This window comes from Channa argus, chromosome 1, assembly GCF_033026475.1.
Source record: "Channa argus isolate prfri chromosome 1, Channa argus male v1.0, whole genome shotgun sequence".
Taxonomy (NCBI): domain Eukaryota; kingdom Metazoa; phylum Chordata; class Actinopteri; order Anabantiformes; family Channidae; genus Channa; species Channa argus.
The window spans coordinates 39,340,661-39,412,749 of NC_090197.1; the positions used below are offsets into that span (position 1 = coordinate 39,340,661).

General features: G+C 40.4%; 1 protein-coding gene across 17 annotated transcripts; it reads right to left on the reverse strand.

Moving 5' to 3' along the window:
• Positions 1-6,504: 6,504 nt before the first annotated feature.
• pax2a (paired box 2a) lies at positions 6,505-34,403 on the reverse strand. Of its 17 annotated transcripts, none has more exons than XM_067519606.1 (13): positions 33,795-34,403; positions 32,243-32,408; positions 31,550-31,570; positions 30,957-31,154; positions 27,287-27,372; positions 26,986-27,105; positions 26,075-26,119; positions 19,069-19,244; positions 16,977-17,097; positions 11,684-11,899; positions 10,825-10,926; positions 9,461-9,547; positions 6,505-9,234 (listed from the first exon to the last, which is right to left on the reverse strand). In XM_067519606.1, exons 1-13 carry the CDS (start codon positions 33,835-33,837, stop codon positions 9,113-9,115), a joined length of 1,503 nt encoding a protein of 500 aa, XP_067375707.1. In that variant the 5' UTR covers positions 33,838-34,403; the 3' UTR covers positions 6,505-9,112. The 17 variants fall into 17 exon arrangements, with proteins under 17 accessions (XP_067375707.1, XP_067375698.1, XP_067375730.1 ...); XM_067519597.1 differs by having other exon boundaries at positions 27,275-27,372; XM_067519629.1 differs by having other exon boundaries at positions 6,505-9,253; positions 27,275-27,372.
• Between the last annotated feature and the right edge of the window lie 37,686 nt (positions 34,404-72,089).

The window sequence follows — 72,089 nt, forward strand, 5'->3', positions numbered from 1 at the left end:
CAAATTATTGTATCAATTCAATTTAAGATTCAAAACAGTAACGCAAGTTTTTACTTCTAGATTGCAAAGTTAGAGTTTGGAGATCATGCTCAATTGAGCATAACAATCGTATGTATCTGCACACTGATGAATATATAGACAGTTTTTTAAGGAGTTAATTTGCTTTTTGCTTTTGGTTCCAAATTATAGATGCATTTTCTTTTGCCCACATAAGTTAGACTAACAAGATAGTAGAATATATCATTTGACAGTAAAATAATATTTATAAATTCTAGTTGAGAGTATTAATTCCTACAAGAAATATAGATTTTAGTATTTTATTTCACCATATGATATTTAAATTAATCTTTTTAAATGTTGCCTGTTGAAGCAGCCTTAGAAGGAACATTTTAAGAGGTCTGAGAGGTGGAAAAAGCAGCCTGTAAATTTACACAGCTTGGAGTCTCAACCAAGTGCTGAAATAATTAGGGGAGAGAAATCTTTGGCTTGTGCAAACTTCCTTTCACCATTGCAGAACAAAATAATAAAGAGAATGTGTGTGAGACAAAGGCAAGAGACCCCCATGGTGCCTGGGTCTCTGCTTCCTGTCATAAGTATTCCTGCGGGGTTTCACATGACAAAACGCAGAAAGTTGTTTTGTCCCCGTGCCTGTCACGATACACCCTCATAACTGCAGCTGTGTGTTTGTGTGCATATCCATGTGTGTCTGTGTATTTGGTTGTGCACTTGTGTGTGTGTGTGTGTGTGTGTGTGTGTATGTGTGAGAGACTGTATTTCTCTTTTTTTGTGCTGGCATGTTGTCTTGCTGTCTTCCCTGTCAGCTCATAGCCTGGCACCTGCTCTCATGTTCCTAATTAGTCTCATTTAATTAATTATATTCTACAGAACATCTTCTCTCTTTTCAAATGCAGTTTCTATCTGTACGTTTCACTCCCCTTTTCTTGTACTGCTGGAGTTGCTTGCACTTTGTATGACGAGAATATAAGTGTATTTCTACGTTGTGTAGTGGAGTAATATTGGAGCGTGTTAAGAAGCTGACAAGGATGTGTTAAGGCTACAATAGTTGTAATAATCAAGCAGTTTAAATATATAGAGAAAATCATTGCTTTTCTAATTAAATTAAACATGTAAAATGAAAATAAAAACCTTCTTTTAGCTGACCATTTGAACTCATAAAAGCAGCACTTTAACTATCTCCACCCACCAAATGTGATGCTAAATGAGTGTTTTTGCTTGTGAGACGTGCTGACAACCAGCTGACTCACAGACAGAATCTCTTCAGTAAGCTGCAGGAAAACAAGTCAAGTTTCAAGCATGGTGAGTAAACAGAAATCACGAAAGCACTTTACCTGTGACAGTTGGTCTAAGCACCTCTTTCTTCTCTGTTAGCTTTTCTGTTCCATTTGTCAGGTTCACTTGACTTGTATGCCAGTGTTGTCTATTAGTTGTATTTTCACTGTGCTTTGCACTATAGTAAAAGAGTGAATTGTGAGGAACCAGAAAGAGCGAAAAGAAAAGAATTCAGTTTATTATCCCATTGAGTAATTTCTCATCACTTGGTAAGAAAGTAAGTATGGTTAGAAATATCCTCATTATTTATATAAATGTACAATATCTTACTGTGAGGCTACAAAGCACCTATCCTAAAATCACATGTATGCCACACGAAATGTGATAATTCCTTAAAACCAAGTGACACTGAGAAGGGGGCATCCAAGGTACACAAGCCCATCAATGAACGACAGTGGAAACAGCGTTGAATTTCACTTCCTGATGTCAGAGGAGATTGGCAGTCAGTGGCAGGCAGCCTCCCAGCTGCCCCTCATCCCGTGTTTTCCACTAGAGGATCCTGGGCTAAAAGAAAAGATGCCCTTAATAATTCAGCACCTTCATGAACACCACCCAACACCGCCACAAAAGACAAGATCAAACTTTTGGCAAAGCCAGTGCCGAAGCAAGCCGATAATGTTTCCCAAAGCAGCCTGCTGTATGTTGACCATATGGACATCATAATCACCCGTGGGATGAATCAGCAGATTCTTGATCTGGAGCCCAAAATCACACAACACCTTAATTAGCTGGTGTTGATATCGCCCTTCACAGTGCTAATTTGTCACCAGCAACAAAACAGCTACTGGCAAGCACAGTTCTATTGAATTTTGTTGACATTGTTAAGGAAACATAGCTCGAGCATTTAAGGTGACAGATATTTGGATTGAGTAATGTCATATGTTGACAGGTAGCTCTAGTTGGCAAAGCATTTCTTTTATCAACAGAGATTTCATGTTGAGTCATGCTACATATCAACAGTCGGTCATGAGAAAATAAGCATGGGTTTGTCTTGAGTAAAAAATGCGGCTGTTATTGAATTATTTGTGTTTATTCTCAGTGACATGCAGTTCCCACTAAGGTGTAAGTAATTGCTGTCCTCCTCACTAGGTGTAGCCTCCATGAAGCAGTAAGTTGAAAAGGTCAAACGTGTTCGGCACGCCAGTTCGAAAGCGTTTTATTAGCATCCCAACCACATATTCAGGAGATCGTCAGCGGCATAATTACCTGGATAAGGTACAGATGAATACTGTATTTGAGGGAGAAGGCAAGGTTGGTTGGATATTGGCTTTGTCTCCATTAACCTGGAGCACGGTGTTAAAGGATCTGTTTGTGGAGAGAAAATGACAGGGAGCCGGGCTGATGGGGCTGGACTAAGACAGTTAAAGGCCCCTTGCTGCATAGGATAATTAATAAATAAAATACCAGGGGAGCCCCTGCCATGCCTTCGTCTATGACAGGGGCTGTCTCCAGTGCGCTAAACCATTAAATGACCAATTTCTGTCAGACTAACTTCCACCACGCTCTCTCTCTCCCTTTCTTTCTCCCTCTCTTTTGCCTGCCCTCTCGTCTCCACTCCACTCACACCCCTCTCTCCCTCGTTCCCTCCCTCGCCTCCTCGTTTTCTGAAGTGGGGCTACTTTGCTCTCTTTGCACTGAGTTTTTCAGCGACTGATGGCTCTAGTTCATTTCTGCTGAATTAATTGGTCCCTGAATGAATTCTGTTGACAGGGCAATTCATCATGTGTTTGGCCTGACAGTGACTGGGTGTTGGTAAAGGAGGGGGTGGGAGCATCATGGAGTGTGTATATATGTGTGTGTGTGTGTTGGGACGGTTGGTGAAGCGGCATGGGGAGCCAGTCAGAGGTGGTGGGGGTTGGTGATTGTGGTCTCCCATTTTCCTTTCTCCCCTCTTTGCCTCGTCTCTACCTCTTTCGATGTCCTACTGGAGCTGCAGAAGGCTGGATGCACTCTAGTAGCACTGTTTTGCCAAAACAGTTGGGACTCAAATAAATCAGCCCACCCCCATATGCCAGGTTTCTGTCAGTTTGAAGACCCTCTCTCAGCTTGAAGGGGGCACACAGGTCAGTGCTACCCCATTTTAGCCATTTCGGCCTTTTGTTACACGCTATACACTTCCTTCTCAATGCCAAAGTCCTTCCCACCACTTGGCGTGCACACACAAACACAGGAACACCATTCCTTACCCCACAGCTCCTGATCTCTTTTGGAGAGTGACATAATCAAGTAGCGAGGCATATTTAGTGCTTAATTACACAATGTGTCGCACAATGGCCATTAAAAACGATAATTTAACTCCTGAAGGGAAATTGCTCTGCACTGCTGACTGATCTAACAGGGATAGCATAATAGCATATAGTTGGCAGATGAGACCTGGGTTGAAATGCGCAGCAACTGCATGTCTCCAGACAGCTCTCCAACTGCTCATTATTCTAATTGTGAACTATGCTACAGTACAAGACGCAGTGCTGGAACATCCTTTGAGCTTGAACATGGAGGAAACCACTTTAAGCTGTGTGGAGTCAATCAATGCTCACTCATTACAAACATCACAAAGTCATGTTCTTGTCGCCTGGATGGTCTCACCCGCCGACAGTGAAAATAACCTCATAATCATCGTACCATCAGGATCATCTCAGACTAGGCTTGAACTGTCTCTGTCCCCTGCAACACTGAAATAATCGTAGCATTAGATGATGATTTATTTTCACACAGGCTCAAGAAGGCACAAATCTTTATTTTAATTTTCAAAACCTTTCATCCTTGCACCAGCATGAGAAAAAGACAGATGCTTCTTTAGTGACACTTGAAGTTATTTATATTAAGTTTAACATATTCACTTTAAAGACACTGTATAAACAACATAAGGGATAATAATTTCTTCCTCCTCACTTTTTACCACTTGGACTACTCCGCTGCCTCTTCCTCCAAAACCAATTTAGGATTAACAGAGTTAACGAAGGCGGCACTGTGAACAATACTGCACCCGTGCAGCCACTAATTAAAGCCGCTTCTAATGAGGGCTTGTTGATTGACACAGCAGGGTCGGCCTCTCCCCTCGCCAACATCAACTATGACAGCCACATGATGAGGCTGATGACAAGCTCCCATGAAGGCAGATGACAGGACGTCACTGCCAGACCACCACCACTCCTTGTCTCTGAACAATGCTGCGCTCATATGACACCTCAAGATTCATCAAGTTGTGGATAATGGATGTTTACAAAGGGTAATGATTATATATTGAATTCTAGGTGCTGACATTATGGTGTGTCAGTATCAAGGTGGGAAAGAAATCAAAGTTCTGCTAGACATATTTGTATTTGCTTTGTCTCTCTGGTCTTTGTTTTTGGTCGAGTATTAGATAAGTTGTCCTCTCTTTGAGCCTTAAACTTTTAAATAATAGTTTAAATAAAACTATCAGAGAAGGACAGAACCTAAGCTACAGTATACATTAATCTTTTTTTTTTTTAAATATGTTTCATATTTTTGTGCTGTCATCACCTCCCATGACATGCTCACGGAACAGGGTATAGCTAGAGTCAGTCCCAAAAATATTATCTTGTAGCTTTAAATTAAAGTAAATATAGTTGTTATCATATCATGTCATACATCAGTCTTATTTGTGGTGATTAAAGACAAAGTAACTTCACTCACACTCACACTCACAAAACAGCACTGGCAACGGTGCAGAGCAGCAGCAGTTTGGTGTATTCACTTTAAAGGTTTTGAATATTAATGGACTTTAAATTTGAACATTTCTTATTTGCTGTGATTTCATAATGATGACTACCTGAAGCACCGGCAGAGTGTAGCAGAAAAGGGGAAGCTTGGAGGGGCTGACTGGACTTATTTCAAGTCTCATGCTATCAATAGCTAAAGTTGCATTGTGTATCTCTTTGTATTCAGGGTTATTAAGAAGTAAAATAAAATAAAAAAGTTTTGAACTATATAATTTAATGCTTCATGTCCAAGGAAAATGTTACATTTGTAAAGAATTCCTTCAGGATGTTTCCAACTACTAATGGGCTTATTTCACTGTATATATTATCAGTGACAGACGTGAATCATGCCAAAGAGGCCAAGCTGTAGGGCATCACCAAGCCAAGTTGACAATGAGGGTGAAGTGTTTGAGTAAATCTTGCACGAGGCCCACTGGCCCCCGTAGCAGGGCCTCTCTGTGTGGGTCTGAGAAGCCTCAAAGATGACAGGTGCTTTTCGTAATGCTTAACTGATGAGAGCCAATCAGTGTGCCCCATTCTGCTCGTGTGTGTCTCTTCTCCTGTTGTTGTCATCTGGCCCGCTAAAGTAAAGATGAGCTTGACTGACAGATGCATCCGGGTTCACAGTTTATTGGTTTCTACGAGAGAGCCAGATATGCCAATTTAGACAGGGTAGTGACAAAAAAGTTCCCATCTAAATGGAATAATTTTACCACTGGGAATTCTCAGCTGGGAGAAGAGGGAGCCTTAGTGTGTGTGTGTGGGTTGTGTGTGTGTGTGTGTTTTTTTTTTTTTTATCTTTTAACAAGGCCTGAATGACAAACACATAGGACAGTTAGTGGCTGACAGAAACAGCAGCTTTTGATGCTTCACAGGGGATCCATGCAATAAACAATAGGCAGAAGAAGCTGAGAAATTGAATTACAACTGGCTGGGTTTGTGTGTTTCAGATTAGAGAGTGCAGAGAGAAAGTGTTCAAGCAGCAGCAGTGTGGTATAGCAGGATGAAGCCAATGCATCATTAAATATACTGGAGTCAGACGCTGGGGCAACGCTCTCCTGCCTTCCCAACTGCCCTCCTTTGTTTCTCCCTTCTTTTTCCGTTCTCTCTCTCTCCCTCTGCCATGCACACATATGCATTAACATAAGGCAATTTTTCTTTCTACTGTAGGCAATTTTAACAGCAGTCAAAGTGTGGATGATTTCTTCGAGAGCCCGCACACTGGTACACACTAACATTATGTTGCACATCTACTATGCATTTTATATTTAAGAGCTTTAAGCAACAGAAGTGCCTTCTTCCGCCCGTTCATAAAACAGAACATCAATACACCAGCAAGAGGAATTCTCGAAACCTTGAACTCCTTGAATTATTTAATAATAAAGAGGTTAATAATAAAGGGACCATTAGCCAACGACTGACATATAAAAGAATTTATTTCTCATGTGCACAAAAAGAATTTGAACATAACTGAAACAGAACAATGATTGAGGCCACAAGGCTTTCCGTATAGATTTTCATCAGAAATCCTTTTTATGTCCATGACACATCTCCTGTATCATCTTTACAACAGTGGAAGACGCATTCTTTCAGAGGTGCTTTACTTCCTAAAGCAAAGACTTCGCCTAAATTACGCTGCCATGCGCTTTCCTTTTTTTAGATATGTCGAGCTACAAGTAGACGGAAATAGGCATATCTCAAGTGCAATTTGTAGAGGATACCTTCCCCTGAAGAGCAGGGGCACAGTCTGTATGTCTGTTTTCTGGTGCCCTTAGCAATGACAGTTAACCCTGGTACTAGAAGATATATTTGCTTGTGTAGAATCAAACTTAAACTTGAGTGCCTTAGACTAAAGAGATGTATTTGTTGTATGGCTGAGAGAGTGGAATGAGTGAGAGAAAGGGTAGAGTGGAGAAAGGGAAGAGACATGGGCGAATCTATACATGGACCCACAGATGACTGTACTTTGGATTAACATAATGATCACAACATCTACTAACAGCAAAACAGGACAATATCTTTGATTGTTGCCAAGGACTTCAGTTTGATCACATTTTCTTTTGACGACTTTGTGGAACAAACGTGAAACCAAAGAGAAACCATTTCACGTTGGAGGTCTTTTGTACTTGTTAATTTTTATGTTGTTCTCCACAGGGATTACTTATTCTGAGCCTAACAACAAAAGATGATACAGAAAGCCATTTAACTCATTGCATAGTGACATAAAACATCATCATGACAATATCATGAAAATAAAATAAAATAAAATGACAAAGACAACGTATGTAATGTTAGCATCTGAAACCTGTTACCAATGTAGCCACAGGTTATATAGTAGTTGTGCATTTTCTCCAAGCACAACATTACATTAAGACACAAATGTAATGCATGTTTTTTAGTTTGTTTATCTACAAAGGGAACCAGTACATTAGTATGATACTGCAATGGTGTGTGATATTATTTACATAGAAGAATTGTCTTCACATATTCACAAATCATTCTACAAAGCAGCATTTGTTGCAGTTGTTGGAATATTGAGTCACTGAATTTCAACTTTTTCATTATAGTCATTTGTTGTTCGCCTGTTGAAAAATCACGAACATACATGTTCAGTGTGTGGACTACTTATGTAAAAGATAATACTGCTTTATTTATGCATACATATACTGTAAATAAAATATTAAATATCAAACTAAGTCTTTGGCAAATGTAGTTAAAATTACATTCACAAAATATTTTTCAAAAAGCAAACTGAATTTGTATTTCCTTTCGGTCCCAATGGAGTGTTAAAGTAACTCAAGGATGGGTGGTGAATGTGTATATAAAGGCAGTTAACTTCATTGAACAGGCATAAATTTAGGCTGAAAAAAAAAAACAGGTCTGTAAGGCAATTTTTGAAGCTAATTTGCAGTTGATTTGCTCAACTGCATACAGCTTTCTAAACTGTGTAGGCATCTAGTGGTATGACTAAATAAAATATAACCCAGGAGAGTTGAAAGGATTTGTTAATGTAGCCAAAAGTCCATGGATTACATTCTCTTCAGGAACTTGAAATTGTTGGTTTTACTCTTAAAACACGTCTGTTTGCTTTGTGTTTTTACACCTGAAACAAATTTAAACTTATGCATTAAATTGTAAAATTAATTAGACTTAATTTTAAGTGAACGTACGAGATAAATCAGCTGAGGTTATAGTGCAAAAAAAACAGCAAAGGACAATCATGCATGGACACGAATATGACTGGGAAATGAGGGAAATGTGACAAAATCTTTGATATCATTTTTAAAGAGTAAAATAGTGACAAGAAAAATTATAAAACGTTTTCAGAATTCTGTTATTAGTTATTTTGAGTTTATGGTAACCACTTTTTTTAATACTTTGAAAAGGATTTACATTTTTACATCTGATTGTTTGTCTATATGGGTCAGTAAACATTGTAGTACATAGTGTGTGTATCTGATAATGTAGGTGGGACAAGAGAAATGGGAGCAAAAGACGTAGTCAAAGCACCAGAGTAAAGCCCGTCCTACATTGTGGAGCCAGGATCTCATTAAGCGTCAATAGAGGCCCCACAACACCAGTTCAAATCGCTGCACCATCAAGCTATGGGACCATTGTTATCTCCCCTGGACTTCCCTCTTTGCAGCAGAAAAATACTGCAGTTCATTTTGTAAAGGAATGTGAGGATTCATGAATAAAATAACAACAACAACAGCAACAAAGAAACAAACAAACAAAAAAAAAACACAACATTATTTCCACATGGTATTCTTCACACTGTTTTTCGTCAATTTATATTTTATAATATATATATTTATATAATCTCTTAAAGTCATTCTGGAAATGTTCAGGCCTGTTAGAGAGTGAGGGCATAATGTGTAAGTTCTGAATGCCCACGGGCCTTTTTAGCCCACAGTGTGTAACGCTGAAGCTGGGCTAGATGCACTGTTGTCCACCTTGCCGATCCTTTCTCCACATCACATAACATCATGGAGTTTCTTTTAGGATTCCACTTCACTTCCCTTTGACCTCAGTGTTCCTCAGACGGGGACCATATGGAGGCCGAACCCCTGGCCCTGCAGTTTTAGTTGGTCTCCATGGTAACTAGTGGCGGTCGTAGGCAGTGGCAGCAGTGGGAGGTGCGGAGCCACGGGATGCGGCACTATAATAATAAGGGGAACCTGAAAGTTAACAGAAGAACGAAGGCGTTGGAAACCATGAAGTCAAGCAATATGTTAGACACAAGAGCAGCGCCAAGAACAGAGATTACATGGAGCCTCGAGGTTTTCATGATTGCTACTGAATAAGATGTTAAAGTTACAAAAGATCACATTCATTATTTCAAAGCATGTGCAGTATGTTTTGTTATATAGGACAAAGCCACTTACTTAGTAGTGCTGGATTGCTGAACCGCCAGGCTTCATTGTAAGTGGTGTACTGTGGATGAGAGTAAGGGTTTCCAGAAAAGTCCCCTCCTGGAGAACAAATCCGCAAAACACAAACATTGAATAATTACTTAATTACTCTTTAATTCTTATTTTCTTTCCTTAAGTGACACTTTCACTTCCTAATAGCTGCTTTGAGACAGTTATTCTCTCTTTGTTATCAAGTTCAGGTTGTGGAGGAGAGCACGGGAGGCTGAGGGGATGTCAGAGAGCGATGCTGAGGGTCTACAGGTTTCTTTCTTTTACGAGACCATAAAAGCTTGGTTTTTTTACGAAGCTGCTGAAAAATGGCTTTTGCTTTAACAGTGTTGGGGGCCAGTCACTAAATCTTAGCCTTTCGCCACCAGATTAAAACTCTACAACCATTCCATGTAGAAGGCTTTTGTGTTTGCGCTCTTGTATGTGTTGTGGGATGTGTTTATCCACTGCCACTCTCCATATAGCAATATAGCAATATAGCAAAACAAAATGTCCTGTATTGATTAAAAGAAAAATCAGCTTTTACCTCCTTGCGCATCCTAAAATGTTGCCCTCGTGCACACAGAGCTCACTTGTAAATACTGCACGCCTGCTTTGATTATTGGTCAGGGTGAAAGGTACATGTCTCTAAGCAATAAAGGGAATTGTGTTTTCAGTTGTTCTAGTTGATCTACACATTCTGGCAGCTATAGCATCCTCACTGTCCTGTAACTCAAGCTCATTCCTGAGAGAGATAGTGATTTAAATATTTACAGGCCCTCCACACCTCTGTGTTTTGACCCTTAACTGTTTGCTGTGAACCTGAACTGCAGGTTAAGTAGAGGGGAAAGAGATACGCTCTGTAGCCCTGGGTGGCCAGGGAGGCGAAGAGAAGAGCAAAAGCAGTGTTTATCGACTCGGCCGGTGAGAGTGTGCTGTGTGGACACGCCGAGGGTAATGAGCGCTGGGAGCTGGAGTGTAACTGAGAGGAACTGTCCTATCTCACGGCCACTGATTGTGGTGATCGCCTATCGAGTTCATCTAATGTCCTAGTCTGCGGATGCTAACCACATGCTAACCGCAGTCTAACAAAGCTATAACAAGCTTTCTTTGAGTCAGAAACAGAGCTTTAATGATTTTCTTCGAGTGTCTCAATATGGATTACAAGTTTATATTTGTTTCTAGTTTACACATGTAGTGTTAAAGACATTATAAAAAAAAGTATAAAACTTTTTGTGCTTAACGTGACCTCAAATTCTAAAAACAGGGGACAACGGGACAATCTTGTGAAAATCAAACCTGTAAAAGTAAAATTAAAGGCTTCATGAAAAGGGAGTACTGTCACCTACCCGGAACCATTCCAGCAAGTGTAGAGGTGGGGTAGCTGCCTTGTCCTGTGGGTGGAACATGAGGTGGGTAGCCAGGTAGGGTGGTACTGGCCATGTCTCGACCTGCAAGCACACAAGAGGAAACTGTTACAAGGATGCTCAGGGACAAAATAATATAATAATCATATACATATCTCTTTTCTACAATCAATGCCTGGTATTTGTTTTCAGGCAATGTTTTTAAAGTGGCATAAATCATAAGTAACATAAATGTTTATGCCATACAGAGCTGGATGTACACTGCAACCGCTGTAATATTAACCTGCCACTGTCTAAAGCAGCTTTAAAACTGACAGGAGCATCAGGCCAATGAGAACTCTCTCAGTCCTGTAATCAACAGTGACAGCACTGGGCCTGGCTGGAGGAGGGGTCACATAGGAGAGGGAGTTTCAGGGCCGAAAAAGGTCCCAGCATCAGGCCTAAGTCTTTACTTTTGCACCCTGCCCCCCACACCTTGGCCTCAACTGCCCCTGCTAACATTGAGTCTGTCACGAGGATGGAAAGACCTGGAAGCCTATTGTTAACCCAAGAGACAACCAAGGGGTCAGAGCTAGAGAAAAGCTCGCTTGAAAGGGGCAGAGAGGAATTGTTGTTAATGAGGGTTGAGCAATCACTTTTGCACCAGTATACACAACAGCAGCTCCACGAGGCATGATGGGATTGGTGGATTTGCATTGTGAGAGGCAGCCACTTTACTATGGTGCACTGGTAATGACTGTATTACACAAACTTAACATAGGTAAAGGATAAAATATAACTTAACAGACTGAGTTTGATTTAATGTTGATTTGGTTATGGGGCCCTAAGGGTAAAGTTGTACCTGCTATAAAGGGCTGGCTGGCATACTGGCTGTAGCAGGGGCCGCGGCCATGGGCAGGGTAGCTGGGAGTAGACGCATCTATAGAGAGGCTGGGCTGGTGGGGTAAGATGTCAGCTATAGCAGAGTCCCCAACAGAGGAGGGGGTGAAGGGGGCAAAGGATGCCTCATGGGGCTCTCGCTTTACACACATGGAAGGTGGATATGATGGGTGAGAGTCTGCCAGGTGAAAAAAGAAAAGGAAAAACTACAAATAATGTAGACAGACAACTCCGTACATTCTGTACATGCATACATTTCAGTCATTCAGTCAATGTTTGGTGGGATGGCAATGTTCGAGTAACCAAAAAGGAAATCCTTATCAAAATGAAGGATGAGCAACACTACAAATAGTTCGCTTATTAATATACATAAAACGTATTATCTCAAGATCAGACATTTCATATGAGTTCTGAATAGATAAACATCTTTATCAGTTTATTTGTTCATTTACATATCATATAATAATAATCTCATATGCATCCAGCAGTAATTCATTCAACTAAGTGGAAACATACACCAGTTAAATGTCGAACCAGTGCAACATCACATTGCACCTGATCAATCAAGCACAAACGCGTAAAAAATTTCCCAAAGGTTTTGGGAAAACAAACAACATAATCTCACGGCTGCTTTCTCACAACAAAATCACTCCCACAAATAACCAAACAATTGGCTTGCAGACAGTTCAAAACTCTACACTTTGATCTAATTTGGCTGATGAGTCTTGGCATCTTTCATTTCACCGGCTCTGCCTCTCGAACCTATGCAATCAATGCGAGCTCTGTCTCTGGCCTCTCCACGTCTGCTGCAGAGCCTGTTCTGTTCACTGGGGCCTGTAGGGAGAGACGGCTCTTTCCCGACACCATGATAGCCTCATTAGCTGCTTTCCTCATCATTGTTGTTTTACAACAGAACTGTGTGTTGCAATTCCTCATTAAGATAAGGACTGTTCAATGGAAGGGGGATGCAACCCTATGAACCTAATGCCAGGGAGTCAGACAACCTAACTGATTGCTTTCCCATAGATATCTACAGCAGCTTCACCAGTTCCCTTTCCCCCCTTTTTTTTTCTTTATGGCAGCAGTAAATGTGGATTCAGACAGAGCTAGTCCAATTACACTAAATACCTTCATCTCATTAAAACAAATACAATACCTTTGTTATAGAGGGGATGGTGCAGTGTGACATATGATCAAATCATTAAAAAGAATGGGTACCATGAAACTCTGGTAGGAACAGAAATATTCTAATGACTGGCTTTCAATTTAAATAGGGTGGACTAAAACTTTGTCACAGGCGCTGTACAAGTGTGTGATACATTTATTGGAAACACAGTTTGCTAAGGAATGATAGCAAATGGCTAGGACTCAGTTCTGCTCTTTGCTTAATTACAATGTAGGTAACCTGTAGTCTGATGAAGTGTTTAAATGGTTTTCGAAAATCCAGTTTGCCTGGAGTTGATTTACGTGTACAACCCTAATCATCTCAATATAAAAAAACATGGATTCATTAGTGTCTTCATGACATGCTTTACAATCATTGTATGTTAGTTTATAGAAGTGGATTGTGTGTCTATCAAATCAGAGTGATTGTTAAGTGAAACACACCCAAACACAGCAAAATGTTGTTTTTAGGGGCATTTACTTTACTTTCATGATGACACAGAACTTGGATGATACTGAGGGTGGTAAACACGAATCTCAGATCCCATCGGTTTACAATGCATCTAAAACTTCCTGCATACTACCGTATGCTTCTGTTTTCTCAGCGCCTGAGTAACCGTTGTCAGACAGATAGGGGTTACGACGCAACAACAACTGATACAAACGCTGTGTTCAAGAGCAGTGAACTCTGAAACTAATCAGACATGGTGTTGCTTATTGTCCTAGAAACGAGGCAGAGTCTGGGTAAAGGGAGACTGTCAAATCACAGGCCTTGATGATGGAGATGGAAGATAAACTCAGGGTCCTTGGGGACTCTTCTCCCTAGCAAACAATTCTCAGAGAGAGTGAAGATGCTATAGAGTTCTCCAACATCTGTCTCAGCTCCACCACTGATACCATGTCTACAAATCCCATCAACCATAGAAATGGACTGCTAGGAACCTACCTCAGTCCTTTGAGTGATGCATCCAGCCATAGCTACAACAGCCTTCTTTCAAGTGAGCATTTCATTTTTGAGCATACACCATGGAACTATTGTGCAAACCATTTACTGGCACAGCTCTTGTTTTTGAAGGTTGACATTAAGTCAACAGAGAACTTTCATTCCTGCATTATGTTCAAGATTACTGCAAAACCTGTGTGGGCAGGGCAAAGGTATCTAAATAGAAAGTCTACAGAGAGTTAAAAGGTACATTTACACCAGGGACACATTCATGCTTTCCAGTCATATTTCTGCCTTTGGTCTCCTGCATTACAAAGGTGGTCATTTGTAACCACTTACAGCAGGAAGACATAAATAACAACTGTCAAAGGCTGCATCCAGTTGTGAGTGAGTAAAGACAATTTGTGGGCCAGAATAACTTGAATTCCCCAACCACAGGTTTAAAGTCATTCATTATCACATGTGTGCTCAAAGGTTAGTGTGCTATTGCGGGGGGTGATATAAACATTAATTTCCGAGCTTGGGGTTGCGGGCATTAACTGAGCTGAGACAAGCCGTTTGTCACTAGGCCACACACCAGGCACTGCAGGTTAGGTGGCAAACTACAGGCAGTACAAAATATCTGGTGCTGCCAAGTCATAAAATAAGCTCAGAGTGTGGTGTACATTCCAACTGAAATTCACTGGAAATAAAACAAATTCTTTTATTCCACCTGTCTCTCATCTGTAGTTGTTTTAAAATTCTTAACTAATGGGCAAAGAGATAAATAGATAGGTAAAGAGGTGGATAAATCACATCCGCTGGATGCAGTAGGCTAGTACGGTGCCTTTTTACAGGCAGCCCCACAGTCTTTGTTTAAGACTTGAGTCCACTTGAGTCCAGCCTGCAGAGACACCACTCAATTGCCAATTGCCAATATTAGCAAGAGGCCTGATGGGTTGCGTTTCTCTTGGATATGAGATACTTTTTAATCAAATAGTAACATTACAACAAAACAGTTTCAATAAAATATATTCAACATTCAAGATATTTGTTGTGCTTAATCTCTCACTGATTTGGCCACATTTGGCCTTTCCTAGGTAACTGTCTCGTTCATACATTTGGGTAAATCGAGGACACAAAAGATGGCCTACATTGTTTTTGCTAGTGCCCTTGAAATACAAAACTGAGCACTTCATTAATCATTCTTCTTTAATAGATTATGCAAATTTCAGGACATAAAAATCAACAAGATCAATAACTATATGAATTTTAATTGGGAGCAGAAAACATTTAAAGAATGAATAGAATCTTGTAGCTCCATCCAGTATGAGTGCATAATTTATTGATAATTGGATCTCAGCCTAAGTGAGGAAGGTAATTTAACATTTTTTCAGCCTTGGCATACATTCCTATTTGCAGGATTTGCTAATGGCAAAAAAATAATATTATGCACTAACAACCTACATCCAATCAAATGTGTCATGCATTACTTTACTGCATAGTTGTGAAAATTAAGTAATAAACGTTTGCTGGATATTACTTCTGAGTTTAATTTGACGCTCAAAATACTCGGGCACATTTTTTTAATGGCTGTACCAAACTATGTTGTCATAATCCACTTTAGGAAAGTTTTGTTAGTTCACTTCCTCATCATTCAATTTGTGGCCCTCACATGTAGCGCTTTAGGAGGCCCCAGGTCCCCAGGTGGCTTTGAGGCCACCTGCTATGAGTGTGCTCCCTAGAGCGAGACCGCTTTCATAGGAGGAGCCCAGCATAAAAGACAAAAACACACCTTTCTTCCCCTGAGGCCCAACTTTCTGGGGCAAATCTACCTCCCACATATTCAGGAATAAAAAAGGGGTCTTTCTTTTCCCATACCTCTGGGTCTGGGGCTGGGGCTGGGGCTGGACTTTATGTATCATCTGAGAAGGGCCATTGCAGTTTTCAATCATGCTGCCCTCCTTTCTTACTCTCTCTCACTCACACACTCACACACCACTGTGCACTCATTGACATTGATGCCCGCTGCATAATTATGGGCGTTTTATTAAAAGTCTGGCATATTATTCTCAAGTCTGTGTGGCCATCAGTAAACCTAACCTCTCCTTGGAAAGAGCCTCGGCAGCCACAATGAAACAATATTTCAATTAAGCAGGCAGCCATCAACCTCGACAGCAGAGCAAAAGAAGCCATAGTGCAATACAGGGTGGGTTAGAGTTGGTTACATGATACAGATAGCTAATACTGCATGATATTCAATACACTGCACCTGCCTTTACTTGTTCGCTTGTGGTGGAAGTTCCTACTGCAAACAACAGTGATAGTTCATAAGTTAATAAACTTTAATTCCAGCGTTTCTTTAAGTTTCCGCATCTCATCAGTATCAGAGGGTCTCTCCCTCTGTCTCCTTCTCCACAGCATGAGGCACCCAGCCAGGCACAGTGCTATTCCAGCTTCTGTCAATCAACAGGCTATCATAGTCTTTGATGACAATGTCGTGGTGCGGTGAGAACAGCAGCTGTCTCTTATAAGAAGTGCTCTCAGTCAATCTGTTAGCGGGCCAATCCAGGATAACACAATAGCCAGTTAGGACTGTGTGAAAGGCCTGTAGGATTTAATAGGCTCAGATGATATATGGCCTTGCTCTATCGCTTAGAAATAAACACACAGAGTGCCACAAAAAGTGCCTGGATAGATGAGACAATTATGATGGAATATCCTAAATACAAAAGTATATATTTTTTTCCAAAACTCAACTCCAAAATTGCAAAAACAAAGAAAAAAAAAGATTTCAAATTATATAAACCATATATTGAACATTATCAGTAAATGCCACTAACTTTTTCATCTACACTTAATTCTACACTTGTTTGAATTTGACTTTACTTTTTGAAACAAGGGTAAGTTTTGGAAATCAGACAAAGGACATTTTTGAAGAATGTATTAGTTTTATATTAATATTGTCTATAACGATGCGTGTTACTGGAACAACTATAGATATGGTGTACTGATATAAAAACACTGCAGTTGATGGAGAGCTACATACACTGTGCTTGTGATCTGAAGATTGAGTCCTGTAAGTTCGACCACATTGTTGCAGATGACTTCAACCTGCTGCAGCGTGTGTGTTCTTTTAGGGATCAATGTAGCGTAAGTCAGATTGTACCTGTCACAACAGAGTAGCTCTGGGAGACGCTGGAGGCGAGGTCGGAGCTGGCGCTTGTAGAAAGGCTTGGCTTCACATCTTCTAGGCCAGCGTTCAGGGATGGGAGAGAGTACTCATTTGCCTGTAGACAAACACACAGTAAATCCAAAAATATGTAAGTGGAGAGACAAAAACAGAAATTCACATTATCTATATAATTTCATATTTACCAGACTGGCATCACAATGTGGTTAAAATGCACTACTGCTACTATACAGGCCTATTTTGGGTGCCAGTTTCAGAGCAGAGCTCCCAGTTCAGGACACAAAATGTGAAATATGTCTGAAGGACGCCTTAGGTGTATCTGAGGAAGCTTTCTGTTATTCACTCACTATGTTTCCATGGAATATTTCCTGTGAATTCTGTGAACATAAACCCCAACTCATCCGGTACCCCCTCCCTGTGCTTTACCAAGACCCATGATGTATGCATGCATTAGGGCTTGTCTGAGGCAAAGGCAGGAAGAGAGAGGGATGAGAAAGGGATTGGGAGAGGAGTGAAAGGACGGGGTGTCAGCTGGCTCTTTGTGCTCCACTGCAGTCATCCCTGTGACCAGTCAAGGGAGGAGACATTCAGGGCTTTGTTACAGGAGAGACATGTGGTGTGTTTTTTTTTTTTTTTTTTAAAGATGAGTGTAACCTCGAAATCAACCTATACCTCCAGGATGAACACATAAAATTGGGTTAATAAAAAAATATGTATCTTTTATACTTTTATCAGTGTATATTACTTTGCAGAACATTGAAGGTCGTCATTGCATTTCTTTTTTCGAGCATGATAAAACATACTGTGCAACTGCAGCTTCTTTAATATTTTACAATTTCTCAGTCAAATAAAACAAAAGTCCACTGTGGCCACCAACTAATCTCAGTTTAAGACTCTGCTAGCAGCTGTGATGATTCCTGTTTGTTAATCAGATGACACTTCCTGACCTGACTTTTCTTTGAAAGGATAAGTGTGTGCGCACACATTTGTGTCTGTGTTTGTATCAGAGTGCATGTGTGCATCTGTTTGCCTCAATGGGATGGGGTCCCACAGGGGCGAGCTGGTGACCCCAGTCTTGTCTGCCTCTATCCCAGATAAACTCTAATTGTCTGCTTACAACTGTTCCCTGGCACTAGGCTGGATGTTCCTCTCTATTCCGCTGGGCCTCAGCAGCACAAGGGCTATTTTGTCATGCAGATGGGCTTTGGGCAGGGATGGGCAGGGCTGGGCGGAGGGCGAGTGGCAAGCACAGAGGGGCCTGAATGACCTGACCACATGGCTACCAGAAGTGTGGGAGGGATGAGGCCTATTCAGCCTGGCCTCTTCAAAATGGCTTTTTAATGCCCTGATGCAGACACCAGACAAGCCCCTAATAGCCTAATATCCCACCTTTTCACCAGTTTGAGAAAAGGAGGGGGTGTTGGAAACAGAGAGAAAAAGGGAGGTGCACAGAAAGAGTGGAACGCAGCCTGATTAATATTACATTAAATTAAAACTGATTTTTCTGGACCATTTTTTCTGGTTTTTCTCCCGCCTCCTCCACCTTCCTCTCGCCTCTTTAATACCTTCTCCTCCACTCTTTGTGATTGCAAGTCATTTCCAATTCGTTTTGGTATTGATCTTGCCGTAGAAATCACTTTGGTAATTAGCTGCATTAGGGGCTGCATAGCAGGCTGAGGGGCTGTCCCTCTGATTTATCGCCGCTGTAATTCCCCGTGATCGCACAGAGATGAAAATGAACTCAATTAGGGCACTGCTAAAGCTGCATGGGCACCCACATAGAGTTCCAATAAAAAAATTAATAGTCTCTTGTTGTTTAACATTCTAATGAATGTAAATAAAGTTTATCCACCGTAATAGGCTACAGGCTTGTAGGTCGTTTTGAGCAAGAAGTTGCACAGAGGTTTTTGTCATCTGTGTCAGAGTGAGTACCAGTTAATTCATTGTAATGTCAGAAATCAGTAAATGATTTCACTATTGCCTACTACAACTTAAAGACAGGTGGGAAGAAAATGAAAAGGATGGTAGTGCAAGTCCTTCAAAATGGAGAAACGTTTATGTGGCCAACCTGTTCAGGTTTGATGTGTTCTGAAGTGGGGAAGACATCAGGGTAAGAAGGACGTTCAAACACACGGTCCAGGGCCTCCAGCTGCTGCTGGGTAAAGGCGTCTGCTCGCAGGTGCTTCCTTAAGCTCTCCACACTGCCCTGAGAGTCGCTGCCTGGGCCTGAGCCATCAGAGCCATCTAGAAAAAGATGGGTAGTAGGGAGGAAAACAGGGGATGAGATGAAGGGAGACAACCTTATGCACTGGGGCAAAGCTCCAGTGTTTTTACTTGATATCATTCTAGTAGGCTAATAATGTGAGTAAAGTATGAAAAACATTTTTTGAGCTCAAAGAAAATGAAAGTGATGGCATAAGGTGCAGTAGTAAATTCAGGGAGACCCATCAGCATGTCTGCTATTTAATTCCCGTCTCTGTGTTTGACTGAATCTCTCTCTCTCTCTTTTTGTCTCACACTCTCACTCAAGCCGCCCTATTCCTCCTCCTACCTCTCCTTGCGGCCACCATCAACACAGTCATCATGTGATAGGTCCATGGTAATTGATGGATTACCTTCAGTGCAAATATATACTTGTAAGGCAGAGTGTGTGTTTAAGAAGGAGAAATAAGGGCTGGCGATTACATACAGAGCCTCTCATTCTGCAAGCGGGAAATGGAGAGCCATTATTTAACTGTACTATTTCCCCCTGAACATATTACCCTTCCCTCTTTCTGTCTCTGTTGCTTTCCTTCCATCCCCCACATATTGCCTGTCTACTGGAAAACAGAATGGACTGGGTATGATACTCAGGGCTGAATGAGGACGGGGCGTTGAGGGCAAACGTTTGCATTTCCTCACTTGGTCACACTCTATATAAACAAATGAGCCTATGCTTCCCACGTTCTCCTGATCTTTGACCCTATCATCTCGGCCAGGGAGCCCACTGCCAGTGCTGCAGCTCTCCCTCTCTTCCCTCATCAATTCCTGAGCACTGAAAGAAAAAAAAAGTGCAGCTAAAACCTCCAGCCAGCATCCCAGGAACCTCCACTCCACTGCCTGCCTCCTTCCACCCTCCCTGTCCTCCCGCTAACCCACCACCAACAGAGGATGAGGACTTTAGCTCTCGTACAAATCTGTCATTCTAAATTTGCAGCAGATTATGTTCTCTCCTGGGCGAGCCAGCGGTGATATATGATATGCAAGACCGCTATTGATTGCCTGATCCGCCAGCAGAGGAGGGAGGCGAAATGAACTTGGAATGAACATCATGCCTCAACTCATTGTGCGTATAATACTCTACTTAATCCCACATTTTTCTGTGCTATGGAATTCAATTGATCAATCATGTTCCACTGATGGTACCATTTCAGGGGCGTTATTGCCATTCTGCTCGGCTGCTTGACCTTTTTTCAATGGCTGAGGCCAGAGGATGAACCCGACTTGCACCAAGTAATAGATCCATGGAGAGAATGGAATAGAGGACTGCAATTGGGTCTGAGTTAGTGTAGATAGAAAGGTGTGTGCAGGTGTGTCTGTGTGTTTCACTGCTAAAATATATTGACTTTAGCTTTGTGTAACATTTCTAAAGGATTTTTTATTTATTTTTTGCCCTGCCACATTCCATCAATTTAACAAAATATTTTAGCACATTTCAGTTCCCTTGGTCAAAGAGTTGGTGTTGCTGATGGTTAAGCAGCATCAGTGCTGTAAAACAACTCTGTTGTTGTCTGTGGTACTGAAGAAGACGGAATTGTTAATTACCTCGTGTCAACTGGACTAAGAAAAGAGGCAAGCTCGATCAATTGCAAGTGTTTTTCATTCACTATGGAGAAACATGCTTATATTCAACACCCCCGCACACAGCACTTAACCAGGTCTTCTGAACAGGCAGGAAAAGCACATTTTAACAAAAAGACTAAAATCTAAAGTTACAGTTCAAGATGTTTTTGCATTTTTTTTGTTTATACCAGTAATATTTTACAATTTAAGGGAACTATTCACTTCTGAATGTGTTTATATTTTAAATTTATATGAAAATATATTAATGAGTTGGCCTTTTAGTAGAAATAACAGTAAATCACTTATTTTCAGAATTTGCCATTAGAGGTTCATGTTTGACATATATCATAAGATCACTGCAATAAATCAGATTCATCCTCTGACAGTCAGCGAGTCAAGTGGAGTGTGAAGCCTCACTGTCAGATTGTATATGTGTGTGTGTTTGTGTCTCATTGACTCGCTTGTTTCATTTTGTCAGTGTTCCTTCATCCCCTTTGGGTTTCTCAGCAGGTATTCTCTTATCACTCCCACAGCACCAGCTGACTGTGTCTCTTTGTTTTAACACCAAAGTGTGAGGAGACAAATCGAGATAAAAACAAGACTCTCCAACAGTGACATTCATGTTCCGCCCCTGAAGGAATGAACTTTCTGCTTAATAATGTTTCTGATAAGCTTGACCGAAAAGAACCTGTTTGACCTCACTGTGTCCATTTTTTTTTTTATCATGATGAACTGTAACATGCACAGATTTGTATAAACTCAAAGCACCAAACACAAACACAACACAAACGCAACCAGTCGACATGAAATGAAATTGATTATTGTTTAACAATGTTTTGCGATAAAAGAATTGAAAACTCGGTGCACACCTTAAGCAAACTAATACCAACACTTTTGCACTTTAACTCATACACACACCCACAAACACACAATGGCAGTAGCTACAGAAAAAAATACAGTTGTCTCTAAGGGGGATGTTAAGGTCCTCTGGTGGCATGGTGGCACTTTATGTCCTTCTTTCATCTCCTCTGTTCCCCTGTGATAAGATAACTCAGAGCACAGTAGAGGTGGGGCCTTGTTTGAAAGGCAAATGAATTCCTACACACTGCCTAGCACTCTGTAAATCAGTGACATAGGGTTTCCTAGATCACAGGCTGTCAGTTGACCATTTACTTATTTGTCCTCTGCTGATAGGTGAAATGATGCTATCGCAATTTGTGGATCATTTGTTGATGTTTTTAAAAATGCAGCTGAGCTTGAAAAAAAAAAAAGCAAGCCCAAACAAACTGGTATACCCAGAGGGTGAACACTCCTTCCCTGTAAGCTAGCTATATTTATGAAACCTCTGAAGCGGAAAGGAGAGAGGTGGGTGGGGTGGGGTGGGGTGGGGGAGAGAGAGGGAGAAAGGCAGCAACACTGCCATGGCTGTTAAGATCCTGTTATGTTGTGGCGTGTTTAAGAGCTTTATTAATTCGATTTACCACCACCAACCAGTGTACTGAGTGTCAGCAGGCATAGTGATGTTTATTTGATATTTGCTTTCACTGCCAGCACTGAGGCTGTGTCAATAGTATTTTGAAATACTCTAGTTCTTTTATTTACTCTTATTCAAATTCTCAGATCCAGGCCAGTGCAGAACATTTATAATAAATGAAGTACACGGCTATTTGGATCCAGTTTGTGAGTCTACAACATTAGCAATACTTGGATATGTGGCTCAGTGGTTAGAGTGAGTTGGTCTTTAGGTATAAGGTTGGTGGTTCAATTCCTGGCTAAAGAAGGAAAATGTAAAGCGGAGTTGCTGCACCACTGCTTGTTTTAGGATCCTAAGTAAAGAGACAATTATATCTTTGATAAGGGGAATATTTTTGCTGTACTCCTTCTTCCTTCTTCTACTCTCTTATTCTGCTTTCATCTCTACTCTCCTTTAGACTAGTCTGTCGTTTAGCATTGCCACCCTTTGTGGAGAGTATTTGTGGAAATGCAATTAACGTATGCCTTCTTTCTCTTGCCTTTTCTCCTTCCTCAAGCTGAGTAATGCACCGCTCCATTAATTCTCGGCATTGGCGCCCGTAATTGACTTTTCTCTGACATGATTCCTCTCCATTGAGTGAGTTCCCTCTCCTCATATTTTTGTGACGGATCTCATTGTATATTGTTTACAACTATACACGGGGTGTCATGCAGCCAATTTGCTGAATGCAAATGGTTAACTTACACGACTCGGAAAGAAAAAGGAGATAATAAGAAGAAAACTGAAATGTTGAAGAGAAAGAACGACAGATATAGAGCAGAGAAAGAGGAGGGGGAGAAATGCAGTGTGGACCCTTTTGTGTCCTCCTCTACTGTTGGGGCCCTAACAGCTTCTTGTCTCTATGTTACGCTCTGTGGCCCCTCTCAAACCTGAGCTTTTCTCTCCCACGCAGACCCCATCAGGGCCATCATAGTGCTCATGATTCCATTTATTTCTGTCTCGCTCTGGATGCATTTATTTTCTAAAGTGATCCTCTATTGACTCATTGTCATGGACTGGCTTGGCTAGCCAACCAGTGTAGGCCCAAGTTCAAATTCATACACTAACTAATTTAAACTGTACAAATGGGTTATATGTGTTAAAAGATACACACCAAACAATCTCCAAAAGGGCCAAATATCAAATTTGAACAGATCAAAACAGTGACCGTATTCATTTTTCCTCAAGCTATTGAACAGGGTTAATATGGCTCCGGCTTCTTGTGCGATCGTTCTTTTATGTCATGAATGAACAACCTGCTATAGGCCATATTTTTTTTTTGTTCCTCGCTCACACACTCATCAGCTGTTTCTACACTCATTCCACACCCACGCTACAATCACAAGTTATGACCTTTGCTTTCTCCATCTAATTTATCACTGTAGCTCCCTACTGCCTGTCCTCCTTAGAGCTCCACTGGGCTCCATCCAGGACGTTGTAAGCCCGCAATGAGAGAAAAATACAGTTAGGTCACATCAACCTCACTGCATACAGCAGCAAGGTCAGAAGAAACCTGTCATGGTGTGCCAAAACTAGGAAAACACTGAATTTACATATATTTATATAGCTCTAAAAAAACTGTATTTCATTTTAAAGAATGAATGAATGACAACCAGTGTGTATCATATAATAATTAGCTCTAAATAATCTTTGAGAAATGAGCGGAAAGCCCAAACTTTTCAAATGAGTGCATGCAACTATCACAATTATACAATTTGACAATCGCACAGCGGTTGTCACCCAGTCCTCTCTGTATTTTCTTGGCATTCACTTCCACCATAGGTTTAAATGACTGAGTGAGAGCATGCTGTACAACAGGCTAATTTCCCCACTTCACTATTAATGCATTTGGCAAGAACGACATTCCATTTCCTGTAATGAGATACACAAATAAATCTGGCTATGGATAGATTCAGGCTGGGGTGGTGGTGGTACGAGGAGAAGGGAGGGGGCTTTGTGTTGGGGAGGGGGGCGCACATTGAGACGCATTCTCCAAGCACAGGCATAATTGGTATCGCTGCTTGCAGACATGCAAACCAATCTCTCCACAGAAAGGGCTGAGACTCTCTCTTTTCCCCCCTTAAGGCTATTTCCTTTGTCTTTTCGATAGCTTGCACATCCAAGATAGAGGGAGGAAGGGGGGGAAGAGATGTTAATTTGTGAATTAATGGCTTTTCTCCGCAGAATTGCAAATTCTTTTAAATGTCACTATATCAACTGTAGGGCGGCAATGGCTCAGTTGGTAGAGTGGCCGCCTACCGACCATAGGGTCCGAGGTTCATGCCCCGCTCCTCCAGACACTGGCCAAGACACTGAACCCCCAACAGCCCATCCCCATCCCCAGCCATGCAGTGCCGGTCCCATGCCCGGTAGAACTTGGGGAGGGTTGCATCAGGAAGGGCATCCGGTGTAAAAACTGTGCCAAATCAACATGCCAAATGATCTGCTGTGGCGACCCTGAACTCACGGGATAAGCGGAAAGGACAAAAAAATAAATAAAATCAACTGTGTGAGGAGCATCTGAAGCTACAGAGTTACAAACAGACACATACAACATACATACATGTGTGTGTATATCTTAATGCACAAATCCTAAAACTAATCCTTGCTCAAATCGAGGCTGCCAGAACCTCCTACTTCCCTCCTCCCCTCATAAACCCAATTTTTTCCCTTTCCTCTGTCTCCCTTTTTTCTCTCCCCATCTTCACTTGAAGCTGTCTAGTTTAACATGCTACTTTTAATTTGCAATAACACATGACAAGGACATATTAATGGCTCTTATGGCACCTATGTCCCTGAAGCTCATCTTACGGGGACCTGGTGTACATAACGCGTGTCACACTACATTATCTCTACAGCCCTCCAGTAATGGGGACCTATTTCATCCTCAAAGGGCAACTGCTGACTTCAGCCACATCGGGATCACACACCACCAACATCACAACACCAGACTTTCCAGTGCTTTTTTTCACGTTCATTGTGATCAAAATTTAAATCTATCAAATCGCATATAGGCATAAACATGAAAAGATGTAAAGTTTTTAGGATACAAATTTTTGGTTGGTTTAAATTCATGCAACAAGGCCAGTGAGGAACAGTAGAATATTGTTAAAATATTAAAAGTCTTTGCTGCACTCAGTTTCACTTTGTTTTAATGGTATTTATTTACTTGCTTGCTTTTTACGTATTTACTTCTTCACTGTTATCTGACAAAGCAATGTGCTAACATTTTAGCTGGTAACTTTCTGCTGTGACATAATCCCAAGTATAGTGCTGGCTCAAGTAGAATCTCTTTCTACTGTAAAGATCCACTCCTGTAACAGTTTTGTAAAAATAACAATATTTTTTACATAGAAAATTAGCAAACACTAATTAGCAAACACCTGCTGCAGGCATCTGAACAACACAGGGAATATTGTGGACAGATGCAAAGTTTAGAAACAATAAAAATAAACTAGTTTACAGTAAAGTGCATGTTTTTGAATATTTTTCTTTGCCTGTTAGGAATTCTAATAAGCTACGCGGTACATAACTGTAACACTAACTACATGCCATGACATGGAAAATAAAATTTTCACAGTCACTTCAGGTAAATTTCATTTAAATTCTCAGGATAATATTTAATTAGGAATAATCTTATAAGCTTATAACCCAGAAAGAGCAGAAACAGCAGCTGAGAGGAAAGTGTGGTAATCTGATTGACCCAAGCAAAAGAGAAGGTTGTCTAACTTCAACTTACAATGTCCTATTTTCCTTCCATCCAAGTGGTTGCCACTCCAGAGAACTAAAGAGACAGAAACATAAAAGAAGGAAGTGGCCTGTTTTGATGAGTGCTCTTTGAGATCATTTTAAACCATGTCATCGCATCAGCCACCTCACAGAGAACCACAGAATCACACATACGCAAACACACAGGCACACATGTAGCCCCCTCCCTGCCTCCAACGGTCTGTTCCTACACCTGTTCAGGCCTCCACCAGGGACATGTTAATTCATGGCATTAAAAAAGCCAATTGTTTGCACAACCGATAATCTATTAGCCCTCAGGCAGTGTGTGTCCACTCGCTTGCCTTGCCTAGGAATGAAAAATTCTGGCTTTGACTAGATAAGCTTTCACTTAATCTTTGAGCTACCTCGCTCGATTTTCTTATCAGTCCCCTGGTTGTGTGTGGTCTAGTAGACAGTTTTACAAAAACACCACAAACTAAAATCTAATTCAGCCAAAATGTATTTAGGTGGCTATATGTGACAGAAAATTAAATGATAACTGTATGAAGGTTTTTTTGCTGCGTTATAGAAATAAAAGCTAGGAGCAGCCGCACTGATGCCTTGCCAAGGGGGATTAGAGTTGTATGACAGCTATATGGAGTATCTACAGTACATGTGGGCATGGTATAAAATTGAGATGCAGCTCTGTAGGCGTATGGTAAAACGTAGGGCATCAAAAAGCTGATTGAATCGCAACAATCTCTCAACACTCGCCCCGCCTGATATATAACATAACAAGTCACTGGAGACGGCACACAGAAACACATTTGAGTGCAGCGCTGTCATAAATGCCATCTTCCTCACACACATGAAAAAAGTAGGAGACGAGTGATGGAGAGAATTAAAAGGGTGGAAAACAAAGGGATCTTGTGTCTCCCTTACCATCATCTCGTTTCCTCTTCTCACCGTTGGAGCGGGGGATACCCAGAATGCCGTTGATGGAGTAGGATCCTACGGGGTTGTTGGAGGCGCTGGTAACAGGGGGGGAGGCGGTGCTGGGCACTGATGGAGAAAGGTGTGTTAGTGTGTGACTGGATTTTGGTGTCTTTGTGGTGCATGTAATTTAACATGGCATGTATGTGTTTCATTAAGCGTATTCTTATTTCTTCCCCCTTGTTTCCGCAGTTCTGGTTGGCTATTTTGACTGGGGCTGTAATCTGTGTGTGGTTACCTCCGTGCTCACCTATGGTGTGGCCGGGTGTGGAGAGCGGTGTAACTGATCCGTCTGGGGACGGGTGGAATTGCTGCTGGACTTTGGTGCGGATAATCCTGCGAAAGTGAACAACAGACACGGATCAATCAATACTACTTCCAGAGAATGGAGATTTCACACTAGCCCGGGCGCTCCGGGACACTTAAACATGGCACATCACGTCCATTTACGCCCGTGCATGTACAAGTGCTCCATCGTTTTAGGCACTTGTAGCTCATATTCAGGTCCCTTTCACAAATAACCAATCTCAGGGCTTTAGGGGCAATCTATCTGCTACTGTGTGAGGCTGAATGGGAGCTGCCCCCTGAGATTGTGGATTCAATCTAGTTGGATTCTCAGGTTAGAAATATGATAAAGTCCCCATACCACTAAGATGTGATGTGGCGGGAAAGTCTTCATTGCACTTTGGTCTGAATGATCTTGCAAACAAAGCATGAAATCACATCAATTCACCTCAATGATCAGCTTCACTGGCTCTACCTGGCCAAGTCTAATAATCTCCCTCTCCTGCTCCCCACTCCCTCTTTTCTCCTCGCTCTCTCTTTCTCTTTCCATCTCTCAAATCTGATCTTTCGCTCCTCTCACTTCCCTACCAGCATCATCCTCTTTTTCTCATTTCTACTGTGCTGTCCAGTGGGCTCCCTGTTTTACTGTACTTCACAATGTCTGTTTTTTTTTATACCCTCATCTTTTTTCCTTTCTTCCTCTCTTACCTCTTCTCCAATTCTTTTCTTTATTTTTCTCTGTATTTCTCTGTCACCTCTCTGATGTCTGTTCTAGTTTTTCTGGTCTTTTTGTTGCTCAGTGTAGCACACAGGAATCCTCCGGGCTCACTGGGGATCAGAGCCTATTGATTGGGACTCTGGGATAGAAAAGTTGATGATGAATGGCAGCAAGAACCAGCAAATGCAAATGGTGATCTATAAATTATGTGTGACAGTAAAGCAATAGTGTCTTATTGGCCCAACCTGAGACCACTGCCACATCCAGCATCTACTAATCTGTGATGCACTTTGTAATGGAATAAGTGAATACTAGCAAGTTTCGAAACAATGCGGAAAAATGTAGGATGACAAAAATTACTGGCATTAGATGTAACATTTGTAGATATGAGGATTGCTGTAAGTCTTAGCAAAAAAGAAAGGTACAGTGGGATTTACACAAGCGCAGCTTTAGATCTTATGGGGCATGATCGCATCACATTAAAGCATGACTGTGCTAATCTTTTGATTGACGGATGAACGTGAGATCATTGGATAACAGGCAGCACTGTGCAAGCACAGAAATCCCACATGAAGGTGTGACAAAAACAAACTTTTGCATAGTGCAGTGGAAGAAAATGATGTTCACATGTGCATGCAGCATCCAGCAGCTATTCATTCAGATTCAGGCAGCTATGGGGTTAACTTGCTCAGGGGCGAAAATATACATCAGATTCTTTTCATTCTCCTCACTATCTCATGTGTCTTCCATACTCTCTCCTCCAGGCAGGGCAACAAAGGCTAGCCGCCTCCTCCAGAAAACACACATCAATATTTTATTTGAATTTCTAACATCTCACCACAACAGTTATCTGACCTCATGACTCGGGGGAGTCTCATAAATTCAAGGACTTTGTTTCGAGTCTATGTTGTTGATATTGAATAAGCAATTTGGATGGGTGAATTAACGACTTTGGTGTTTGGCTGTTGTAAAAAAAAAAAAAAAATCCCCAAAGAAATATTAAAATGTGGATCAATATGATTGAAAGCTGCTTAGACTGGGCACGGTGCAGAGGGTGGAGGCTCCTCTCTGCAGCAACAAAACAAAGTGCAACTCAGTCTCTGTGTAATCTTTAATAATTCATGCAGGAAAATGTGTTGACATCCTCTTTAGTTAACAGAGCAGAGGTCAGCCCCTAAACCACATAGACCACTGAGGGTCTGCTGTCTCTTTCCTCTCCCTCTCCCTGCCTCTTTTAGTTCTTCTCCTCCACACCTTCCCCAATCCTCTTTTCAAGAACAATAACAATAACTTTAAACACTTATTAAAATAGCTTGTAAAGTCAAAATACAGGACATGCTGTGGCGACCCTGAACTCACGGGATAAGTCGAAAGGAAAAATAAAAAAATAAAAAAATACCACTGAAGTTAAGATTATATTTTTAAAACATAAAAAATACTCATCAGCATTTGTCTACACATGTGAAATACATACCGAACTGCCTTTCTTCAGAGCTGATATATGCCAGAGGAATCACATTCAGAACTTAAATCTACTAATTGTTGTTTTGTGGTTTGTAATGTCATGCTTTAAGAATAATGCTGATTGTGCAATGCTAGCAGGTCTGATGTTAATTATTAATGTGCAGGGCAACTTAGTTACAAAGGACACCATGGATACCATTAATTCCAACACAGCTCAAACCGTGGCACAATCACCAAAAACTGTTTTTTACTATAAACATATAAAGCCCACCTTTGAATCACTGCTTTATTTAACAAGTTAAATCTCGTCATAAGACCTGTTGAAGCTCTTATTTCAATGCTAATTTCTATTTTTCTGAAAGACATTTATTCATTTTATTTTATTTCCATAGATTAATTTAGCTTGTGCATTTAGCTGGGTGTGTTATGAGACTCTCTGTACCTCATTAAAATGTAATGCCGATGACTAGCTCTCTGGAACAGTGCGTCCTAACCAAAGTTCATCACTCGCAGGCACTATGGGGCTTTTTTTTCACTTTGCACACATGCACTGGGGCTTTTCACCGGAGTTCTCTAAAGATACTTTGTCCACTGCTGTCCCGCTTCATGTGAAAAGGTGAAGGTGTAGGGTGTCTGCTGCTTTAGCTGCTTCAGTGGAACAGAAACTCTTTTATAGTCCAGATTAACGCAGTTTACTCGATTTACTCAACGTTTGTAGCTCTTAAAACAAATAATAATAATAATAATAATAATAATAATAATAATAATAATAATAATAATAATAATAATAATAATAATAATAATAATAATAATAACAATAATAATAATAATAATAATAACAATAATAATAATAATAATAATAATAGGTGGATAGAAACGTAATAATTTAGAACTGACTAATCAAAAATATGACAGAAAAAGTGTGATTTGTTGTCGCTCCACATTCACTTTGGAAAACATAGAAATTGGTTGGCAATGTAGAAAAATGCTCCTGTCGCCTCTGTCGCAGTGTGGTCTGCTTATTGAACGACTTTGTTGGGTATTTCCCTCCGCCTCTGGATCTGGTTACGCGGTATTGATCGGTTTTCATCGAGACAGATGTGAATCTTCGTGGCTCCAGACTCAGCTCCCTTGCTGGCTGTGTTGTGGAGGGCCGCGCAGGAGATTGAATTGCACTTGTGAGACCACCCTGGATAGACTCCGCTGGAAATGACTATAGTTGAGCCTTGTATGTGAAGATTAAATGTCTATCTGCTCATTTTTAGAGTTGATTTGTCCCATTTATGCGTGGCAAATGTCAAGGACGTTTCCCGTTTCTGTTTAGTGCTCATTCAGTTTCTCTTTTGTGTATTTAAATAAATAACGCAAGATGCGCTACCAAAATAAATGGAGAACTTACGAGCAGGCCAGTGAATATTTTTATAATAAAATAGTAACTGGGATGTCCACCTACCTGTTGATGGATGAAACGCTGGGGACAGTATCGTTGTCGCAGACGCCCTCAGCCAGTAGTCGGTCCCTTATCTCCCAGGCGAACATGGTTGGATTCTGTCGCTTATATTCTGCAATTTTATCCACCACTTTCGGGGTTGCAACCTTTGGTTTGGAGCCACCAATGACTCCGGGTTTAATACTGCCGGTTTCATAGTACCTGCATGGAGACAGAGTGAGTGTTTCTGAATGGATCCACAATCATTCAGTCCTTGATTCATGAGAAAAGGTGGCTTGAAATCGTTTGTGTGGAAAAAATGTAACGCCGATCTTGTGCAGTTACATGGGGAAAACACCTACAAATATGATCTCCTATATTAATTGTTTTTGAAGTGTGCTGGTAAACATATCGGATTTTCAAAGAAAAAAGGGGTGTAATTAAAATCACACAATGTAAGCAGTGAGACGGACAGAACAAAGGACAGTTTAGCTGTAAGAGCACAGTTTGGACCTCATTTCCACTCTCCATGAGCCTGAAGTAGCATGCACGACATGCCACCATGACCTATTGATAAATGTTGGTGACAAACATTCAGTGTGTGTGAAATGAAATACCTCTGAAATGCCTTCTGATAGCTGGAAAAAATATATTTCAAAATATTATCTCACAGCATTGTGCTCTGAAATAAAATGATACAGACCTAATTTTTCAGGTTTTAAGGCGTTGGGAGCTTTTACAGTGATGAAAGAGTGTAGGAACATCAGGCATGTATTTATGGTGTTTTTTCTAATGTGTTATGACAAAGAAATTTGAGTTTATAGTGGCCGTTGATGTGTTTATATATATCTATATATCTATAGATATATCTGTATATTGCTATACTCTAAGCTGTAAAAGTAAAAAGTCAGTTTCCAAGTGATCTCGTGGCACTTTAAAAAATATTTTCTTTGTCACTTGCAGTCCTCTATACTATTAATACAGCCTTATATCCCTTTAGGGTATTTTTTATCCTTAATGTTTAGCTCTAAACTTTCCTCCTGGAATTTATTTCATGATTATGATGCGTTTCACTTGAGAAGCTGTAGGTGATGGATAGAAAATCGCAGGCGCAGAACTGCTGTGTTCAAGCAAAGAAGAAAAAAAAAGAAAGAAAGAAAGAAAGAAAGAAAGAAAGAAAGGGGGAAAAATGACCTGCCTATATAACCGATGACCGAGGCTGAAATAGAGCTGGGTGCGCAAATACGAGCTATAGAAGATTGATGTTTGACACACATAGGGCTCTGTTGGTAGAGGATCCCTCCTTTTACCTGCCGAGGATTTTGCTGACACAGCCGTGACTGACCCGTAGCTGTCTGGAGATGTCGCAGGGCCGGACGCCCTGGTGGGCCAGCTCCACGATCCGCTGCCTCACCACGTCCGGGAGGGGTCTGCCGTTCACAAACACCCCGCCGAGCTGGTTCACACCGCCGTGCCCTGCGTGGGATACAACAGCAGCACAGGGGAGCATAACATTACATACCTGCAGAAGACATGGCTCCTCTGTGTGTGGATTTTGTTTTGGTTTCTTTAATTTGCTGTGAGATAAGTTAGTGGTGTGTTTAGAGCCAAAGACGTTAAATCACAATAATGTTCACACGCACGGACAGAATACAGTGAATTCCATGTACAGCTACAGATTAATGCTCACACACAGCACGTTTTAATTCGGAACAGCACATAGATTTGACCAGTAACGGCTTATAAAGATGTAATAATAATAATAATAATAATAATAATAATAATAATAATAATAATAATAATAATAGAAGATACAAAGAGTAAAAAGATAAATTGTTCGAATAATGCTTTTAAACACACTTAATTGAAAGAACGTTCCCAAACATAGTAAAAACATTTATTTATATACATTAAAAAACTCTCTGGATCTTTTGGAACTACAGCACAGAGAAAAATAAATAAATAAAAAAACAAAAAATAAAAAAACTCTTCTCCCTGTTCATTGGCCTGGTTAGGCAACATTTTCCAAGAGCATCTCTTCCACTGTAGCCTAACACATGTCGCAGATATAATGTTTCAACCTGTTTAATTTTCTTTGCACAATTACGGTAAATAATTAAAATGAGCTTTGATAACTCATATTACAAACGCTGATGGTGCGAATGGGGAAGAATAAATAATTGAAACACGGTCTGGCTCTTCTTTACGCATATCGTATGGAGAAAAACATGAGGAAAATGAGCAGTTACTGTCACTGCCCCAGTATTTACAGTCAGTTTTATTCTTTACCACCTAAATCTAATGTTAGAAATTTACATCTATTTACACGCAACGTCTTTGTGTCCTTCTAAAGTATCTGTCATTTCACAGGTAATAAAAGCTTTGTATTTAAATTCAGGATTTTCTACTTTCCCACCTAGCAGTAAGGGTACCAGGTCCGATTTTCCAAATTCTATTAAATCTGCTTTAATACAACAAATTTCTGCAAAATAAAAATATAAGCAAAACTCTCCAGTCAGTCATGTGCACTTTAAAAGCTAAAAAAAAAAGTCACTTACTAAAATCCACATCACTGTTTTCTCTGTGTCTTATTTTTATTTTATTAGTATCAGTAACATAAATAAATCCTTAATAAATTATTTAAAATAATAGTTGTTTTGGAATTACAGAAGTAGACCGTTGGTTTAAAAAAAGCCTTAATTGACTGAAAACGAAAAATATGTGCACATTAATATTTTTAACTTCACGTTTTTGAGTGAATTACACGGCGGCCATTATACATGCTTTGGGAATAAGTTGTGCAGGAATTCAAGTGAAAACACAAAGATGTTTTTTGTTTCTAAACTAATTCACTATACTCACGGTGCATCGCGGAGAAGGGGTCTGCTTTGCAGTGGATATCCATGGGATAGCAAAGGAAAGAAAGGTAATCGACTGAGGTCGCCGTTTCGCCTCGGTGATGCAGCTTTAAATGAATAAAAAAAAACAAGGATTTATGTGTTGGCGTAAACAGTCCGTGTGGGCAGAGTCCGCAGGCTGCAGCAGAGAATGACTTGTTGGGGCGACGTTAAGTTTTCCTCCTGTGAAAGTGTGAACTCAAAAGTCTGCAGAGGGGCTGTCAGGTGCGGAGCATGACCCACGCGTCTGCAGAGCGCACCAGCCGCAGCAACATTGGCTCAAACCGAGTCACTGTTTGTGTTTAAAGGACATCGTGAGCAAAACAAAGAAGTAGTGGAAGTCTCCACGGGGTCCCCTCGGTAATGTGTGGCCGAAAAATCCCTCTCCTCTGACGGCGTGGAGGACCGGCGGGCTCTCTGGTTTAATCAGATGGGGGCGGAGATGACAACAACATGGACAAGGCAAAGTACCGAGCTGTGCGTCCCCCTCTCCTCCAGAATGGGCTGTGCCTGAGCGAAGCTTTGGGCTGAGAATGAAACCCCTCTGCTTGTGTGTCTGTTTCTAAAAGCTGCAGTCCCACGGATCACCCCTCCACCCCCCTTCCCCACCCACCCCTCCTACCTCCATCCCACAGATCCCCTCGCATAGAGATGGATGACTTGTCAGACAAAGGCAATAGATTCCAACACTTTGTGATTCGCCCACGTAAAAACCTGCAGCTCAAATGAGGAGGTCCCTGCATCCGACATCCAGGAAGGGGAGGGAGACGAAATGGGAAATGATGAGACTTTGGGGTGAAGAATCAAGGAAATTAAAGGCAGGGGGTAGAGGAGAGGTAAAGCACTGTCAGGCTGGTCTGTGATGTTCAAAGCGATGCTACTCAAATGTTTTCACGACTCCCCGTTGAAACACGATGAGAGTGTGACTTAGTGACAGGCCTACACACACACACATGGGAAGCCTTTTGCTTTTGGAGACACATTTCATAGTGAAACAACATAACATAAAAAAATGCATTGAGAAAAAAATAACTTTGGAAATTCTCTACATCTTCTTATAAATTAAATTCTTTGAAAATGTAAGTATCCGCGATTGTGCTGCGGACATTCAGAGGCTGGCGCCCCACTAACCCACTTTATGAGCTACTGGTTCAAAGTGTATAATCTCAATACGGCTCAGTTATTATTTGCAAATATGACACAGAAAAAGAACACGGGCTTGCAATCAAATCCGTTCCATTTTCGAAAAGGTGTTTCAGATTTTGCAGCCGTTTCACCCCAAACTTCTTTCTGTGTTGCCTTTGTAGCTTTACATTAACCGAGAGAAACTGCTTCAGTGTGTATATTGCGAGTTTAACATTTATTAGTGGAAGCTTCTATGCTCCATATTTTGACAGTCATGTTAGTTGTTTGTGTACAAACAGGAGGTGTGCAAGGTGAGCTCGCAGCCTGCAGAGGGAGAGTCAGTCAGTAGGCCATCATCACCACCACCATTACCATCCACTCAGCGCCTGCGTGCTGCGCCTGTAGATGGCGCTCATACAGTAGGTTACACAGCCCGCTGTGCAGGCGGGCTGATGCTATTGAGGTTGGCAGGGTCAAAGGTTGATGGTAAGCCTACTGTAGCTGAATTATTCACTCCTGATCACTTCAGGTGGAACTCAGTCTGAAAGAAAAGAGGGAAAAACGTCCAGTCAAAGACAATCCATAGATTTTAAAAAGTACTCAGTCTAATGGGCTGTGACAAAAGTTCAGCACCATCTTTTGCGTGTAACTGAGTTACGTTTGGCAAAAGTAGCTGCATTTTTTTTCAGCCGAGTGTCACAATTATTATCTATTATCAATATAACAAAATAGCTCAGGGTTTGTATACAGAGTTGAGTGAATTATTGTGGTGTTGGAAAGCAGGAATCTCCTGTCATTGATTCATTGAATTGTATGTTGGCTGGTGTGGTATTATATTTATAATAATAATAATAATAATAATAATAATAATAATAATAATAATAATAATAATAATAATAATAATAATAATAATAATAATAATAATAGAGTTTTTAAAGGCATTGGTAGTCTTCATGGCACAGGAAGTCCAGCTGCCCTCTGGACAAGTTTGAGGACGATTCCTCTTTTTGGTTGTGCTTTTTTGGGGGGGAGGGAGCTTCTGGTACAATATGTAGCACCATGGGCTGTAATTTCACACGTCAGTGCACTTTTGCCCTAAAGCTGCTGCTATTTCCCCCATAACACCCCGATTTGCCCCCCGTACCTCTCTGCACCGCTTCGATGACGTCCCCGTGTCACAGTACAGCAAAACAAACGGCGTGATAATTAAGAAACTGTTAGTCCTGACTTCACCTCTTTTAAAACCCCAGTCACCAAGGACCTATTGCGATTATTGTTTTCGATTTTTTTGTCTGCATAATACAATAACAAGCATGTGCACAGTTGTCACGCAGCGTAAGAAGAGTTGATTTAAATATATTTTAGACAATTCAAACAAGTACAAAAATGTTCCGGAATTCTACTGTTTTATTGATATCAGCAGAGGTTGAATAGTCCTCAATAAATGTTATGGGTATGTCTTCTGGACCATTTCTTTCTCCACAGTCTCGATTATAAGTTCTTTCCATTACTACTACTACTACTACTACTACTTCATAATAATAACAATAATATTGATAATAATATCAATAAATTCTTACCGGTTTTTATTAAGTATATTGAAGTGGAAAGACGGAGAAGGGAGAGAGAGAGAAGAGGAGGAGGAATCCTTATCTTCCGCTTTTTTGAAACATATGGCCTGTAACGCGCGCTCACGTCATCAATCGATATTGCTGTTTTTATGCTCCTCCACGTGTCTTTTCCGCGTGATGGAAGCCACGCATGGGGTCCTCAAACATTTTTGAGTCTGGGTCTCAGGATTGCTGACTTTCTCATTGGAGGCTGCAATAAGAGCATTTCATAGATACAAAGAAATGCAATTTACTATTCCTTATGTTTCTGACTTTCGGAATATTTTGAGGATCCCTACGGGCCCCTGACCCCAGCTTAGGAGAAAGGTTATGCTGAAACCCACCGCAACTTTGAATGTAGAGCTTGTTAAGTATGTGAACAAATAATTGTGATTTTAAAGGTGGATTTATTTTCATATATATGAGCATATAAAAATGTGAAACTTAATGCCCATAACATACAAGTAGTATTCATTTGCACTACTTAAACGACGGTATTATTACAACAAAAACCGAAGTCAGTTCTGATAAAACTTTCTTGTTATGCACTGTGCACATAATAATGGGCTCGAAACTCTTTGACTTGCTCATTTTTACAGCAAATTATTTGTTATGTTTCATGTAAAATACCTCAACACTATAATTCTGTACACATTTCCCTTGGATTTATTTTTGCCTATTAGCCCAAACATCAACATCATATCGGGAGTCACTGGCAACATCCCACAATGATTTGGTGTCTCCTGACACCCACAGCCATATGGGTAGGCTATGCCAAACTGCAGGATATCAGCTGCGTCCTTAGATTGCTTATTCATGTGCTTTATACCGGGAGCAGATGGATATCAATTTGACTCTATCCTCGACACCATCACAGATTGATTTTGTACTTGCTTTTAATTTTGCCATAATTAATTAGATCATTACAACAGTTTTCTATTGATCTTCTCATCTAAACCCAAAATTGAGAGGTGAATTAGATTATGATCTATGTTTTCAATTACAACCCCAGGCATATAGGTGCAGTTTTACAGCAATAATTAAAATAATAATAATAAGAAGAAGAATATCCAATTGTAATTTCTGACATATTATAATAAAAAAAGAGGAGTCATTGCAAAATATGGAAAGAAAAATGTGCCACGTTTTGGTTGATTTCAAAATAAACAATTTGAATAAAAATCCAGACATATGATCAGAGCTGCAGCGTGCACACAGTTCTGTCCAACACAGCACAACTACCATACCTGCAAACAAACACTGACATTAGTATGAGGCAGAGGCAGAAATCCTTACCTGATCGACCAGAGCTGTGAGGCATGGCTCTCCCGTGTCTAATGGTGCGTCTCCCCGATGCAGCCCAGTAGATCTGTCCGGCCTCCTGCGCTCCCTCCCCGGCTGGGCGTCGTGGTTCTCCCCGCTGTTCGTCCGAATCTTTGACCGATCATCCAAAACTAAACGGTTTAGGCGACAACAAAAAGAGGAAGCAACTCTGCTCCAATGACCTAGGAATTGATAAAGGGGGAAAATAGTAATCAAAGAAAACAGAGCTTTGCAGGTGCTGAATTAAGGGGAATTGCAAACTTAGAAGGATGTTTTAGTTTGCAAACAGTGCATTTCCAAAATACCATATATTGATCAGCCACTACTTAATTAATTTGTTTAACATTTTGCAATCCAGAGTTTATTTACATAATTTAAATTGATAATACGTTATATGGCTGAGTAGCTTTGCCCAAACCTAAACTCAGGTTGGAATTGTCTATGACATTTTTGTAGATGAAAAAAAAAAACCGTGGACAGATGGTGAGTTTAGATGCCTAAATGTTCTGCTTTTTTCATAAACATTGACAACACGGAGAATTAAGTACTTTATTATTTTTTTGGTTTTATGTGTGTGTGTGGTTATGAAGCTACTATAAATAAGTTTACAATAACACTGAATGCTTGTAAACATTTACAAGATTTAGGGTTCTGTTTGTCTTTCTCTCCCCCTCTCTCACATACCTAAAGAGTGGGAGGGGGGGGGAAGGCATAAATAACATAAAACGGTGGATTCAGTTAATTCTTATTTTTTGTGAATTAAGCAAACTTTCTTTTCTAACTAACTAACTAACTATATATATATATATATATATATATATATATATATATATATATATATATATATATATATATATATTCTTATAAGACATGGGTTGAGACTTTTTACAACAGTGATGTCAAAGTGCTCTTCTCAGGAGATTTAGTCCAGTCAGATATCACACAGATACATGCACTTCACAGAGGAAACTTTCTCTGTGTGTTTAACAGTGTGGAGGAATACAAAAAAAGGTATACGGGAGAGTATAAAACTTAGTAACTGGAACATTAACAGATGAATAACCGGTAAAAATGCAATATTACAATATCCACAAGAACGACAGAGCGTGGTAAAGCTATAAAATTCAACATTAGAAGATTATAGCTTCTCTATCGGCTATTTAACAAACATTTTGTATTATAAGACACTTTACAGCGCTTGAAGTTCAGTAAAGGCAATAAGACTGCCACTGGACCAAGGACCAGTAATGGATATTATGGAACACTTTATATCTAAGATACTCAGCTTGTGCTTCCTACTTGAAATATCATTTAAACAGTAGACCATTTTCCAACTGGGTGCTGTCTGCTTTTTAAAACATTGCATCTTCATGACAGGTGCACATGATTGTCTGTGTAGTCTTCTGTAGCATATTGTTCCATGTCTAATGTGACTGACAAACAGTTCTTTTTATATATAGAAATAATATTTAAATTTATCATGACTCACATTATTTTTTAAATTAATTACAGTAAGTAATATTACAACAATATTATGTTTATACTAAATCACTTTTAATTAACTAATATTTTTATGTAAAGCTCTCCATAAAAATCCATACCCTGCAAGAAACAGCCAAAATATGATTTTTTTGCTAAACAGACTGTAAGGCCAGTACACACACACACACACACACACACACACACACACACAATTGAACACACTTTTTCAGAGTCATTGTTAATTTCTATGAATAATAAAATTGCATTTACTACAAGTGACTGCTTAGTCTGTCTTGGTAATAATGATCTTAATAAGTATTTTTCTTCCTCTGTATGTTCAGGTGAGTCATTGGAGGTCTGTAGCAACATCCAAAGGGAGGAACCCAAATGGAGAAGCTTAAATGGCCACAAAGCTGTGCGGGCTGTCAGTAATGGAACCTAAGCTTTTCTTAGAGCCACAGACCACATTTATGGGTTATGACCAGAGTCTGCAGGAGAGGAAGATTCAAAATTGAGGGAGAGGAGTGATTTTGGTCTGATGGTGTTGGGGGGGAGGGCATAGTCCATTAGACTGGTCAATGGCATCTACTCTCTTCAAGATTGCCAGGGGCTGAAAGGGAGGGTGTGTGTGTATGTGGTGGTGGTGGGTCAGGTTAATGTTGAAGTATGTATCTGCAAACCCTCTCTTCCTGCCTCCTCTCAACGGACAGCCAAAGTTATCACCTGCACTTCCCCCCTTCATCCTCAAACTCCCACCTCCACCCCTCCTCTCTCCTTTTTAAAAATAGTGTCCCACTTGCTCATGGGCTGAACATTAAATAAAACTCCTCCTTCACCCTTCAAGCCTCCCCGTGTCTCCCTGGCACCATCTCCCTCTCCTCACTCGGAGGCCACTGTAACTCTATGCACCAGGCTTTGGCCTTCATTCATCACACTGCACACCAGCACATCAAAGTCCAACATACAGATACATACACATACATATTATTGTTTCATTCACAATATTTTTATTACATTAGATTAATGAACACCCATAATTTGTATCACATTTATTTTCCTAGTAAGGGAAATGAGTGGCCAAACTAAGACAACAGTGGGACAATATGTTTCCTGTCTGGTGTCTGGATGGTTTGCTGGAAATCTGGGCTGAGCGACAGCCAGTATCATCATCATCAACTCTTGCCAGCTTTTCATATTTAAAGCCAGCAAGGGTTTAATTACCAAATGATGACAGTGTCATATGGTACCATGATGGCACCGGATGAGGGTGTGTAGTGTGCGTACGCATGCATTTGTGTGTATACCTTTCTCTTTTTGTGTTCTACACATTTGTTTGTGGCAAGTGTGAGAGTGTGAACACCTTTGTGTGTTAACATTATGGTAGCAGGTAGATGAGGGGCCTGAATGGGGAGACAGAAAGTGGGCATGAGGTGTTAAGGGAGAAAAAAAACACAGTAAAACATCTGTAATTTGTAATTCCCTAGTATTCAATGGCTGCTCATGGATTAAAGATTAAAATCTATTGTCTTGACAGATGGGAGAGAGAGGGTAAGGAGAGGGGGACACTCATGCACATCCCATTTCCATTTGTATATGAGCGGCACAGTTTGGCTAATCACAGTGGAAAAATAAGCTGTCTGCTTGCCTCACTCTGGGCAATGCCACCATGAGCCTTAATTCCAGCTGTGGAGACATTAGAGACAGAGGACTCATTCTTGTGATGGCACTGTGTCAGCCTGCGAAGCGTATTTGTTTATTAATATTCCAGTGGGAATAAAGCACAGAGGCGCACTGTGATCAGCAGACAGGAATGACATTATAATACAGTAACTCCCACCTTCCCAAACTATCAAACCGGCTGTGAGGAAACGAGCTACCGAGGTGTTGTGGATGACATCAAATTAAAGCACTTTAGTTAGATCTTGAGGCCATGCAATGCAGCAGCGAAGGTGAGCGTCAAACTGTGGGTGATTACAACAAGAAAGGTTTTTTTCTAATTAAAATTTGTCACTGGCTTGTTTGAAATGTTGACAACTGTGCACTGAAAGAGCACACAATGCTGCATGGATGAGTTAGAATTTCTTGTTTAGTCTGTGTGGTCTGAACTGAGAGGGTTGTGTGTGTTTGTGTGTGTGTGTGTGTGTAGGGGGTAATGGTCTGGTCAGTGGAGTGAAGCAGACCACCTGAGAGTTGTTTTTGGGCATTAGTGTGTGTTCTCGCTCTCTCTCTTTCTCTGTGTGTGTGTGTGTGTGATACATGACACTGGCCATCTGAAGGAGGTGCCTTGCTCTCCCTCTCCAAGCTGCATGAAAGGGAGCTGAGAAGCCCTATGAATTAAAGCCTCTCTTCAATAAAACATCAGAGTCTTTCAGTAACACACGCTTGAGATGCCCCAGTAATTGACTTTTGGACTTTAGGATTTACATGAACCCTCCAAAAGCTGCTTACCTGTACAGTGATGCCCCTTGAGTCTGCATCCATTCCCTGCTGATGTGGATTTCCATAAACTCATGCAATCTTTTTTCTTTATTTATATATTTTGCATCTCTGATAAATGCAAAACTATCCACTGTAGATAATTTGAGGGATTTATTGAAGTGTTTGAATTTATTTATCTTGAATAAGAAATCTTGCCAAATAAATCTTTACTCCGAGATATTTGGCACACTTCTATTATAATGTAGTCACTCTGCAAGATTCAACTCAATGATTGTTTGCTTATTTATAGAATGAACATAAGCATTTACTTTTCTCTGATGGTTTTTATCTTCTTGGGGGGATTCAACATTACACTTGCAGCGCAGTTAATTTACTGTTTGTACACTAATGTTTGATATCTTTCAAAATTTAAAAAAATATTTTTTTTCCTCCCTTTCTTATATCTTATAACATATATGTGAATTCTGGGAGGGAATTGAAGACCAGCCTTATCACATTACACATTTGGATGCAGTAAGAAAATTTGACAGGAATAATTCTGGACACATTTGCAAATTTACTCCTCATCTCATGCAGCACATAATAAACTCTTTAACAAGATGGGGAAAGTAAGAGTGAAGGAAGATCTATGGGAGGGGCAGAGTAGCTTGGCAGATTTAATTAATTACTGCATATTAAAATGTTTGTTTACAGAAGTGAGCAGCTACAAGAGGTCCGATGTTAATTAATTTAAGGCGTACTTCCCCCAGCCTCAGCGATGTGTCACAAGCTGCAGATCTACTCCCTTTGGCAGGGACTCTGCGTCTCATTGGATATCCATCAATTGCTGTGAGGTGTGTAAGAAACAAAGATGCACGGTGCACAAATTAGACCCAATGTTAACATGATTGCACATTAAGATTCCTAATTAGCAGGAAGACGGAAAAGGTGAAGTCATTGAAGAGAGTTTGGTGCATGGATGGCTACTCAGGAAACAGTAGCTGAAGCATGTGTGCATGTATGTAAGAGCATCTATTTTCTGTTTCACTATTGAGGTCACTGTATGTTAAGCTAAGGGGCCGTGCTAAGTAGTACGGGACGGTTGTCTCTAAAGTGTTTGACGACAGATCCAGGAGCAGCTGGACAGAGACAGACTGCCTTACATGTGTGCTGTTTCTGTCTGATCTCTAGAGGTTCCCCTTTGGACAATGATGTATATAACTCCTCTTGGAGGTCAGCTGGACTGAGTCCAGAACATCACCTGCAATCAATAGTGTGGGTAAAGCAGGCCCAACTGAACGCATGTGAGGGCAAAGACTCCACTCAGTAGCCCACAGTGGGGAAAAAAAGGCCTGCATGGCCCATTGCCTTGTTAAAACCAAACCACAGCCAGGTTGACGCTTGGCACAGTGGTGTAAAAATAGAGAGACAGAAAGAAAAGAATGTAATTTTGTAGTAGAAGTGTGGCAGAGGTTGGAAACAGTACACACACTAAACAATGAAACATCAACTTTTAAAACGTCTATAGCTGATAACAGAGGGTCTGTTTCTTCTAGGGGCTACATGAGGACGCATCCAGCACATCATGAGAGAGAGCGAGAGACCTAGAGAGGGGGTGTTCATTGAGGTGAAGAATGGCAGCGTTTGTGGGATGCTTGTAATTATTTTCCTTCTTAGACTCATTATTGGCCCTGCTTGCTCTACTGTCAGCAGCTAAGAACCTTTCATCTACACACTGAGCACCAGTGTAATGTTCCACTATGGCAATCTAACATGTGTTTCCCTCAAATTGTTCTCTTACCTCTGATCATGATTATCAGACCAGAGCTGCAAATAAGGGCAAGCACCTCCTTCATCTTACACAAATAGACAACAAGACAAAACATTGCTAAAGAAAATACTGTTTTCCAATGTATGATTTCAATGTGAATAATTTGCAATTTAAAAAGTCATCAATACAACACCTCTTGCTTGTTCACTTTCAATGTGACAGAAAAACTAACCTTTTTATCTAATGTTCACTTGTGTGACTTCTGCCCAAACAGCCATGGTACTGTATATTTTTTATTCTTAACTCTCAGCTGTTGACAGAGTCGCAACTGCTTCTTCAATCAAGACCTAAGAGTGCCACAGTGCAGACTCCACTGCTGAAGACGCCAATGCCTGCAACACAGAGGATGGGGAAAGTGGCAGATGCTCTGCTGTGTATGTGTGTGTTTGTGTGAGCTCCTACTGTAAGTGGGATTTGAAGAATTGGCACAGTCATGCGAGCAGCGCTCCACATCTCTCACAAACAAATGAAGGCCCAGAGCCCCAAAGTGAGATTGATATCTCTTTCTGAACTTCACAGGGAATATTCTGAATATGGAGAGAGGTTTCTTGTTCCCAGGGGATCCAAAGGGCGCCTCCTCTTTCTCTTCCCCACCTCCATGCCAACAATAACAGGAAAAAATGGCCTGGGTACATCTTTTATGTTCATCAATATTCACTCATTCATCGTGTGTCCTGGCAGCTGATATGTCGACAAGCACAGCACAATGGATGGGCCTAAAATCCACTTTGCGCAGCGTAGAGGATGTCTGAAATTGAGTTTGGAATTAAAATAGAACAATCCCCAATTTCTCTGGACTGGAGGCAGAGCCATACATTTTACTTAGCAACTGAAAACTTTCCAATTTGTACAGCGAGTCTTCAACAGAACCCAGCCATTTAATAGGTCAAGGATGGATGTACCCAGGCCACATTGCTCTCTGAGTCAAACAAAGAAAATCACCAGCAAGTGGAACATCACTTGCTTCACATAAAAGGAAATGTAAGCATTGGGATAGATGTATAATTTAATGTTTTCCAAAGCAGCGTTAATTATCGTATAGTCAAAAACAGGGTAGCCTTGACTGGAATGATGAGTAAAAATGTAACAACCACCATATTTCCAAAACATTTTTCAGTCTGTGGCTGTAGCCAACGTTTCACCTTCACCTAGTATTTAGACACAGAAAACTTTGCCAGAAGATGATTTATCGAATAAATGAGTCAATAAAAAAGAGGATCTTCCACAGGAGACCTGAGTTCAAGCCCAGTGTAAAATCACTGTTTGTTGCATTGTTGTAACAAGTCTTGTGAGTGAAGCTGACATGTTTCCACTATTTTAATCTCACCTTTTTAAAATGCTACTTAATCAGATGCCTGCTTCCTACATGGGCCTCCTATGCCTGCCTCCAAGCTTAATGCCTGTATATAGGACTTGATGTTGAAAAAAAGGCCACATGGTGATGAGCTGGCTGATCTGACTCACTGACCTGGGTCTACACGGGTCACAAACTAAGCAAAGATTTATCTCCGAGCATGTCTCTGTTAATATCTATCTCTGGGAAATGCCTGTTAGGATCAATACAGTTTGGTGATATGATTTTGATCATGTGCAATTGATGCTGATTTGAAATGTTCATGGTGTATGCACATAGCTGCTCAAAACGCAGATGTCTTGTTACAAGATCTTTGGTTTCTACTGTTTCAATAATAATTAGTCTCAGTGTTATTCTACCATCACGACTAACCATTACATTTCTGTTTGTAGACACATATGCTTGTGCCCATGTTTATATCACTGAGAAGATGACCGGCAACAACTAATCCCTTTCCCCTCCTTTGTAATCCCACTCTCCCTAAGCTACTTCATAATGATCTCCCACTGAAAGGTAAATCAATTATATAATGACAACAAAAGAGCCATTTTGTCATAAAATGGTAATTAGGTTGGGTCCTGACCTCCGTCTTGGCACCTCGACTCCCCCAGCTGAGGACCAGGGCAGGTCTGCAGTCCACACTTAACGACAGGCAGGCGTAACACACTGGCTGAGCATTGTGGAGCCTTTGTCTTCATTCAGGGGGAGATGAAGTTCTCGCCGCCGTGTTTATCAATCATGGAGGGGCTCCAGCTGTTCCACGCGCTTCGGCCTGTCTTCAACAGCCGGCCTTACAAATAGGCTGAATAGCAACGAAAAGGGACCCCAATTGCAAACACACACATGGACACACACACACACACACACACACACACACATCATTAGCATTAACAGAGACTGCCATATACTAATGCATAGACCAGCATCACCTACATACACAATCACACTGTTGACTTTCATTTGACAACGAGACTCCCAATCACGCACAGTACTACAGCATCACATATATTTAGAAAAAAAAGCCTTCAGCACACATGGAGATGCACCCATATACATAATGCCTCCTATTGTTCACATCAATTGACAAATGTTTCTCTACAGCCTTTTCACAGACTCGACCAAACTCCCGTCTGCTCGGTGCAATTACAAGATGAATTAACAGCGCGTCCTAACACCGTCATCATCACCTTGCTTGCCTTGGAGGAATCTGAGGATGCTGCATTCCTGACTTTAACATCCAATTACAGCTCAATGGATAAAATAGAGACATATACTCATGAACAAATCAGTAGCTGCTCTAAATTAACTCACAGTCTAGTTTGTTGTTTTTTTTTTTCGGCTTTGTATTGATGGCTCAGTATGTCAGAGATCAAGTACTGCAAGTAAAGAATTATTATTTTGTGATTTCGTGAATGATCTCTACGTTTTCACCAAAATGAAAAGTTACATGCGTCAAAAATATAGATAGATGAACATATGAATTAGTTGTTCTCCAAGGTCAAATTGTGATTGCATTGTTGCTCTCACTTTCCACTTTGTCAAAGCGATCCGCACTCTCACTTTTTCATCATATTCTTCACATCAACAAAATAGCAAGAGAATGAAGCGAGGGGGACAAAAAAAGCAGATATAGGGAGCGGCAGAAGAAAGGAGAAGAAGAACGACAGAGGGATACAAATTGATCGTTTGGTGGCCAGATCAGTCATAGTCATCCTGGGTGGATGGATGAATGTCTTTGATGGCCACTGCAGGTTCAGGCAAGGAGAGCGTCTCAAAACAAGAGAAATTGGTTTGGGCCCTCGGGAATGGAATCAATGTGTGAGGGGCATGTAAGTGCTGTACTGTTGTTCTGTGCAGGGCTGTCGGGGTTGTCCAAAGTTTGAGGGGTCTTGAATGTGACAGCTGAATTCTCCCTTGAAATGTCCATGTTTTGTTTGCTTCTATACAAAGAGAAACTTTTTGAATTGAAACACTTCTGAAATAAATTTCTAAACTGGTGAGTGCTCTTTTGAGAGTAACTATGTAGATAGATCTCATAGAATTTTAATTAAAAAGTGTGTCCCATTTTTTTGGCCTATTTCTCAAAAAATACTGGACACTAAACGTTCTCCATAAACCTGACTAGACTAATCCTAATGCAAATATTTTAGTCTATCACAGAGTTGTCCTTTCTTATGGTTTTTATGTTGAGAACTGGCATGTGCATATTAGGAAATTCTTATGAAAAGCTGACCCGAAAACTTGTGATCCATGGTACAATTTTTTCTGATTATTTATGACAGTTGTTAGTGTCTTTATTCATGAGGAATAATGGCTACTTTAAAACATCCAAGGGTTGTTTACCATAGGTATAAGACATATATTGAAGTTCACATTAACTTTTACTCCCACCTCATGCCTCTGACACCTGCTGTCCAACAGGCCCGGAGGAGGTCAGCAGCTGGCAAAGCCACCGTATTCTCTTTTATTTTTATTTTCTTTTATGGAAAATCTTCCAGTTCCAAATGGTACTCCTTTATCTCCTTTGGGTTGTAGGCCGACAGGTTTTAATCTTTGACCAGAGGTAGTGGGTAAGGGGTTGGTGAGGCAGGTGGTTAGATGCTTCAGGGAGTGTTGCACAAAGAGTGAGAGCACCAAAATACAATCTATCTACTTCTATCTGTGGGAAATCTTTTAGCTGTAGTTTGTGATGCTCTCAAGCCGCTGTACTGTAGTATTTCACACTAATGGCAGCCACTATCTCATTCACACAGGCAGTAATAGAGCTTTATTAACTGATTAGTCTCTATTTTCAGAGTGGAAACAAGAATCAAAATCTCATGCTAGTTAATGGGGCCATTGTGACTTCAATAGTTATATCTGTTGGATTATGATTTTTCTGCCAGACAGTCTCTTTGAACGATGATGCAACCAAGTCAACTGTGCTCTGGTAATGAGTCATATGACGACTCCTGGGGTTTCTCCTAACTATCCAGGCAAATGTCAGCAGTCTACCCCCCATTCCCTTTGATGACCTATTAAATATTATGAGGACCCCCTCCTGTGTGCACTGTAGTCTCGCTCATATCAAGATGGTGTTTAATGCCCATGAGACAAACAACAGACAGATTAAAGCTATTATACCCTGCTGTACTCCCACATTCACCCTCTACAAAGTGGAGTTGTGATGAGTTGTTTAATAGTTTTGTGGCTTAAAACCAGTTTATGCAGTAAAGTATGATGCTTGTGTTATAAACGACATATCAGAATTTATAGTAAAGTGCTATTTCAAAATAAATCAGACTTTACTGACCTCTGCTGCAGCTCTACATATCTCACAGCATGCCATTCTGCAAAGAGGACTTACTCTACCTCCCTCTGATTCAGTAGTTGTTATTAATAAAGCTACTGAAACCTAATCAACTTCAAATACTGCTTGTCAGAAAGACAATATATTAAGACAAATGATGATTTTATTCTCAGTGAAATGACAGACTTCAAATTTTTTGAACATGGTCATTTTCTGGCTTGTGAGTCAAGTATAAAGAGCTAATTATATGACAATCTGAGCAAAAATAACTTCTCATTTTCAAGAATAATGGGAGAGAAATGTTATAGATTAATGGCACTATTTATCTTTTTTAAATTTCTGTCTTTCTCCGATGATGGCTGTGCTCCCCAAGGAAAATATTCATAAAATGAAATTGAAGTCATAACTTAATAGGTTATTATAATTTTTGAATGCATATCACATCTTCTTTTGCGGCGCTGTAAATTTAAATTGAAGTTTGTGGCGTTCTGAGACACCGGCAGGAGTTTTTTATGGTGGCAGAAGAGAGAAAGGACATGCATCTCTGTCAGTGGGGTATTTGCTATTCTAATTTTATGGCAGGCCAGATTATCAGGCAGGAATGTCAGTGTGCGCAGGCAGGCTGCTGACACCACCTCAGCCCTCAGCCATGTGTTTCCATTAGAGAAAGTCAGCGTCCAGGGGTTTGTTCCCTCTATTATTTTCTATTTCTGTCTTTTATCTTGATTTAGACTGAGACTTTCTGCATATTCCTCTCCTGTCAGTTCTCATTTCCCACCTCCACCCCCCTTTTTTGTTCCCTCCCTCCAGAGCTACTATTTTTTACATTTTTACTTCCTTTTCTGTCCATTGGTGCTCCTTTGGGGGGGGGGTCTCAGTAGAGACAGAGAAAGACACTATGCGAATCTCAGGGGAAGCAGAGTCTGGAGCAAGTGAAGGGGGTACACCTATCTTTAGCCTGCTATCTACTGTATGTATGGACACAGTGCCAAGAAATGTAAGAGGTATGGAGGTGATTGAAAAAGAAAAAGACGGGGGGAGCGATCGAGGCAGAGGGGTCCATCATCTCAGCTGGAGGGCTCAAGGTCAGGGGCCAAATTTATTTATTTCCCTGGAAGTTACAATGAAATTTTACTGAGTACTTTGCTCTTATGATGATAAAGATCAGCACCCATAAATTTGTCTTGCCATTTGGTTGCCAGTGATGAACCATTTATTATGCCGCCTTCAAGGACACAGCATGGTATTTGTATGATAGTGCTATTCTATGTAATGATATCCATTTCACTGTGCCATATAACACAAATGAGAAAATTAAGGATAAAACTGTTCGCTGCAAAGCAAGTCTCGCTTTATTCATAATTATCTAATGGGATATGTACAGTAAATGTCACATGATATTTGTGATGCCCTTGTCCCCGTTTTACAGTAGCTTTTAAAATGTTGATGTTGTCCTGTCTTCGGAAAATACCAAGGGCTTTTGAAAAGTGCAGCAGATGGCAAATGTAACGTTTTGGTTAATATCTCTTTTTATTCCACATCCAAAAAAATGCACTCTGCTGATTATGTAGTGAACTTATTTCCTTCTAAACTGAATAATAAGAATGTCCTTAGCTCACGTTTGTTTATTTCATTCATCATTCAAAGAATAGAGCTTTTGACCACACACTTTTCTCTTTTTTGTGCTGCCTCTCAACACACAACAGACATGCCCAGGGTCCCTGTGTGGGCATGATGAACTAATGCTCTTTATTGATTGGCCATTAAAAAGCCTCTTGTAGCCTTGGGAGTATGTTAATGCCATGAGGCCCTTTCCCTATGCTGCTCTGCAGTCCCTAGGCCCCTTGAGTGTATTCCACAGTGGGCTATCATAGGGAGTTCATTAATGGTCAATTACTAATATTTGATGAGGCTCATTGTGTTACGATGCCGACGTAACTGGGCATCTGTCTCTCCTACTTTGCAAACAACACAGGCTGCAGCAGGCTCACGGATTTCAGGCTAAAAGGAATGAATAACAAACAACATCTCATTATTTAATGTTTCATACGGTTTATTTGACTTCTTATTTCAAGTGATGTGTGTATAGTTTTTGCTCAGAGGCCCAGAGGGACGCCTCCTGGAATTTTTCGTCAGTAATTTTCAATTTCTGTTTAGTGATTCCACATGGTGAAAACCTTAGAGTATAACATATTGGAGCGCACACATGATTCTGACCTGTTTATGCGAAGAGACTTGCTGCCAGGCCCCAAGTGGGAGAAGCCCCCCGAATGAGTTGAGGCATCCTTTGACTACCAGGCTGATATTTGTGGATAATAAAAAGAATAAATCAGACAATGGTTGCTGAATATTTCATTTGTTATCCACGTTTCTTATGGGAAAATGATACGGAAATGTAAAAACAGCAATTTCAGACCAGCCCCTGCTGGGAATGTGCCAGTACCGAAGGGCTGTTTTTATGTCTGAAGATAAAGTGCATCTTTAACAGCCAATTCTCTCTGGTATAAATTCAGCAGACACATTTTACATTACCTGTTCCAGTGCAACATACTGTACTTCTAAACATGTGATTGTAATATGTATCATCTATAGTTTCTCATCTTCTCACTTTCTGTCAGTTGAGTCTTTTTCCCCCTGTAACTGTCCCCTCTCTCTTCCTTTCATGTTGTTCACCTACTCTCCAAAAGACAATATTCAATCTCTGGGACTTTGGGGTCGGACGGATAACTTGTGATGACATTGTAATGACCTTCACTTTTTGCTCCCCGTGGTGATAGATCCCTTGAGTTATCTGTCCGTCTGCTGAGAGGTGGAGATTATCTGAATGAAATTTGCCTGTGAAGTGATAACCAACGCGCATTGTAACCACTCGGCTGCTTTACACAAAGTCACAGCGGGGTAGAGCAACAGTGCTCTACTGGGTTTGGTCCCAAGGTCTGGAATGTAGTCCAGGACAGAAGGGTACATTAAACAAAAAGGCTTATTAAAGTAATTTTAAAGGTTGTAATTTATTAAGATAAATGATTAAGCATTTGAACTTTCATGCACCAGTCAAACGTCTGTTCACCACTTTCTTCAACATAATTTCAGCTTTTAAGAGAATATCCTGATTGCTCAAATGATGCAAAAATTAAATGTCCTTTATTCAATTTGTCTTCTTAAAAATAGAAAAGTTTTATGTGTTAGTTTAGGCTCAAAGTATCTATATACGTGAGGAAGGGAGGAATTCAAGGCACAATACAGACAGGGAATTTCCCAATGGTAAACTATTTGTGCGGTCTTTCAATGCCAAGAAAGAGCCCTATTTGGTGGTTTTTTTTTTTATGCCAACTCAGCACTCTGTCCCACAGTGCCCCGTCCCATCTGTCAATGGACCCTTTAGTGCTGGGGCACACAGGGGTGGCAGGGGCTGAAAGCAGGGCAATTGGGATCAGTCTGTCCCCCACTGCCATTATCAGTTTTGCCCTGACAACACAGCTACTTTTCACTTTCACCCCAGAAATGTGGGAGGTGGAGGGGGCCTTTATAGAGGCAGTGGCACAAGAGCAGGAGATGATGGACATGAAAATGAGCCTCTTTCTTCCCCCTTTCACTGAGTGGATGGGAGAAAATGTGGTGTCATATCTTGTCAGAGCTCGGCTCATGGCCAAAAGGATATTCATGCTGATGTAGGTCCAGCTACGTATCGGCCTCTGATTTCACTGTTAAACAAGATGAACAGACAGGAGAATATTGATTGTTTCACAGAATATATAGAGGTAAGAATCACCAAAATACACTGTGGTTCAAATTTCTGCTGTACCTTCTATTGCAAACTAAAATAAAGAAACTAATATAATTTAGTTTTTCATTTTTCCAAACATTAAAAATGAGCTTTGAGATGTAAGATTAGAACCTAGAAGTGCTCACCAAGATTTTTGCAATTATTCTTAACCTATTTAACTGCTTATTGGCCTTAATGAAGTAAATTGTGCACTTTGTTCAGACTTTGGCATTCCTGAACATAGCAGGATGTGGTTCAATACATCAAATATACAATACATGAACTCATACATTATTGGGTATGACAAAACATAATCAACACATTACAAAACAAAATTGTCTATTTAAGGAATTTTGTGTAAATGCAAATAGAAGAACTTTGTGATAAAAGGCATAATTTTAAGAGTGTTGAAACGTTTTTACCATATTCTCCCACAGGTGAGGCTTTTTTAGTGACTGCTGAATGAATCGGATGCACAACGGGCAGAGGGGTGGGCGAGGGACCGCTCTCCTGATCATTGATGACCGTCAGCCAGCGCAGGCCTTTGGTGATATGTAGGCCCTCCAGTTCCAGTAGCCCAACCACACCACACCCTGGGGTGCAACAAATATCAGCATTGTAATTTCACGCCTGTGATTATTATCGTGAGCTCTATCTCTGACTGGGAATCCTCCACCCATCCTCTTCACTCCTCCCAGCTGAGATACTGTTTAACAGCCTCTCCCCTGGACCTGTGCACTTAATGTGTGTACACACTCACACACACACACCCAAACACACACACAATATTTTAATGTCTGCCCTCCATGGGCCCGTTTTAGGCTTTCTCATTTCTTCTTCTGCCATCTTCTGTTAATTCACCACCATCTGCCCCAGCATCTGTTTGAGGAGTGTCACTAACTGGCTCAAAGTTTCTAACAAAGGAATCAAAACAACACAGTTACATGCCAACTGTAATAATTGTTTATTGGAAAATAACCAAACCAAAAAACATGTGAGACATAAGTGAGCAAAACATGTATGTATGTGTAAGATGCCATTAGAGAAAAAGCGGGAAAATGAATCAAAGCAAGCTTATATGACTTCAACCGGGGCTTGTACAGGTGTCCCCCTTTTAAAATAACGACCCTCCGTGCAGTATCCTGCAGAGGGGAGGAGTCGAACCAGAGTCAGAAAAAAGAGACTGCTTGTTGGAGAAATGATTTTTGATTCAACGCCCTTTTACCAATTTTAGTTCCAGTGGCGGCATCCTCTTCTGTCTTTGTCTGGCCTTCCACTCCACCCCCTCTTTTAAATGGCTTTAATTTAGCATAATCTCCAAAAACCTTGTTCACCTTCCCCCCCAGACTTCTCCAAACACACACACAGTAACACAGACTCTTTCCTTACTGACTCTTTTTTCGTCCTTTTATCATCCAAAGGGAAATTACACAAAGCTCATTCACTTCCTCTTCATCTATCTATTAAACATCTTTAAAAATGCTAAGTAAGGAACATGCTAAGTGGTTTGCTCATAACTACAGACTTATCAAAAAATTTAGTATAAAAAAAGCCAGGAAATATAACAGAAATCGGAAGATACCGGGTTAATATCGTAAAGGGGAGGTTTGAGAAAAGTATTAAAAGTTGATGCTACCTGCGCCTCATCGTCAACAGCTCACCATTAATCCATCCATCCCTGCACTATATTTAACTTCTTACTGAGCTCTTTTCCTCCCAGTCCTTTCTTTACACCTCCTGCCTGTCCTCCTATCTTCCTTCTCTCCTTTGAGCCTTTAAGCAACAATAGGACTGTCCACTCTACAGCCGGCCTGAGCCACAGGATCCGTCCCTGCCAGAAGAGATTACAAGGATTTCTAAGCCCAGCCGGTGTTGCTGTGGAGACCTGTGAGGCAGGGAGCTTTCTGAGGAGACTTTTTTTGTTAAATGTATTTTACAGTAGTTTAAATCATGGCAATAATGTGGCATCTGTAAAGTTGTGTTTGTTGAATGACAAAGAACAAGTTCTTACTGCATTAGTTAGTTTGAACAAAGGATATAGAGAACTTGGCTGCAAGGAAATGAGCAACGTCTTACAGTCTGTCAGTAAGAAACTAATAGGAATAAGTTAAAAATGCTAATTTTCCACCATTTTATATGAATCGCAGTTCTTATTTGCAGTTATTGATACCTCCGGCTAGCTATCTAAGCATAATTATGTAGATAATTGAATGCAAAGTGATGTCGGTTCTTGCATTTTCTCAAAGCTCTGATTTGCATTTGATGCTTTGTTTGATGCTTTGTTTTATCACAGTTACTTTTTTTTTAAATGATGATGTTAATTTGACAGCGGCAATGTCAAGAACATTATTTATCTTTCAAAAACACATCCTTATCTACCTTATCTGTCTGTCCCTAATTCTTTTAGGTTCTTGTGTTTACATCAGGGAGTGACATGGATCCTCTCATGATCCCAGTCCCAATGGGAATTTGCAGTGTTTATTTAGCAGCTCTACAGACTGCAGGATTTACACTTCAGGCCTTGCCAGAGGCCCAAGGTATTAGAGTCTTCTAATTAAATACAGGGCTGGACGTCCTCTGCTCCCTGCTTCCCCTCAGGCCAACATGGATCGGGCAGCTTTGTGCAATATGGTAAAACATATGGGGCAATGCTGCGGACTCACGTGACATGTGAACTTTGACACTGCAGCCACTTCAGATAATTGTTGACTTTATTCCGCTTCATCATATTATGTTATTCTGTCTGTGGGCAATGATGTATCCCTCCCTCCCTTTTTCTCTTTCTGTCATTTCCCTGTTCTCTGTGGGGAGCTTTTGTCTGATAAGTTGTCACATTAAGTGCTAACTTTTGGGTGATCGCTGGGCTTTTCTTTCTATCTCTTTATGGCCAGACCCTCTAATAGCTGTCCTGCAGCAGTGCCCAAGGCAGTTATGTTACAAATAAACAGGCTGACACAGTCATTTACTCAAATCGTCCCTACACTATTCACAACCCTCCCCTGGTGATGATCCTTCGAACAACAATTATTTCAGATGTCAAAGATCCAAGCCTTGAGGGCATAGACAAATGAACATTAAAAATCTATTACCAAACACTTTAAAATATATATGTGGGCATTATTTTCTTAATAGAGGCAGCCTGTGTAGACAAACTCAGATAAAATTCAAATAAATTAATATAAAAATCAGCCAAATATCACTTTAGAGTGGTTTAATGAAGATCAATTTTAGAAAATTCTTTATGTATTTATGATGATGGAATGAGGCCATAAGTCACCGATGCTGCAGAAAGCTCTGAAGTGATCGAGTTTGCCAACAGACGTTTGTGTTTGTGTTCCATCTTCTTGTTTCCTTTTTGTTTCACGTGACTCCATCCAGAGGGGTGGCCTCTGATTTGTTGTCACACTGGGCTGTTCTACATGACCTCTCATAACCTCATCTCATCTCTGTGTGGACTCCCGGGAGCCTTCGGCCGACACTGCTGATGAGATGAAGATATTTCCACCTCAGTCAACTGAAACCTCTTGGCTATAATCGGTTTTGAGAAATAGTAATGGTCAAAGTTTGACCTGTCGGAGTCTGATGCTCACATTAAAAGGTAAATGATGATGGAAATTAACCAAGTTCATGAATGAACAGAAGAGGAAATACAAAAGTGTTGTCTGCAGAGTTAGTTAACTCCTGTTTTCTCTTCTTGTTGATGAAGTTAAGATATATAAGCTTTATATAAAGCTATTGCTTGGAGTATCAATCTATTCCATGTGAATGCCCCTCATGATGGGCCCAAAATCCATTCAGTGATAATGACACCTATCTCCGCCTTTATATTGCATGTATTTGTTACCTTTGGCCCAGTAGCAATAAATCCAATCTAGTCTCCTGGACGTGGACCACTGACCACTGTGAACTGGTCAAGGAGAGTGGCTACAGTTCATTTCACATCAACGCCTGTCATGATTATGGAGAGATTAAATACCCCCCATCCCCCACCCACCTACTTTGCAGCTTCTCTTGTCCCATAAGCATATATTTGAAGTCTAATGTTTATGTGTAGTAATACTAGGGCAATCTGCCATTTCATAAAGATTTGTATTTGTAGAGTCAATTAAAATGTGGTTTGACTAAATTCATTTGGTTTTACTGTCAACAAAATTAATTTAGACAGTGATAATGTGGTGTTTTGTAACTAAATCGTATAGGAATTCACTCCTAAACCAACAGTGACATAGATTACCCCCCCTCTTACCGTGGAATAAAGCCTTATAAAATTTTACCTGATACTGATTAACCCCTAATACTGTTCACTTTGGACATACACTTCTTTTCTTTCACATTAATGTGGTATTAAAAACAACATTATCTATCTATATATTTCACTCTACTACCAACATCTTAATCTACAGGAATGTGGTATTTAGCTTTTAAAATGTTGAGATTTTACTGCTAAATAAAGCAAAAAATCTTTGAAACTCTGTTTTTCTATTTGGAAATGAACAGCTCAGCTTTGCCAGTATCTTGAGTTATCATGATAACCAAAGCTGTTTTGCGTGAACATACAGAAATGACAGTAGTACCTAGTATTAAGTTTTAACTACGGCATATTCCCAAATGTTTTCCCCTGTGATAAATCCTGTGTTGTTCAGTTGATAAGAAATTAGTGTGGGTTCACTATTTTCTCTTCATAATTAAATCATCTAATAGTTAAAAACCTGTCGTTACCCTCATATATTTACAGGGTAAAGTTGGCACAAGAAGGTACAAAGTTGTTTTTGAGGGTCCACAAATTGACAAATTTAATGTGAAACATTCATGTCAGCAAACCCATGACCGTTTCCTAAACTTAATGTAAATGTATTTGAATGTCTGCATATATTCCACATAGGTCTACATCTTTAAAAGATGAGTGTATATTTAAAAAAGTGAGAAAAAAATAATTGTTATTTAACACGGTTTATTCTATGTCCATGTGATGCTATCTAAGTGTTTAAACTCAAGTGTGAGTTGTGAGCAGGACTCTCATCACGACCATCCCCAGGGGAGGTCTAAATGGAGCAGATGGTAGACAAATGGTGTGTAAGGGGAAAAATTAGCACATTTTATAGGATTTTCATCAATTAGTTGAGCTAATGTATCAATATAGAGTAAAAAAATGTTATTTGTAATGTTCTTGACAGCATCATCAATATATTAATAACAGCGGTGCAAAACATCAATCTTCATTTTAAACTTCAAGGGATGTTCCTCAGCAGCAACACACCTCACAGTGAATTCTTCCTCCTGTAAAAGTCCCACTCTATGTTTCCATGTATTATACAATCCTTTCTGTCACAGTCCTCATGTTGGGCCTCCAGTACATCCCATAATAGCAGGCAATGAGCGAGTCATTGTCCTGCATTAGCATGTTACGGTACAGGGAGTTAAAGAGACCAATTTCTTCTCTGCCCCACATCCCTCTGATGTGATCGGCTCGGGTGGGCTTGTGTGTTGCTGGATTCATAGAGGATGATATGAGTGTGTCATGGCTTCATAAAGCAGTAAGACATGCTCTTTGGAGCCTGGGGAGATTGCTAAACTCAGACCTATTACAAAACAATCTCGCTGTTTAAGATTTAAAATATTTTGACTGAAATACCTCAGAAAAAGATGGGTGCAACCATTTTATATTGTAGAGAACCCGCTGCAAACAATCAATATTCAAATTATTCTTTGCATTCACAAATGATAGCTAAGTAAATTATAATTAAAAGAACTGGCATCAAGAAAACAACAGTAAATAAATAATTAACCACTAACATCTGAGTGATTACATCAAATTTATCATTTAACAAGTGACAAAGTCTAAATGTGAAATAGAAAATTACTCAAATGAGTTAATAATAGAATAAAATTATAATTCAGTTCTTATTTTCCAGATCCCATTAAAAATACTAACTATGAATAAATAGTCAATTTTTTTTTAATGAAAAATATGTCAACTGTAGAGGTGGGCAATGTGGTGTTAAGCACCTGTCAGCACCTTAATCCGGAGTACATGCATTTGTTGGGGTCTATTTACAGCTGTGGTACAGCATAATGTATAAACTAAAAATATACCACAATGCCCATGTTCAGATCCATGACGCTTGGTAGTTTCAGGGGAGAGGAAGAGAAAAATATTCAGATTATTTTTTTCAGCAGTGAGCCAACTCAACATCAGATAAGGAGTCAAACACAAGAGAGGAAAAAATGCTTTCAAAATCTATAAAAGTTGAGAAGTTATTTCTCAGTTCTTTACATGTTTGGTGTGAGTCCTAATTAATATGTTAAGACTTCTGTAATTAAAATGCTTCTGGTGTAAATGCAATATTCAACAGTTCTCCTGACAGTGATATATTCTACACGGATTATCCTCAGTGGTTTTGACTTGCTAATTAATCAACATTATTTATGATGATAAAAGAGGGGAAAAAAGTTACTGATGAACAGACTGCTTCAGCAGGCTTGATGTACTCAGTCAAGTAAACTTCTGAAATATTTATTACTCGATGTGCTTCGGTATACTGCAGGTTTGGCAACCACAAGAAATCGGTGGTTATAACTTTGCAGCTCCTGTGGATTGATTTTTGATTGCATATGTTACAGCACTGTTCTGGCAATCATGAAATGTAGTTTTATTATATATAATGAACATGTTTTACATTTTAGCTGAAAGCCTATTAATGTATTTGATAATATCCATAACTGCTTTTCTGAACCACCTGTAATTAGTGTTTAAATGAAAAGAAGAGGAAAATTGTTGTAATCATATTATCTATTTCTAAAGCATTTGTTATTTATTATATAACAAAAAGATAAATGTAAAAACAAAAAGAGTTTGATTTTGTCCTCTGTGTCACTCTGGGTTCCTGGTAGCCTACTTTTCAAAACATAAATTATTGCTATGAACGCTCAGAATCTTTAATTATGCCAGCACAACAAGAGTTCATCTACAATCTTAAGTTGTTCTCACCGAAATAAAGAAATATGCACACCCATTTCCCAAGGCATGCAGGCTTTGCCCTGCCCATTCTGCTTTTTTCTGTAGTTTGTCTCTATTCATTTGCATTTTTATGCAAGGTTAGTCGTGAGGGACTTCTATTACTGACATGAATATATTAAGAAAACCATTAATCACGTCGATGTAATACAGTGTGAGTCAGAGACACAAATCTGTCCTGCTTGTTGGGGGCCTTGTTACTTATCACTCATACTGGGCAGGACAGGGACATGAACCTAATGCAGACGCATCCAGACCTGCCCCCCTCTGGCAAGGTGGAAACAGTTTGGTCTTTCAAAACTTGCAATCCCAATAATTAATCGTTTTTCCCACTGTGCACTGAATATTCTATGTTCTTTTTTTTTTTTTTTAGGTTTTCACTGTCCTTCCTATCTGTTTGATAACAGATGCAAATGCATAGTTTCTTATCATATTGGTCAAATCCTGAAAAAATATCCGTAGAAAATTAGGAATTAGTTCACTGTCTAAGTAAAATAGGCAAACAAACAGGCACCATATTGCTGCTCCTGAAGCTGATGTCACACCTACCTTTTCTGTTTTTGCAAAAGGAGCATTAATCTGACGCACCAGTGGAGCTCTGTCTAATGTGAAAATGTAGTTTTTTTTCCCTCTGCTTCTGCAAGGAAAAGGCTTCTATCACACTAATGATAATAAATGGCAACTAATGGGATGACCAAACATAACAAATGGAAAGTTTTAAAGGTGTGGGGGCCACATTAAATCTACAATGACATCTTCAAGTTAGAGCTGTGCTAAACAAGAGAATTGATCACAGTTATGAATAAAGTTTTAGAATGTCATTGTTCATAATAATGCACACCATAAATATACTTTAATATATGTATTAAAATAAAAACAACAATGTACTGTTCTATTGATATAATATACTATACTAAATATATGATATATTTTACTGTAATCTCTCACCGTTTACTTCGGAATCATGTCATGGCATCAATCTGCAAAGACACTTTTAGAGACATTTTTCACTTTTGTTGTAGATTAAACAATCAATGCAAACTTTGTACTTAAATGTTATACTTTTTGACATACTTGTCATTTATTTGGCACAATTTTGGTAACAGTTTTTTCACATATTAAAATATTTAAAATATTTACAATTATCTCAATTATAGAAAGCCAACCCATCCACCACAAATTCTCTTTTAATGTTTGATTTAATTTAGCAACAAAATTTGGCAGTTGTATGTGACTGAATATTTGTTACTGTACTGTAGATCCAGTCCATGAAGGACTGATGTGCACAGTATCACCCAAAATCTGACAGTGAAAAGTATGTCTCACAGAATTTCAGGTTTTTGTGTGTTTGGCATTGAGTCGAACTGCATTTATCTTAATGATCATGCTCTTTGAACTGATTTTTGTTTCACAATAATCAATATCCAAGTCGCCAGTGGCAGCAATGCCCAAGAAATGGGGAGTAAATGTAGAGACGCATTCCTTCTCTGTGTCGGCCTTGTCAATGTAACAATGCTTTTAGAATTTGGCCCTGAGCATCTAAACACACCCTCGATCACTCCTGAAATCCTAGTAGGCCACACTTGGCTGCTGTTGTACCTTAGATACAGTCTCAATTTGTACGTTGTCTCTCAGCTGACATTGAAAAAATAAATGGATTGATCTCCTGTTCTAGACCAACAGTTAGAACACATCGGTTTTGAGACATATTTTATATATAAAATGATGTAAATTCATCAAACGTCCCATAAAAAACAGTTTTGATGCTGCATTGTGCGTCTTTACAACCAACTGATAAACAGGAGACAACAACTTGTAAACACAAAAATTGCTTAAGCGAATTTATGCAAAAAGAAAAAAACATGAACAAAGATTGAAAGTAAAAGCAATTAGGGAACAAGCCTGTGATGATGTGTCCATTCAGCAAACATGACTCAGTATTGGCCTATTCAATGCACTGTACAGTATATCTGCACTTATCCAGATTAAAAAATCAGAGCAAACAGGAGTTAACAATCATTTTTATTTGTGTGCAAATTTCCTACAGTTCAAGAACATTTAAAATGATTCAATACTAGCTATGAATATTAAATGTTGGTGTGTTCTCTGTGTTGCGCACACAATGAAATTCCTTGAGTTTATTATTATAATAATCAGAAATATTCAGATTGTGGTCCACTAAAGCAAAGGGAGGGTGTGAGAGGCGTACAGCCCCGTTTGGCCCCTGAGTGACCAGAGAGGAGGTGATAAATGACTACAACACTCATCCCTGTCAGCGCTGGGAGGGGAGAGAAGCAGCCCTCCTACTGTGAGCTACATCATCCTAACAACATTATTCTTTTCATGCGGCTTGTCGATAGAAACCCTGTGTGATTGGCATGGTGATCCGCTCAGGTTAATTGGAAGCCTGAACTGTGTAACAGCACGGGAAGCTGAGCAGACATTGTCCCCCTTGTAATAACACAGGAGGCCTGTGTGTCTGTGTATCGATTACATTTTAGGTTCATGGCTCCTGTATGGGAATGAAATATCAGAGGACAGGTTATGGATGTTGCCATCAATTGCACTAAAGAAGCAGAGATGGGTCATTCACACCAAAGGAAACACTACAGATGAAACACTTCAGAAGATTAAAATGTAATAGCTTCTTTGATCAACATCCATCAAATCCCCCACCTAAAGCACAAGTATTTTTTAAGAGCTCTGAGATAAAGTTTGAAGTTAGTGGAAAAGATCGTATTCATCCGCAAAGATGTATGCACTTGTTTGGTATGTAACAGGCGTATTTGCCCTCATTTCTGAGCCCTGTGTTCACTGAAACAGTCCGTTTATTCCTCTCATTTTGCCCCCCCCCCAACTCCTTAGTCTCCATTTGATCAGAGACCCATAGCTTGCATTAGATGAAGGAAACATGATGTTCATATAGAGTTAAACCTTACAAACATCTTTCTATTTGGAAATTCAGCTTGCAATCCTATGGATGAGGCCACCTCGGTTAGGGCTTAGATTAAGAAGACATGATGATGTACAGTAATTCCTAGCAGGAGTGGGGATTGAAAGGTGTGTTTAAGTTGTTGTTCCCAATCATTTTAAAATAAGTAGGAGCTTTTTAAAACAGATAAAGAGATAATCTGTTCATTCACCTTCATTGCAGAACCATCCTACAAGCAACCAAGCCTCTCAGAGTTACAGTCATATTATCATCTCGATCATTCCATGTGGCACCTTGATACATTGTTTAGCCACGAAGGTTTTAAAGGCTCTAATGCCATAACTCAGAGATTTTGCTTATTAGTTAAAAATTAATTACAAGCACAAAGTGACATTTTACAACAAATGTTTAGCATGGCATGAATCATCAATGCTGTAAATTGGATGCAAGCGACAGAGTACAAAGCCTTGACTTGAGCTCTTTGTGATTAATAAAAGAAGCTTTCACTTCAGAGTCAAAAACCAGTCATGATGAACGATACGAATGGATGAAACAAAACTCCTCCTCCAGCTGAAGGACAAGCTTTTTTAACATACATTTTAAAAGACGAATTAGATTAGAGAAATCAGGACTATTATTTATTGTATTTATTGTCCTGTCAGACAGTTCAGTGACTTACAGCCAATGAAGGACATAACTTAAGATGGAGGTCACACATATATTCAGTAGATTGCGATTTCTGCCTTATAATATGCTAAACAAGTCAGTGTATGTAAGTTTTCTTTTCTTTTGCTGATGATCACATTATTGTGTGACATTTTGTCATAGATAAAATGCCTGCATTAGCAGGCAATGACTTGGACACCCTCACTCTGTTCCGTGGAACACAAACAGGAGGTCCAGCTTCATCTCCTGTGGAGCAGAGGATCTGGATTCTACATGAGTGACTGAGACACAGCATCCTCCATCCTGCCTCTCATAGCCCCCTCATAGAGCCCCACAAGGCCCACCACGTGGCTCTCAGTGCTGTGGTCCAGATTGTGCCACTGGGCTGGTGCTGGACTGGAGGTGGGCGATGGAGCCCCAATCCATCTCCCGCAGGAGCCCGGTGACGGGAGCATCGGTTGCCCACTCCTCGGCTCTGAGCACACTCAGGAAGATGGATTGGTTGGCCAACTCACCAAAGGAGGCAAAGCATGCCGTTAAGAGCCTGTGCATCACTTGGCTGCTCATATGCAAAGTTTGATGAAAGAGGTTTTTCTGGGAGCAATGAATTAGGGCTCCGCTGTGAAATTAGATTTCTGGTGAAAACCTCCAAAGGTTTAGAAGTCGCATTGTTTCCATACTGTCTGTTAGCCTGGCAGTAATTATAGATAAAGGTGAAATTAGGTAGGAAATTCAATGATGAAGGATAGAGTTGAATGCCAAAATAAAAAAATAAAAGTGAAGAAACAACAGTTTCAGATATTTTAACAGAGATTTATATAATCAAAATCCACAAATAAATGTTGCATGAAAATAAGTTAAAGTGTTTGTAACATGCACCTTAGAACAAAGGCAGAAGATACAGAAACTGATATGGACGGTGCTAACTTAATGTTGCAACTAGTGCATTGTTAACGATATCAATTAATCAAGTAGCCAAGTATTACAGTACCAATCACTGTTGAGCTTTATTGCACAAACCCCGTGTATGTAAGGAAAGAACTGAATAGGAGACACACAACAAACAAAATAGAGAGTGTATGAAATATTTCCCTCTTATGAAATAAATCTTGTGGAAAAATTGTCTCATCTTCAAAAACAGTCCAAATTGGTCAGCGCTTTAACCTGATACACTGAGGGTCCCTCCTCCTCCTCTCTGTGACCCAAACCTAAAACGGCGGCATGAACACTGACAAATTTGACAAAGGGAATTTGCTCAAAAAACACAGCCTCTATTTGGTCAGCCAAGCGGCAAATATGTCGGATGATATGGTTTATTAGGCAATCCATTTCTCCACAATAGTGGGGCCATCTGCAAAGGTTAGCGTGCATAAGGTTCGTATGGCAAATTCTATCTAATCTGCCTTCGAAGGGCCGCCGCGAAAACTCAGTGGCACATTTTTCATGTGCGTACGATTTGGAATGCAAATAGAATAGCTGATGAAAGAGGTGACCTTCTAAGTGCAGAGCAGTGGGGGCTTTGTGGAGTATGCAGAGGCAGAATAGAATAGAAAAGAATGAGTTACTGCCACTGCCACTTCAGCTGCATTGTAATATACGACTGTGGCTCAGATACAAGTGAACCTGGCCTCAAGAACATCTAGGTTAATCTTTGAGGATGGCACGTCATGTACGCACAGCAAAAAATTGCTGGCTTGCAGAATTACAAGTCGTTATGCTTTTAATAAGACTTCCAATGTCAAACAAAACTCCTACAAAATAAGGTAAGTCATGTGGACTACTTCAGACCATTGTTTATTAAAGTTTATATATGAGGTTTTATGCCTTATATTGTATAAATTTTTCTTTACTTTTGAGGCAAAGCTGCCATCATAGTACATTTTGGGTAATAAATAGCATGCATGGAAACTTAAGTGACCAATCTACTTGATAGATGCTCCTAACACGCTAAAATCTCAACTCAAAATGAGATTTGGAACAAGATATTCCAAGAAATGAAGGTGAGAATGTATGTCAGAGTAGTGTAAAGACTTTGTCATACGTAGTTTAAGACTTGAACACATAGACAAATGGGTGAGGTGTACCATGGTCATTCAGCCGTGCATGTCTCATCTGTAGCAAGCTTTGGCAGACTAGTCATCTTCATTCCCTTTGTCCTTACTGCAGTAGGTAATCTATCAGCCTCAAGACATGCTGAAGAGTCCGGCTGGCCTACTCACTCTCCCATTTGAATTGAGAACCCAGTTTCTGCTTTACCCGTGGTCCCAGTTAGACCAAGTTGCAATTGAGAGTGAGTGAGCTGTCCTTGATTCATATTACTGTCCCGGTATGATTGAGTTCCTTTGGTATCACTGGAGAATGGAGGGAAAATTGAGCACTTGACTTTGAAGGGTTGAAATCCCAGTACTGAATGTATGCATTTTCTCATGGTTTTTCATGAGACACGCTTGAGGGGTGTTCTTTATTTTGTGCTCAATACGACAGAAGTGCAGGGTTGTTTAGGGTGATATTTGGGAGTTAGAACAAACCCCTTTGTTGTTTGCAATAGTTATGACATCAGTTGCACCTGTTTTCCATCCACCCATCCATTATCTGTCATCTCTTATCCTATGTGCGTCGCGGGGGGGCTGGAGCCTATCCCAGCTGTCATCGGGCGAGTGGCGGGGGAACACCCTGGACAGACGCCAGTCTATAGCAGGAGATACATACACAGACAGACTCACATTCAGACCCATCGGAAATTTTTGATTCACCAATTAACTTTGCATGCATGATTTTGGAATGTGGGAGGGAACCGAAGTACCCATCATAGCGCGGGGAGAAAATGCCCGCAACCTTTTAGCTGTGAGACAGCAGCGCTAACCACCGTGCTGCTCGCAGCTGTAAAACAAAATAAATAAAAAAAAGCTGAATACCTACATTATTCCATATATTGATTACTGTCAACAAGTCCCACAAAATAACAAAGTATGTTAATCCACCTCTCATTACATTCAGACTTCCCCATACCGTTGTGCCTTTCTGGCTAAAGCTGGTTCATTCGTCCGGTAGATATCAGTAGCAAACACATTGCTCTGTAGTAGGCTCAGTGCTTGTGTAATTGAGCTGGGCACTGTACTTCTTGAACTAAAAAGTGCATTTGAAGGGGACTATTTTCCACTGTAGATTACCACATATTTTGTGCTATAAGTCCAATTTGACAAGATCAGAAGAACGAGAAATAATAACAGGAAACTAAAAAAAACATAGAATGTATGCATTAATAGTAAAAATGTTGAATACTGAAGTTAAAAAGTGAACTATCAGAGCTGTTGGCTTTATGTTGTGCAAGTCAGGAAAGTGTCTTTCTGTTGTCAATAAAGATTTGACACTGACTTGTGGGAACATGTCTGTGTTACTTCAGTTCACCCCTTTGTAGTTGGCTTTTTTTTGAGGGGGGATTCATCACGTGACTGGTCTCTGTCACCTGATGGAGATGGGCCTTTAGCTTGATACAGGGAATTGAATTTGATGTATGTCGATCGTTCTAGCAAATATGGAAATATTGAGAAAATAACCCCTCAGTTCATAGCCCTGTCTGTCTTCTTCACTCACCACCTCTGTATTACACATATGCTCTCTCTCTCTCTCTCTCACACACACACACACACACATCTCTGTTTGCTCTTGTTGTTGTGTGTTGTGTGTATGTTTGTGTGTGTGTGGGAGACGTATTGGCAATTCATGTTTATTTACTTAGGGGTGGAGGAACAGGCCATTTCCCTTGCCACACCACTTTAATGCAGCCTGTTAACCACTTTACTGTCAGGGCTATGATCTCCCCAGAATACTCCTTCAGCATCCATGCCCAGAAACCAATAGGGTTAATTGTGACACAAAGTGAGAGAAAAAGCAAAGGAAGTCTGTCAGGACTGTGAAGACAGTTGAGAGAGACCAGCAAAGTGAGAATGAAAAGAGAGAGGATGTGAGGAGGAAAGGGGGGGAGGTGCTAATGACAGGTGTGTCTGTAAATTCTTCATCCTGCAAAGACTGCTAGGGAAACCGCTTGGCAGGGCACTCAACCGTGACTTTACAACTAATCCTGTTTGTAAGTTATTATTTATCTCCGGCAAAAGTTTGCTTTGATTTCTCCCCCTGAGTTCCCTCTCGTGGCCCGCTCGTGCACATGCTCCCCACATAATTTATGACTGCCTCTGGTCCTGATGACAGATTATTAAAAGTAGAATTAGTTTTTTGCTGGGGATTTTTCCTGTGGGAATTGGGAAGGCAGGGCTCTCAGAGGAAGGTCTCTGACGAGGTCTCCATTACTAATAGAGGCAGATTTTTTTTTCCCTTCCCTGTGTGATGGCAGAGTGAGAAGACTAATGATTTGAATTTACTGTGGCAGCCATCACGTGGTCTGGAAGCCAGCATCAGAAGAGAGGAGAGGTTAAGTTCTTCCCTGTGGAGAGGTTTATTGGATTGTTTAGCACCAGAAGGATAATGTTTTTGTCATAGACTGCTGGTACTTCTGCTGCTAGACTAGAGGGAGGCCAGGAGCAAATCTTCTATGTGTGTGTCTGTGTGTGCTCAGATCAGACATACGAGATTAAGAAAAAAAGGAAAAAACAGACTCTGGTAATAGGGAGGAGTGTGTAATTATTAGAGAAAGTATAACCGTTTTTATGTGTAGACAAAATGTTGCTTTAACTGCACCTGACAAACTGATACAAACACCACTTCTTTCTCTGAAGTCGCTGCCAACTCTCTGATCCTCCCCCATCAGCAACTCTTCTGCACCAACTCCACACGTTTCTCTGCTGACACACAAAGAGGATGTAGGCTTTCCCTTCTCCCCTGTTCACCTGATGGCCGTTTGGAGCCTGTTCCCCCAGTGTGTGTCTGCAGCCTGGGAAGCAGAGGGGAGTCTCAGCACAGCTGAGAGGCTCGGCTTAATCTTATGCATCATTAAGCACTCAGCGGCATGCCGCAGCTCCTCATATACATCATCCACGCTTAATAAACATAATGATGACATAAGATGTAATTCCAGATGAATTTTCATTTTATAGGGAAATGGAGAATTCCTGTAGAAAGGAGGGGAAAAAGAAAAGGGGAATGGAAAGGGAGAGAAAAAGTAAATTATCTGGGAAGTACAGAATAAATGATGTTTTTTCTCCACAAGATGGATTGTGGGGTTCTGAGGGCAGTTGAAGTGGGAGAGGAGTGTTGGAGAGAGGAGGGGTGAGAAAGGTGAGGGGGCAGAGGGCTGCAGTGGTGGTGGCCTGATAGTAGAGGGTAGCATGGGGGACAAGAGGTTGGAGAGAGAGAGAGAGAGAGAGAGAGAGAAAAATGTTGGTCATTCCAAGTGTTTTAATCGTTGGACTTGATGGACATTCTGAGAGGACCTGAGGTGCGGCCATCCATCATAGGCAGGCTAGAATGGCTGTACGTGGGGTAGAGTTTCAGAGGGGGCTTTTGGGCTGCGGGGGAAATGGGATTCTGATGAAAATGTGAAATAAAGGCGGCTGTACACAGTAAAGGCCAATGAGGGCAAGAGGACTAAAGATTAGCTCTGTGCTTCTGAAGCATGTTGGGAAAGGAGATTTTAACTCAAGTGCCATTATTGCCACTGACATGTTTTTTTTTTTCACATGGCTTTGAATTTCTGATTAGGGACTGGAATGGGCTCAAAAACTTCATCGCTTAAATCACAATGTAATGAATTAAATTTCTCCCAAAAACAGATAATTTTTTTTCTGTGCATAAGTACATTTATAAGTGCGTGGGTTTGTGTGGGTTTGTAGTTATGACAGTTTGTTGTTGTTATGTGGATGTGTATTGTAAATCACATCAAGTCTCACTGCAGTAGGTCAGGGTCAGGGTGACTGCAGTGTTGAAAACAAGATATAGTCACCAGGGGCTCACCACAAACATACACACACACACACAAATACACACATGCACACAGATGCACTTTTCCTGAACTCAGCCCTCACCAGACATTTCCTCCTGCAGACACCAAAGCCGAGACACCCATCCAACAAACTAACCAGCCAGCCAGGCTGAAAAAAACACACAGGAGGGAGGAGAAGATGAATAGTGAAGTGAGATTTGGAAACTATCATGTGCCCTACATTCCAATTGCAATATAGCATATGACCCCCCTGTACCTTATCAGTGACTTCTGCCACAGGTGAGATAAAACCTTTGAAATCATATGAACAAATCACGGTATATTTATGACCACTGAGGGAGTAGAAACCAGAAGTAAAAAAGTAGCGCAAAGATTTACTATTAAATATTCAATATTGCTTCCCCCTTATTTCCTTTTAGAGGCCATTTGGAAATGAGAAACTATTTAGCTGTTGCCAGTGAAGCCAGTTTTGTCACAGGAAAGCAGCATCCCATACTTGCTTCCAGCTGGACCCTGTCCCAGACTGCCATGCCTGGTTAATGTGGCCATTCTGTGCTGCCAGAATTAGAATTCATGGTTTATATTAAACAAACAAACACACAAACAAGAAAACAATGACACAAATTGACCTTACATGAACTGAATGTACTGTAACCGAAAGTAGTCAAATTTGAATATGCAAACTGGTTATGGACTTTTTGTCCATTTGCTTTGAAAGATAAATATATTCTCCAAGCATATGTCCCTGAGCTGTTGCAGATATACTGAAGCTCTGATCTGTGGGTTTAACTATAGAGTCCTGACTGATGCCATACAGTTATAGTAATAGAGCCTCCCACCTCTCCTCTGGTGGTCTGTGCTACACAATGGCATTTCTGGATTCAAACCTCAGCATGTTCAGGGCCAGTGGAGCATGCCCAGTAGTATGCCAAGGTTAGATAGGTGCCAAGGGTGCCACTAAATGGAACCTCATCCTCTGCTCTATCCTCTCACACCCAACACGAAATGCTGCAATATAACACAAAGCCACATAAAACACATGCAATGGGTAGAAATGAAGCACAAAGCATTCAAACAAACCCAACAGGAGGAGAAAAGAGCCTAATAAAGGCTATGTATAGATTCTACTTTTTTGTTAATTACTACAATTAACACTCATAAGAGTAAGAAAGTGCACACATGTGACTAACCTTGGCATCACTAAATGCCCATTTCATCTGTCACTTTCTCTGTCTTATGGCTCCTATACACTTCTCCCTTCCGTTGTCTGTGTGGATATAACTCACAGATAATGTCTTCATCAGTGATGTACCCTCAGTGCTCTGTTTACATTGACTTACAGGCCACACTCCCTCTCTCTCACATACACAACCCTGGTCGGCTCCTGGCACCGAACGCAGATTACATCTTGTTTCCCAAAATACTAAACGTGTCAGAGGCTGCCTGGCTCTGCTTTTATATAGTGTTATTAATGGCAGTGAGCACCCACCGCCCCAGTCTTTGTGTGTGTGTGCTTGTGTCTAATTAAAGGATCGCTGCTTACAGAAGCAGAGAATGGTTTTGCAAGATAGGAAATAATAATTGCAAATATTATCATTATTAGTTTCACGGCTTATAGAGAAATGACATGAGGTTGGAAGACCGTATTTGAACTGTAAATTGTGAACTTGCACAGTAATTGTAATGGACTGTGGATGAAACTATAAGGGCCAGCTGTAGCTATTCTATAACTTTTGACCAAGAGATTGGGGCCAACGTTGGTGGAACGTTGCACTCACTACTTATGTACTGAGGCCCTAAAATTAGATTGACAGATTAAATTTTACCATTCAACAGACTTTATAACTCAAAACTGTTCTTTTTTAGGTAGAAAGTAGCAAGTCATGTTGTCCAATAATGGAAACAAAGGTCAGCTCATGATAATTGTTCAGTATATGAATTTATGGGTGTACACTGACAACTATTAGCTATTTAGCTGAATCAGAGGCCTTAGGTTGTGACACCTTTCAGTACTCTTAAATAAGGACACCACAATGAGGACACATGTTGCCATGATATCTCTGTTTCTTTTCAACCGGGAAACTAACAAAGAAATGTTTTCTAATTTAAACTGAAATAGAAAATCACAATTTTCTATCAGCTTACAAATTAGATTCCACATGTTTTCACAAAAACAGTTGGTATAGTGTCACAGTTTGCTGCACAGAGATTAAACCAGGTCCTTCTCAGTTTAGCTAAGCCTATTGACATGTGGCACTGATATACACTTTTTATTTGGAATTATTCCTGACCATGGTCTGGGACCTCAGGCCCATTGTCTCGGTGAGCCTTTTCTTATACAGCTGTGGCTTGGCTGCTCTCAGCTCCCCCTGTCTTAACCTGAAGAATTATGTGCTCAGATAATTAGCTCTTATAGGTACACTCTCCATTTCTCCACTCCACTGGGCACATCATCTTCCTCGCCTCTTTATTGTTTGGTTTGCTTTGTCAGATCGATGTCTTGCTACTGCGTAACCAGCACTCATATCTCAGGCTGCATAAATCACAACAAGGTTTCTGTCGCTCGGGAGAGTGGTGTGGCTTTGCTGCACACATGCACACTTACAAACACACACACACACACACACACACACACACACACACACACATAAATAAGTGGGTGGACCACTTTATGCTTCACATCCAACAAACTCTCTTCACCTCTCTCCTTGTTACTCTTGCCCCTCTCCTCTCCTTACCTCTGCTTCCCTCTTCTTTCCTTCCTGCATCTCCACTACTGCTGAGTGACCACTGAAGAGGAAACCATCAGATTATACTGTACCCAGTAGCAATGAGTAGGGTGGGTGGAGCAGAATGGAGGGAGAGTAGGAGTCTGTATCACGGCTTATGATTGTAGCACCACCCTTGTAATGAATTTGAAAAATGCAAATGGCTCTCCCCATGTAAAAGTTGACATTGTCTCCTGTGATAAATTTTCTGCTGAGGTAAGAGACAATTTAGATGCGAATTACAAGCAGGCTCTTTGTCACTCCTCAGTTCCATTTACATCCTTAATTAGCTGATTCCCTCCTGCTTCCATTAGAGGGTTAGATGGAGAGAGAGCACGTTAGAGAGGGACAGAAAGACAAAGAGACAGACAGGGACAATGACATAGAACAGAGAGAAGCAAGTGCTAGAGCTCAGTGGCACAAAAACAAGTTTTCAAATATTTTAAACACACAAATGATCCAACCTCACAAAAAGGTACATAAGCCTTGATTATGGTGTAGGAAATGAGCCAGAAACACCATCCCATGTGTTAGGACCTCAGGGTTGATCAGCATCCCTGGGTCTATGTCTCTGTTAATGTCATCCAAGCTAAACACTGCAGGTTTGTAGACATTAGCTATGCCTGCTAAAATGCTCATTTACCAACTCTCCTCATCACACAACGCTCCTCTGCTTTGAATGACAGGGCTAAACATGGCATTCTATTAGAAGACTTACTCAATAGAGCAATGTTCAGTCATTCGTGTCCCTCCCAAGTGCGTGGCTTGTCTGCGAGACCCCACAAAGG

Excerpts from the sequence above, each read along its gene's own strand:
- pax2a (XM_067519597.1), bottom strand. The coding sequence starts at position 33,837 with ATGGATATCCACTGCAAAGCAGACCCCTTCTCCGCGATGCACC. Across the intron at positions 27,106-27,274 it reads CACCATAGGTGAGCACGGAG|TGCCCAGCACCGCCTCCCCC; the intron begins GTAACCACACAC and ends TTTCTCCATCAG. Across the intron at positions 19,245-26,074 it reads TGGAAGGAAAATAGGACATT|ATGGCTCTGATGGCTCAGGC; the intron begins GTAAGTTGAAGT and ends ATCTTTTTCTAG.